A 71,885-nucleotide genomic window follows, 5' to 3' on the forward strand; every position below is an offset into this window, starting at 1 on the left:
ACCAAGAGAAAAAATTACTTATTTTTCTTTGCTAATTATACTATTACCTATGCTAAAAATCAGGGAAAGCAAATAGGTTGAAAATTTGACCATAAACTATATGTGGGAGGCAGGCTGCCAAGAAGTACTGAAACACATGTAAGTTTTGTTTTCTTAGCAGGAAAGAGAGCAATTGTGAAAGCCTGGGGATATCTACACTGGGTGGTAAAGCTAACAGCAGAAAATCAAAGAAATCTTAGCACTAAGCCAACAGTGTAACAAAAAATAGGAGTCAGCTCTTCATGGCCATGCAGATTATCACTCTGATAAGACTGTGATAGAGAGTAAGAATTCTTTCCCAGTATGGTGTTGACACTGCATAAGCTTTAATCTGTTGTTCTTTGGCTTTCGGATCTCTTGCTTCGCAACACAAACACTAACAAATTGACAAAAGCTGTGTTTGCACATTAGAGCTACTTGCAAACTAGCATTTCAAGTTCAAGTTTGGACATACGAGCACGCAAAGCAAAATGAAGTGGAAAGCTGTGATTTTAATGGGGATTTAATCTCTTTTGTTCTTTGACCTTTTGCGGCTCTCAGAATACATCAACGCTTCTGTCGCATGAGTTGCCTTATTGGCTTAGTTCATGCTGATACAGCCAAGCAAGCATTCAAGTGCAAGTGCAAGTGTAGGGTTTGATGGTATATGGCACTGTTTCCAACAGCAAGTACAAGAGTGCTAGCAGCATTACCCAATGGGGTACAAATCCTGTGAATCGGCCCAGGCCCAGCTGCGAGCCCAAGCGCAGTGGCTCCTGCAGCTGGACAGAAAGAGCCTCAGAGATCAGTCAGAAAGTAACTTTAGAAGGAGCGGCTCAGGCAGCTGGCAGTGCACTGAGTCTGGGGGAACCGCCAAGCTAGCTGAGTATCTTTCCTGCAGAAGGTCAGAAAAAGGCAGAACAGCACTGAAACAGGACTATAACACAATTTTCTCTGACTATAACACGAAAGTCTGATTATTAAGAAAACAGCATACTGCATTTTAATGTATATAATAGGGCCGTTTATTTCCCCTTCCCTTTTAAGCCACAAAGCAACTAGCAACCCTGTAATGGAAGTCTCTAGTCAAAAGTGCAGCAGGAACTGAACTACAAGAGGAACCCACAGGAGAAAAAGAACCCACAGCAGGAGAAATGAGGGTCACAACAGTGATCAGTCAAGATGAAGCCAACAGTACTTTGTGGATTACCTGTGTGATAACAGGTCTAACATTCTTTCACTGAACTATTCGAGAAAAGAAAAGAAAAAAAACCCCAACAACTAGGCCTCTCAGATTTCTCATAACAATCTATCTCTCACATGAGCCCTCTTTGCAAAAATTCAGCTGGGTACACTCTAATAATATACAAAAGAAATAAATTGGGAGATTCTTTCCAAGCATTTTTCCATCCAGGCTGAAATTGAAATTCTGTGCTATAACAGGAATATTATATGGAAGAAAAACATCTGAGTAAGGGAAAAAGGTGTCATGTTTGTTGTTGAAATCTGAGAAATGACTGGTATCACAATGACACTTCAAATTTTTAGAGATCACCAAGAGAAAAATTCCTGGATATTGATCAGCTGCAGAAGAGATTCACATTTTGTAGGGATCAGATGCAACATAAAAACTGCAGATGTATGTTGGGGTCCCTCCCCTGCCATGTAGCCCTGGCAGAGGGGCCCTGAGGGCACAGACACAGGGTTTCCCTGCCCCTGCTCAGCCTCGTTCCCATCGGTTGGTTTGTGTTCCCTGCGCGGGCAGAAGGACCCTTGGTCCCGTGACTGGAACAGTTCCTCGGCAGAGCTCCGGCCATGCGGCTGGAGAAATAAACATCTCTGAAACATCTAGCAAGAATCTGTCTGTCCGTATATATTTCCTTTCCACGGGACTCCTGGTTTGATATATGCGTGTTGCAGGATCCCCACTGCGACAGGTGTAGTGTTCAGACTTTTCCATGTAAGTGATTCAGTCCCAGAGGAGAAAAAGAGGGAGAAAAAGTTTAACCTATTACATTGAAAGAGTCAGCAAAATTTAGGAGTATACTGGGTAGTCAAACATACAGAGATGTCTGAGTTCAAAAACCTTCATGTTATAGGCCAGTGAGCTGTGATGGAAAAATTGTCCATGTGATCATTAAAAGTAGTAGAGTGAGTGAATGGGAGTTTGGGGAGAGAGCTGTTACAGTCATGTGGGCCTAATCATATCTCACATAAAATCCTCAGATATTTTCCTCACATAATGAGGGTTTTTAAAGTCAGATCTTGTCATATATAACAGGATGAATCCTTTCATCTTCCTTCAGGATGATATTTCTGTAAGGCATGTCTAGCTTTTGTTTGGGTGTCACCTTTTTACTGCAACTATGCCACAGCTGTATTCAGAGCATGCTACAGCCAGTTCTCGCTTTTATTTTTGACTGCATATTTCTATTTCAGGAGACCAGCATAGGAAAAAAAAACCCAGGTGACCAGAAAGACCCTGTCTTAAGTATGGGATACATTCACCTATATCTGAAAATTAAGATGTGTGACCTGGAGTTGTTTCCGATTTCCCAGAGCACAGGAGCACGCTGGACTGCCAGCTTGCACCATCTGTCAGACATTCATTCTCACACTTCAGAAGGCTGGCTTTCACACAGTTAATAAATTCCATCCAAATCTCAAAGTTTTTCACACAGCCAGCTGAATACCTCTGATAAGGCATGCTTGTACAGCTTAGCAGACCTCCATGGAATGCCATGCCAGCTTTTCCATTGAAGGAAATAGAGATAATGCTCCTGAACAGTGAATGCTGAAACCAAATGATTAAATAACAAGTAAATGTACTGCAGAAGACTAAAAAGGAAATAACTACTGAAACTGAATTAATTTTTAGAGAAAGACACTTATTTCAGTCAAATAATGGCACTGGTATACCCAGTGCCAAATATAGATAGGACAAGGCATCACAGAGGGAAAAAAAGGTTTCTGCATTTTTGTTCATTTAGTCTTTTCCAAAAGAACAAAATCCATGGAACTGCTTTTGGAAAACTATCCTTATGCATTAGAAGGTTGCCATCTGCTTTCTTTCTCTTCTTTCATCAAAGACTGAGCAGACTCACAACAAACCAAGCATCCCCATACTTGCAGATAAAGAGAATTCTCTATGTATATTCTTATAAATAAGGGGAAGCCTGAAGAGCTTACAACATTGCATGTGGCTGAATAGCCTTCAAATACAAAAATACATGGAATTTCCTGCTGGGTCCCACCCAGCCCAGCAGTACATCTCAGACGGTGACACTCTGAGGTGAGCACATGAGCTTGAGGCATTATCTGTGGCCCCTTTCCCCTATATTCCCCAGCACCCAGAATTGTTGTATTAGGAAAGTTAGAGGATAAAAGCTTGCCTAATTCTTACAAAGTCCATATATAAACTTGCTATGTTTGAATTTGTCTAATCCTCTTTGAATGTCCTGACACACAGAAATATAGGTGAAATGGGCTGAAAGTCTTCAAACAACACTTGTAGATCCTGCTGAAAAACACTTGTAGATCCTTCTTGGATCCCACATATATTGTTTAGAGAACTTACATTCTAAGTTCTATATTCACACTACATTTCAGGAAACTCTCCTTGTTAATATGTCACTCTCCTAAGGTCTCCCTTTGACCTGAGGGTTCAGTTCTCCAACCTCTGAGAATACAGATTAACCTAACTGACTTAAATTGTTTTATCCTGGAAATGGGATAATTCAGTGAAATTGCAATTAATTTCCACAAATGCGTCTGATAGAATTTAGCCTGAAGCATGCAGTAATGTGAAAAAATACATAATATTTTTATTAAAACAGAACAAACTACTTTGTGTGGGAAAGAGAATGTTTTAAAATGTTTCAGCATCTTTCTGTTTCCCATTCGTCTCTCTTGGATCATAGCAAAAACTGTAAACTTCAGAGGCCAAAAGTTTTTAGGCTAATTTAACTCTGTGTGAGTCTCTATTCCACGTGGAGTTCAGTGTCTCTCTGCTATTCCTGTATTTGCTCATGGCATGCTACAAAGTTTGCAAGTCACTGACCAATACTTCTGTTCTGGCATTATAAATGGGCATGGCCTTTTCTGCTCAATGTTTGTGTAAGTAGCATTGCCAGAATGGCTAAAGAAGGTAGTAAATACCAGTGCTGCAGTAACCAGAAGATTCACAGCTACACTGAATCAGCTCAGTGAGAAAGAGTTGCAAGTCTCATAAATAAATAGCTAGAAAATATTTCTACAGAAAGATCCCTATGATCTGTTTTGGATTGTTTCTATGAAGAAGCAGTTTCAAGGCCATAGTTCTTTCTAAACAGTAACTAATGATCCACATATTACAACAATATGCATTATGGTTTTGTTACTACAACGTAGAGATCTGAACTGAAAATCTGATAAAGATATTTCTTTATTTTGTATATTCCTATATATTACATGACAATAGCAGCAGAGATTCAAATGAGTCATTACTCGTGAAAACATTGTTACTGTTACTAATTAAAGGACAAATAGACTTTTAAAATTCACAAATTCCAAAATAAAATGGAAATTCAATATCTATTATAAAACTTAAAAAAAAATCTGAGTTGATATCACCCTGGAAGTTTAGCACAGATACAAACATATTGTTGTTTTTCTCTACAAAAGATTATATAAATGTGCTAGCAAAAGAAGAATCAATCCTCTGAGAACAAAAGATTCATCTATTATAATGTTTTGTTTAAACTCCACTTGTGTATACCCAAAGTTGGACTTATGCTCACAGATACAATTCTACATGTAAACAGTAAATTGTATAAACAGTTCACTCTTTATTAGCCAAATTGACCATTTTATAGAAACAAGCCAAAGTATAAATACATATACATGTATTTTTGTGTCTGCATACACACACACATGCATGAGAGCGTTCCCAGAACTGCTCTGGAAACCTTGTCCTTTAATGTACCCTAAATCTGTATTTGTAAGTTTGAAACCATGGAATTAATCTTTTTTTAAAATTTATTTAATATAGTGTATTATAGAATACCCGCACAAGAAAAGAAGGAAACTGCTCTCACAGTGCTCCACAGTTTTCATATCCTCAGCTTCTGAAACATTTAAGACTATTAACTTGCTGGCAGGCTCCCAAGGAATTTTAAGGCATCTGTGCCTGTGCTACTTATTTTAAGCTCTGTCTTCCAATGCTATGAAATCAGCAAACTCTTTTGACTTTCTCAGTAATTCCATTTCATATGGTTCTGGCTTTCAGGCAGATTCAAGAATGACATAATCGCCTTTTCCCACCCACAGGTTTTGCACTGTTGCTGTTGGTTACACCCTTCCACGTAATATGCAACATGAATCTTTGTCTGATCCCACATGCCCAGAAATGGAAGAGAGCCCAGCAAAGAGGACTAAAAGCACAGTTTCTTGGCTTTCTATCAATCTCAATAGGTTGAGTAAGGCTTCTTTGGGATTTTTCCTTTCAGTTAATATTACTTTAGCTATAGTGCAGTTCCTGTCAGTCCAAAGTCATGCTACTTCCAAAGGATGTGAACCAATTTCCCAATAAACTTTACCCCTGCTACTGAAGCAGGTTCTCTTAAATGTAGTAGCAGTGTTCCTTCTGAATTTTTTACTATAGCATTTATCCAAATTTATGCACTCAAAAAATACAGAATTCTTCATTTTCATTTTAAAAAATGCTGGAACTTGGCTAGTATGCATTCGTAAGAGCTATTGCAAGCATATTTTGCATTATTAACAATATTGAATTAAGTACCAAGCTCCTCAGCAGCAGGAAAAATATTACACAGAAGAAGCCCTTTCTGGAGTTTGTTATCAACATTAGAGAATTAGAAGCAATTTGCAATACTGTCTCACTGTCCAATATCACAAAGACTCTCCTGATTTACCTGAAGACTATGAGAGTGTTCATACACAAAAGAAATATGGCATGCTAACACAGCATAGGGAGTATTCCTTTGTCCTTTGAAAGTATCCAGAAATTTTGCTTTTTACAGTTATGCTTTTGATGCTTGGTCAAAATTTTAAGTACTGCACAGCATTGTGGCTACTCTTAAATCCAGGACTACTGAGAGGCATTGGTTCAGGTCAGCTTCAGGGCAATTTCATACTCGTAGGCAATGACATTGCTGCTTTAAGAGCTGGCACTGAACTGCCAGGCAAATAAAAAGCATGTATCATGCTCAAGGAAACACTAGTCCATGTCCAGAAGAAATGGAGAAGAATGCATCAAGTTATCACCATAAAAATAAATGACCCAGCCTGAAAAGATAATGGATTTTCTTGTCTTCTTCGGCAATGAGCCAATTCTGGAAAAAAACTACAACTGGGCAAAGTGAGGCAGTGACTCAGCATCAGGATGTGCAGTCTAAAGATAGAAGAGTTCTCATGGGACCTTGTCATAATCAGCCACATTCATAACTCTGCTGGGCCCTCTGCTAAGTTCAGTACAGCTGAAAGTCGTGCCTTTCTCTCACTCCCAGCAGTGAGGGATAATGCATTTGAACAGGTATCTAGCAGGAAGAAACCTGTGAGATAGGCTAGAAAATGATGGCCATCATACAGTGAAATCTACTGCAACAGGAATTGTATGTGAAATAGATACTGAGGATTATTTTTTTCTCTAGACTCTGTTCACAGTGCAAGCCAAAGTAATACTTTTGTTTCCATGATGAAAATTATCTGGCTAATAAGTTACAATATTTTTAAGAAAGGGCTAAAATGAAAATCCTATAAAATTCTACCTTGGTGCTGTTAAAAAGTCCAAGGCAATCTAAAACACTAAAATCTTCTCGAGGCAATAGTTAAGTTCTAAGAAATTTTAACAAATTGATCTTTCCTTTGCTGACAGAATAAAATAAAAGATTATTTAGCTGACTAAGGTCTTAAAATTTTAGTAAGTGTTTTTATCTCTGCCTATAATGAGATCTATTTCTTCCAGTAATGTAATTATTGTTAATGGTTTTTCTGATACTAAGAAAGGAAACTGATTTTAGCTGCAGTGGAATTGTAGTTATTTAAAACATTAAATTCACCCATTCACATCAACAGTGACATGAGACATTTTAGTTTGTCATTTATAACATTACACAAGCACTTTCAAAAATCTTCCACACCCTATATATTTTTACGACACATAAACACAAGAGTAGCTATGAAAGTATCCAACTTCTACCATTACCTCATGGCAAAAAGATGGTATTTCTCTAGAAAAATGGTAAGAGTCTTTCTAAACAGACAGGTAGAAGGTATATGTCATGATAGGCTATATCAATTGATATTTTATTTCTGGAGCATTTCAAGGGTAAAAATCTGAAGTGCTTATCCAACCTTCCCTAACAACGTTACCTGTGGGAACACTTGGGGCAAGTCATCAGCTAGAATCATCACCCCACACTGGTCAGTCTTAACGGGAACCCAAGTCTGAACTGCTGGCTAGAGCTGAGCATACAAAATAAACATTTCCTCTGCTGAGTTTAACACTCATGTCATTAGGAGGTCTGCTTTTCTATAATATTCTCAAAAATTATTGTTAAGAATTTTGCAAAAACAAAACGTACACTTACTTAGCAGCATATTCACACAAAGCTAAAGCCATTTTTTTAAAAAAATACCCAGTTAATCAAGAAAATCTCAGATCATCCACCCACACATCAGAACAACTTACATTGAAAATAGTACATTGTAATGAGTGACTCATGACTAACTGTATTCCATACTGGACACGTAAAAACTGTATTTGTCAAAATAATTATTATTGTTAAAGCCATGTTCTCCTTGCTCTGTTTTTAAAATTCCCTCATGTGCAGCACAAACACTCCTGCATTTAAAAGAGTTTAGTTGTCAGATTTCAAAAGATCAAAATAAAATAAAGTAAAACAAGCCTTTGGAAATGTTGGCATTTTAGTATATCCAATAAAAAGACAAATTCCTGTACTATACATATTTCATCAAGTGTCATCAGTGTATCAAGTGCTTACACATCTCTTTTCCCATTTAAATTTGCAATAAAAACTTCTACTGACTTCAATTAGGAAAGTAAGAGGAATCCAGCCTAATGTACTGAAAATCCTGTTGCTAATTTCCAAACAGTTTAACTGAAAGAGTATTCATCGTGCCTACATATTACAGGATATTATTTATTGTATCATTTGGTTATTTTTCATTTCACTGGTGACATAGAAGAGACTACACTGTGTTGAGTTGCAGCTGACATTTAAATGTTGATTTTAAACCATGTAAGATTTCTTATTTAAAAGAAAACTTGAAAGTTTGGGGAAAAAATAATGCTATGAATTAAATCAATTTTACTGTCAGTTTTTTCCCCAAAAACATTTTTTAAAGACTTTCTTTCAGACGGAAACAAGACTGTTTCATTCATTCATGGGCAATACTTTGGCTCCATGTGCATTTATATAAGTAAGAAGAATTTTGGACCTCCTTTCTATTACATCAATAAGCTTTTCAATTCCTTTTCTGCCTCCTTGGCTCTCCCAGTATATTTTGTCAAGGAACAAAGACTGGAGCAACTTCTCACGTAAACGGTGGCTCTTCAGCACTGAAACTGCAGATGCAGGGAATCTGGAAAAGCACGAAGAAATTCATCAGTTTTTGCCATTACTCTGAATTGCAGTATTTATGTTGTGGTTTAGCAATCAATTGTACAAATATAGGCTGCAAGTCAGCAAAGGAAGTCTATGCATGCCTAATCATATGTATGTTAATTGTATCTTTTACAGCTGTGGGATTACTCATACATTTTTAGATACATCCTGTCAATGTCGTGGGCCAATGATATTTATTGCAGTAGCTTAGTGTCATATCTTAGTGTCATACTCAAACTAGGAAGAAATTACCAATCTTTTTACAAAATTAATAATTTAAAACTTACTCATCGATTCCTTGTAGGATTTTGAAGTCAAGATTGTCCTCATTTCTGTCAAAGAAACCCTTATTGTCTATAAAGGCCAAGTGCCTTTGGTCATGCCTTCTCTGAACGATGTGTGTCAGGTCAACAGCATCCTGATCATCACATTTCAGCTTCAGTCCTTGCTGCATGCAGGAATCCTCCTTGAGAGGCTTGAATCCACAACAGTTTCTGTCTAGTCGATTATAGATCTAAAACAAAGTAGAGCAGAGTGCCAAGTGGAAACAATACTGAAGTACTTGGGGCAAAGTGTCAGTGTAAGACATCGCTCTCTAACACAGCTGACAGGAAAGCAAGCTCAGGACAAGTATAATTAAAGACAGCAGTGAAACGGTATTGAAGACCTGGTCCCCAGACCTCAGGTACTGCTAGAAGCAATTTCTTAGACTGTGTATTTTATCTGCTTTATAGCCATGATTTGTTATGTCAGTAGAAATTTTTTAAAAACAATGGAACAATACCACTGTGTAACTGGAATAACGGGATGGTGAATACAATTCTATTTTCTTTCTCAGAAGTTTCTCTTTTTACATTCTCTCTGCTGGAGAACAATAGAAATAGCACAGTCTGACACACACAGACGGTCTTCATTTTGTGGGATCTATTAGACTAACTATGCAAAATAACTGCAAATACCAATAAAGTCTAAGATGGTCTAAGACCATCAAAAGCTAAAAAATGTAAGAACAGTGTATTTCTAATCACAGAGCAGCCTCCCTGTGGTATATATTTTTATGACATGATGGTCTAGACTATTTTTTCCCATGCAAAACCTCAATTATTCATCACACAGCACTTAGCTGGAAGGAATACATACATCTGGCCTAACTTCAGTGGAGTAAAAGTTACGCAAATCTTTCGACTTGGTCATTTCTATTCCCTTTCATAAACAATGACAAGGCACATCCAGAGCAACTGATGCCATTTTAGGATAACCATCTAATACAGGAAGGATAAATCACTCCTTGGAAGTGTTTCTACTGCTGTTGACTCGATGAGAGTAAACATTCAACCTTGCTACAGCCTTGAGCACACAAATAGGCCCAGATTGCCCTTAGAAGTATCACCTGGGACTTCCACATGCCACACCTTTGCCCCTGGGCACAGGAGCCCCCTTTAAGGTCAGGCAGTTCAGCCCTCCTCTGAGCCCTTCAGAGGAGGGGGTGTGTGGGGCTGGTTTTCTGCTTCTTGTTCTGCTACATGGATGTTCCTGCGTTGTTGCTTGAGGTTCCTGCCTGGCAGCCTTGGAGCTGCTTTGTCTATGCCTCACGTTCACTGGGTTACAAATGGGGCTTGTGGCTTTCACCATCCTTCCTGCTGGGCTGCCTCTCCTGCTGCTGGCTCTGCCTGTCCTAGAGCGGCCTTTGGCTCCAGCTCATCTTCCCAGAGAGCAGACCTGCTCCTGCCAACAGATGTTTAGAGAGTGGAAGTCTGGTCTGGTGCATATAAGACTTAATGAGTAACTGATCAAAGGTCAATCATTTTTTCTGTCCTTTGTTGTTTACTGATAACTCTTCAAACTGCTCTAAGCACAAAACCATTACTGTTCACATCAGCCTTCTAAAATTACAATTTTATTTTTGTAACATCCCAGCAAAATGAACTGTTAGGACTCCACCTGATGTAGAACTTTTTTGCATGTTGAAATGAAAAGGCCACCTCTTTCATCGAATGAAAGTCTGAGAATTGGGTTTGTTTTGATTTTGTTTGGGGTTTTTTTTATATGTAGCTCTATTACTAGTAGTATTGCTGACAGTGTTCATTTCCAAACATCAAAATCCTGAGGAAAGGAACAGATTTCTCTTTCTCCTTTCATGAGCAGAATTCATTATCTGAAGGCTATAGAGCCCCTCTTGCTTCCAGCGTTCTAGCTCCTGGGTTCTTTTATTCAACGCATCCAAAGGTAAAAAAGTAAAGTAGTAAAGCAGAGTCCTTCTAGAAAGACTCCTTTAGTGTATAGACCCAATTCCTTTGCACCACACTTACTATATGCATTCAATAGACAAGGAGATCATGTTCTTACAGCCTCTTCATAACATCCTGCAACATTTCAGTGCTAAGACATAATGATGGACCACTCTGGAATTGATGCATATAGTTTAGCATAATTTTTTGTCATACACTTATGTACATAAGAGGTCCAAACCCCCAAAATTAAAGAATCCATTTTGCTTGAGTATTTGCAGAAGGCAAGTAAAGGTCAACTAAACATTTTATATCCTGCTCCTATGGTTTTGCAGCATTTGCAACCAGGGATTAGGAAGACCTATCAGAGGTACCAAACCTGTTCTTCTGAGGGAATTACATTTAATAGAGAATATTTTTCCCCATTATTCTTTATTTCTGAATGACTCATGAAGCACAGATTTTATTTTTCTTAATAAAGAACCCCTTCTTGGCATTTTTATTGTTTTCAAGTTTTTATATTTTGCTGCTGATAAACTTTGAGAGCACCCAGATAAAATTGTAGTCTTTAAGAACTATGAGACTCACTTTCACACACTTTCTGGTATGCATGTTCTTGTCTGGTAGGCAACTGGAGATATAAATCACTCTGATGCCAGCTACTAGTACAAGAGTAATTTGTTTCTTGTCATGCGAAGTTCAATCCTGTTGTATCTTATTTTAACCAATCACTCCTTCTAGATAATAGTTCTATTATGAATATTAAAAACTTGCTTTAGAAGACCTTGAAATTAGATATCAACATAGAACTCACGAGAATTTTTTAACTGTTGAATGAGAAGACAATGATGGCATAAAAACATTAACTCTGACATAATCTGTACTGTTCCTATAGGGGTGCTACTATGTTCAGCAACAGATTAATCCATGTATGACTTTATACCCATTTCTAAGCATTACTTGCTCATAATGGGACTAAAGATGGAGTCATTAAACAAGTGGCAATCTATTTTTAGAAAAGAATTGAATATTCTGTTCAACATAAAAAATGTGCAAAAATCTAAGTAAAAGCAAAATCTAAGACATTCATTCACTCTAGAACAGGATTGAGAAGAGCAGGGATAGGCTAAGCATAAGCCAAGACATGATTTTGACAAGAAATGTGACTCTATTAAAAACTGAATTATATGAACAACCAAATATGATGTATAAAATTAATGCTTGCTGCAGTTTCAAATAAACCTGTAATTGCTGCAGGAAGCTCAGTCATCTGGACCTGTCTGGCAGGTAAGGACAGCTTAAAGTACTGCCACATCTCAGGAAACCATAAAATTATCTTCCGGATGGGTGGCTCAGTTCAGGCCTTGCTAACGCAGGGAATGTCTTAATACTCTACTACAGAACTGCTGTAACTGTGGCCACACACAATAGCACTGGGCAGCACCCCAGGTTGGTGTTATTTGGAGAGCTAATGATGATGCACAGTACTTGCTCAAAGAACAGCAGATTTATCATTCATCAGTTGCTGCTCTACTCCTTCTTTACTAAGTCATTGGCTAGGTTTTTGGTTTTTTTATTTTTAAAAAAAGAGAATTATCCACTACAACTGTTACCTTGCTCCAGATTGCAGCTCACCAAAACCACTTCAGTCACCTCTTGGGGCTGGGGAGGTGCAGGAAGGACCATACAGTAAATAGAGATTTACAGTTCTGAACACAGTCAAGGTCTCTGTTTGGAGAAACAAGGAGTGAAGGAGAAACAGTATGCCTGCCTCAAGGTGAAATAAATCAAGGTAAAAGCCTTTTTCTTCCTCTTTAAAAAGAAATGAGTCAGTTAGGTTCCTGCCTGATTACAAACTGCATTTTGGATATTTTAATCATAAGAAATAACCAGAAATAATTTCAAGCTATGCAAATGCCTCTCTTCCCCATTAAAAAAAAATGAAATACACTAAAATTACTTCTTCTAAAAATCCTATATTTGCTCACATGACTTTTGAGGCAAATAGTTGTGTTCAGTAAACATTTTACCTGCAATAGAAAATCAAAGAGTGCCATCTTGGACCACTCATGATGATGGATTTCAGTACAGCCCCACTCAGCTTTGGGAACTTTACCATTCTGCCAGCATTTCTTCTTCAATAGCTGCTGATATTGTCCCCATGTTAACCTCACTGAAGAATGGGTACTATTATCTGTTGGACTCAGTGAGGAATCCCAGAGAATAACAGGACAGGCTTGACCGCCTGAAAAAAAAGGAAAAAATATCATTAGTATAGTGCAATACTGCCAGTTTTATTTGATTGTTCTTTAGACATTGCCTAAGCATTAGTAATTATACCATTTTACAGATCTGGCAGGACTACCAGCCAGGGACTAGTATCTTGACAGCCTTCGGTTAATGTGGTCTTATCCTACATCCATAACCAGGCACCACAGGAATGGAAGCATAGGCATAAATGCCTTTGGTGTATGAAAGACTTTCTTTGTTTGAAGCAAGAGATTAATGTACAAAATCATACACTAAACCAAACTATTAAAAAGTTTCTAGGTAGGTTAAAAGTCTACAATGCCCCTGTGAATCAACGATGTATTTTCCCTCTGATTCCAGTGAACTGCTGATTTTCAAGAGCTGGAAACTTATGTCAAAGGGGTTTTCTTTGCATAATGGATATAGAGACACCACAAATCCTATACTCAAAGTGGATTTATTTTATTATTTTTTAAAACCTATAATGTATGACTCCACAGCTCTGAAAGGATATATGAGAACACTAGGGAGTGTGAGCTTAGCATGAATAAACAACTTGACGAGTTTGGGGTTTTTTACCTAGATATGAGATCTGTTTTGTATAGCAGATATTTTAGCCAAATGCTTTAGTTCTTCTGTGTAAAAAATATTCTTCTCTTCCCTGAAACTAAGACAGAAGACTTCTCTTTGGTGAATTCTAGTGCTCAGCTTCACCGTGAGAATAAACCTCATCAAAGAATTTAAAATGAGCTTTTCCAGTATAAGAACTGATAAATATATTTCACACGACATCAAGTAACAGACATATCTATCTTATTAGGAAACGGTCCTTTTATTCCTGATGTAATGCTACTGCTGCTTAAGCTGCCAAGGACCCATGACTGACCGTGGCTTGTACACACTAAAACAAAGAAATACTTTATATTTTAGGGTGTGTAGACAGAAGATCAAAATATGTCTTGGTACAGAGAGGAAGAACCATTTAACTGCAAAGTTTAACTGCTGTTTACTAAAAAGTGTTGGAACACATATAAAGCTTTAAAAAATTATTCATATTCATCTTGAAGTTCAAAGAACTGAGTCTACATTATTGCACAATTTATTGCATAGTTAAGTGCAGCCTAAATTGTCTCTTTGTCTTCCACATGCCCATGGAGACAGAGACAGATCTGAAAAAAAGCTTTTAAAAACAGATGAAGACAAGAGGTCCAGGTCACCTTCTTCAGAAGCAAACCAGACAGAAAATAGCACATGGAAAACAGGTATCAGTGCCAACAGCGAGGTGAAAGCTGCCAATGTCAATGCTCCATTTGTAAGCAGCCAGGACTGTGAAAAACAATCTCCATACAGCTGAATCAAAAAGCAACTTGTTCAAAGGATGCTGACCGTTGTAAAACAACAGGTAAGAAATTATCTTTGCCTATTCCTAGCACTGAAACATCCAAAGTTCCATCCCCCACTCGTCAAACAAGCATGACAGGCCCTGCATGCAATCCAGCCCAAGAGAAAAGCCAATTCCTTTCCAAACCAGAATGTACCTGATCTTCTCCCTGCCATGGCTTGAACATACAAGGTAGCCCTTCCAAAGCCAAGCCAATCCAACAACCCACCACCTCTTTAACTTCCTTCCCAGTTGTCCAATGTTTCCTAGAAACACAGAATGTCCTTCCATTAGGAGCATCAATCTCTCTTTCTTTATGGTCAGTATTACCTTTATCAGCACCATGCTCCACACTCGCCTCCACTGAAAAAATGTGCTGAGCACTCCTGAAAATCAGGCTTCTCTTCTGCTGAGGTGCCTAAGTATTTAGGTAATTCATTTGGGAAATCCTACCCATTTCTCCAGCTCTCTCACTCTGGCTTTATCATCTACATTGTAGATGACTTTAGCCAAGTTAGGTCAGCTATGGGCTAGGCTCCTTTTTCAAGGCAGTTGGAGAAAGTCTATAAAAGCATTGGAAATCGTCACCAAAAAAAAAAAGGACAGCTTTCTTCAGGACCAAATCTGGTCTATTATTTTTGTATCTCCAGTAACAACTTATGTAACTATTCATGAATTCTGCCACGAATTAAATACATAAACAGTTTGCTAAGAAAACAAACATCTCCTGTCTACCCAAAAAGGACATGATAAACAATAGTAATATAAATACTTGAAAACTAAGAATAATATCATGCCAGTTTCCATTAAGATACAAAACCATTTTTAAAGACTAGTCAAATACAGGAAATGTTTGCATTCAGAGGAAATGGGAGCAGAAAAGATGAGCCAAAAAAAAATCTTTCAACTCTGTAATATAAATTGGATTACAAGAATATGAAACAGCAGCTTCAGTAAAGAGCTGTGACTCAAATTTTTGATACTTGCACAAAAAACATGAAGATGTTGAATTAAAGCAGATAAGGGGTCTGATTCATAGCTGCATGACCCCAATGAAATCAGCGGAGCTTTTCTGATTCAAACTTCATGAGGATGGGGCTGAAGGTACCTCAACAGTGAAGAGACCTACAGCCACAACTGGGAAGGTTGAGTAAATTTCAGAAAAAATCCAGTGTATTCTGTGTTTCATTCCTAGTCAGCTTTATATATTAACACAGAGGGCTACTGCTTTTCTCTGGCTGCAGCTGCACTGCACTGAATCTCACCCAGAGCTGATTGGCTTCATTTTATTTTTATACACCATTTTAGATCTATATATCTACTTAACTATCCAAAGGCGATCTTCAAAATTGTACGGGAAGGATTTTTCAAAACTCATATTGAAACCATCTTCCTAGTAATTCACACATATTTTTGAATATCAAAATATTTCTAAAAATGTCTTAGCTAAGTTGAATAAGCTAACACAGATGAAACCTCAGGCTGTTGAGACTAGACCACCTCAAGGTACTCAAACTGCTTCATGTGCCACTATGTGATGTATCACTGCGTGGCTTCTTCAACACAGGCATCATCTTAGATTTCCACACCCCACACCACTTTGAAAATAAACTGCATGCTTCTAAACTACATGTGGTTAAGAACCACATTTTGCTCTTCCAAACATTACTCTCTTATCTTGTGCTCTGACTTACAGCTGCAGCATTTTTTCTAACTTCCTCGAAAGAAAATATTTTCAAACTGGCCCAGAAGATCAACACGAAAACCAGAAAACTTTCATGAGGTAGTTAAACCCTTTCTCCAACTCACCATTGTCCACTGTAAGGCAGTACTCACCACTGCCACATTTGCAAGAGGTAGTTTAGTTGTCCACGTATTAGCAGGAAAGGATAATTCAGTGTGGAAAATGGCATACAGAGCATGATTTTTAGAGTTTAAGTTTTTAGGGAAAATATGCGGACCAGAAGCAGAAAGCAGAGAGAAGTTAGGCCATTTGTTTTTCCTTCTTCCCTATGCACCTCATGGCAATGTTCTGTCCTGTGCTCATATGGATGTCAGTATTAAGGAATGCATGAAATGTGCATCAGTTGCTCTCTAGACTGTGGACTGTATTATTGCTTATACATGAACTTCTCTACCCAACAGAATATTAGAAATATGTCTGTCATACCCCTTTGAGAGGTACAACACTATATGGAAGCATTTTAGAGTACTCTGAATGCATAAAGGAGTGATAGATTTTTATTCTTTGCCCTGACATTAGTGATTCATATTGCATAACTTTTGATGGGATGGCAAGAGCAGGCTGATAGCACAGGGCATAACACAGAAAAAACTAGGACACCATTTATGATCATGCAGAGGCCAGTAAAGCAAAACAAGTGCAACCAGTGGAGATATCATGTCATTCATCTATTTGCACTAAACCAACCACGAAAGGTCTTACTCAAAGGAAGAGCTTCTTGCATGTTTGGGGGAAAAAAGAGGTTCTGGAGATACAGTGGGTTCAATCTTGAGCTATAACAAAAATAGAAAAGGTGAATGGAGTACACCAATGCTTATTATTCTCAATTCTCAGCACAGGATGAAACATATTTAGTCAGACTCAGAATATCAGAAAACCAGAGGGGAAGAGAGGTAGCCATCAGCACGCAGTAAGTTCAGTCCCTCAGCAAGTGGTGCAACAAAACTGCATAGCAACAGCTATTGTACGAAAAGCTGAATAAAGAGCCCAGCCCCGCTGCTACTACCCAAGAAGCCAGGGTGCTATTCTTACAGCTGCCAGCTGAGACAGAGAAGCCAGCCTGCCCCAGCCCACAGAACTCCAGCTGCAGCTCAAGCCTAACAAACACTGCCATCGTCCCACCCAGCAAGTGCAGTTGCTGAGCTGGAGGCCATGCATGCAGTCACTTGACTTAACTTCTGTGCAAAGGTCATTAAGGAAGGGCTGTGACACCAAGCAAGGTCACTTATGTCTCTTCTATTCCTCAGGTTAGGGTTATGAAATAATGAAGTTTCTTAGTGCTGTGGTGTTAATGTGACCATCCCAAAACTCAGACACATAAGGGTCATGCTCCATTTATTCCACAAAAGACAATATTTTATGGTTATTTCTTGGTGTTTTACAAGTTTGTCCTTCTTTTTTTATAGGTGTTTGGAGACATTTTTCACATCTTGTAGGTAGCAACGGAAGTAACAAATAACTGCTTGTGTATGCACAAAATCATGCTCTTTTAGACTGCTATTCTCAGCTCAAAAGGGCTTTTCCTACCTATACTACCCAGGTTTTTTACATTCAGTCAATTCATTGTAAAAGTATGAGAGAAAGAGTTACCATACCTAATTTTTCCATCCATGATGGATGATGGAAAGATTAGACAAACCACAAAGAAATTCAACTTAAACACTTAAAGGGGTTTACAATTAACTAGGGAAGGTAAGGGCACCAGACAGGGAACCTGAATACAGTATTTTGCTAGACTTCAAAAAAGTCAGTGTCAGATCTGTGGGAATAAGGGAAATAGAACCTGTACAGGGATTTACTAAGCAGTTCTTTGAAACTGCTTTTGACAAAATGAATGACAGTTTTGAAAAGCCCATTTTTTAAGATTTTAATGCTACATCAAACATGTCTTGTTGGATCACATCACAACTGAGGCAAGCTAAAGGGATGTGTCGGGGAGAGATATATGTCAGCCCAGAAATAGTGAACATTCATACACACATGCACAGTCTCTAATCCTGCATTGCTTGCTTTCCCATGTGAATAACTGATTCACACAAGCCACTCTGTAAAAACCTTTACAGTGCCCACCTACCTTAACTTAAACACATATAGGTCATTGAAATTAGCTAATTGCTCATTTTATTTTTAAGAATATATTTTTGTTCATTTTCTAAACACAGGTATTTTCACATTATGCCAAACACACGCATGTAAATAGTAAAGAGTTCAAGTAGTTATTAGGCATCTGAGTTCCAGCATATTTCCCGGATAAAGAAATAATGAGGGACAAGGTACAGTCACTGTTCCAAATGCTCTGTTCAGCCTTTAGCTGGAAAAAATGAAGTGAGACCAAAATAGTGTTATTTCTCTTCTCATCACCTAGCAACACTCCTCTTGCAACAGGAACTTAGCCAGTTATGAGGAAAAGGAAATTAGAAGGCAGAATGACACACTCTGTCCCAGACAGTCCAAAGCATACTGTAAGGTGACAGACACTGAGCAACACAATGCACAATTAGCCTAATAGCAGTTTTCCGAGGTTTGCAGTCTGTCATCTCTGCAGCCACACTGTGCAGAGTTCCCCCAACCGAACTGCCTTAATGCCTCATGACAGCTCTAAAGCAATAGATCTTGCTCCTAAAAATAAAATAGGCATAATGTATCTTCCATGCTCTGCAAGTATGAATAATATTCAGAAGCCTCCAAACTGTTGTTCCTAGAGATTCATTCCCATTGTTGTACAGGCTGCCAAAAGGGAAGGTTTACAAACAGGAAGACACTGGAGATCACGAGGTTGTCTTCCTGCTGTCAAACTTTACAAAATCATTCTAGCATTACTTTTCTTTTTAAGAAACACAGACTGATATTGAAGTATTTAGTACAAGCTGATTTCAAAGCAAGAAATGAACAGCAAAAACACAGCTAGCTACTTTTGCAATGATTCATTAAAATTAAAATGCTACATAGTCCTGTTGGATTGTGATTTGTGACTGTACAAAAATAGGAGTTACACTGGAGAAGATAGCAATGTTTAAAGTAGACTTCTAATTCAAATCACAGGTCTGAATTCTACCTTTAATTTCACTAAAGGTTAAAAATCAAATTTTGAATTGAAAACTCTACAGTAATCATGTAACAGGCATATTGAGAGATTTACTCTGTGTGTTTCTTTGGATAATATATAGATGTGTGTAGCGAACCTCAAAATGTACAGCAGGATTCACTGAAATGTAGTTTGTTTGGGTTTTAACTACCAGAGGAAAGGGAAGCACTTTTTAAAAAATTTTCAGTTCCCAAGGCAATCAGTACCACAAAAGAAGATTCAAGCTTCTGCAGGAAGGTTCCCTACCCCTCCAAGTAGATTATCCAACCCCTTTCCTATCACCTGAGAGATGAATTTTTGTGCCAAGTTTCAACAGTATTTTATTAAAGTCAATTCTAGAAGATGAGAACTTTATTTTAAAAAATCAGAAATGCTCATTGAATCACAGAGATTCTGGAATCTCTTTCACCAGTTTCACTTCAGGCAGTCTGCACAATGTCATGCAATCTACAGATTGCTCTTTCTCTTTTTCCTTGTTCCAGACTAGTGTGAGGAAACTGTTACTGCCCTCAGCAACTCTATGATATTTGATGCAAACTTTGGGGTATTCATCCTTTGGACAGGATAACGCCATTGTAGAAGTTACACACAGACACTAGATTTATTTCCCTGTAACAATGGGGTTAGTTCTCGGGCTCACAGGAGTTAAAAGGGGGTGGCTGCTGCTGCCCCACAGCTAACATGGAGTGGGAAGGAAACCTCTGCACCCCACCTGCAAGCTGAAAACCATAGGAACGTGTTACCTTGGAAGAACTCTGATCTCCTGCTTACAGAAGGTAAGCTCCTGTTTAGCCCCAAGATCCGGTCCAAATGAAAGGCAAACACCTCGCTCATGTCGAGAGGTCTTTTGACAATTCCACAGTGTCCTTGATTACAAGCAGTTCCCATAGTGCTGGGACCTCTTGCAAATACTACCAGGACTGCTTTGTGCGAAGGTACTTCTTGAATGCTCTCAATGGGAGAATCTGCCAGCATGCGCATGCTTAGGATGTCATCTTTGCTCATCCAGGAGGGAGAGCTCTCACTGTAAATCCTGATATTGCTTTCCTCAGGCTGGAGCTGTGCCTTTACAGCTCCAGAAATCCTCCCAGGTCTCTGGTGACCTCTCTCCTTGATAGCCATTCCTTTATGTCTGTGTTCATCCAGTTGGTACTTTCTTGCCTCCAGAGCAATTGCTGCTCCCATTGTGACTGCAGCATGTGTGGCCCGCCCTGGCTGTTGGGCAAAGGCCTCTTCCCAGCCCATAAAAGTGGCTTTTGAAAAGTGTTGCCCATAGAACAAAGGGGTTGCATTTTTCTTCCTGCGCTTTGGCTTCACTGTGCCTCTGATGTTGGCAGGCTTGCTGCGCTTGGACCGCAGGGTGATATAAACTACATTGGGTGGCAGCAAGGTCCCATTGCTACCAAGCTGGGGTTCCTGGAAATTGGGTGGTGACAGGGTGCCATCCAGTGGGATGCCCAGAAAAGGAGTTTGAGCTGCATCTTGGAGACTCCTGGAATTGATCTTTTGATGTCCTCCTTTGTGCTGTGGTAAAACATGACCCACTTGGCTGACAAGGAATCCCAGGTAGATCACACAGGCAGCGCCCACTAGCAGATTCCTCCTTGTCCTTGGGCGTCTGCAAGTCCAGAGCCTCAGTACCCGTGAGGGCCACAGGCAGCAAATAAACAAGTTTTTGACTTTACTTGGCTGATCAAAAGGGGTCATTTCTCTAGTGAATCCACATGATGAAAACAGCATAAAGTCTTCTGTACATTCCAGCCAGGATGATGATGCATGATTTCCCTTCCCCAATTTCTGTTTCTCCTTTTCGAAGAAGCTTCCAGCATGGGGGATGGACAGAGGCTACTGATATGCCTGGGAAAGTGGTCAGCACTAAGGATGCTGACACTCCACCTTCTCAAACTGTTGAATTCTTATCAGCCATCACAGGGGAAGTGATTGGCTTCAGAGAATGAATGGAGCCAGCTGCGTAAGCAAAGTTTACTGACTTGTAGTCTAAAAGATCTATGTATCTTCTTTGCAAACTGCAAAAAGAAAATAGTAGCATTTCCTTTCGTTACTCACAAATAGCATCTGTGCCTCTGTATTTTTCAGAGAAAAGAGGTTCTAGATGAGACAGTATGCATGTAGAAATTTTTCAGGATACATCTTTTACTTTCTCAGTACAGTATAAATCAAACACCAAAACAATTAAATACAGGCTCAATTTGCAATCTCAGCTGGATATATTCCAGCATTAGAAAAAAAGCCGGTCAAACCCAGATCATTATCTTTTTCTTACGAGACAAAGTCTTAACTAAACCTCATGTTATGGAAATGCTGTAAATGATCCAAATACGAACCAGTGACTGTAGTAGTTAAATATGCACATATTCACTAATATAAAAATATATTAGAGTGCCAATTTCCCTGGTTGACTATGAATATAGTTCCCATAATTCATAAACACACACTAAAGTTGAAAGATGGTTAATTTTCTTCACTCTTGTGAAGCCATAAAAAGAATCTAGCTATAGTTTTTAAAATAAAATGACAGTGGCTTATATATCCTTTCCAAGAAACAAAGAATAAGTGCGTATTGTATATATAATGCTATAAAAATAAAATTTCTTACCTATTCAGCTTGACACATCCTTTGTTCTGGTAAACTCCTTAGGTTAATAAAAGTAACTGAGCAAAAGCTGGCATCTAGAACATATTTCACTTTTAAGTATGGTTCACATTTAGGTATTTCATTGCAAGCTAAGAACTGTTGGGAAGCTAACTTTACTGAGAGGTTGTTGCATATGAACTGCTATAAACTTACATGAACCTCACGTTATAAAAAATACCCCAAACCAAACAATCCCACACACAAAACCACAGCAACTTCTATTTTAAATTCTGTAATGAAAAGTCCTGTGAAGTATGTGCCTTTCAAAAGTGCATTCCATCTATTTCTAACTCCTGAGAGCCCCCTAGTGCACTGCATGCAAATGTACCGAAGAAATTCCCTTTTCTGCATTTAGTTTTTTAGTTTCTTTTATTTTAAAATACCGCCCACCCCCTGGACTTAAGAACTTTTGGGAATCATATATTGTTGTGATGAGAACTGAAAAAGCAGATAGCGACTTTTAAAACGCTATTAATCTGCTACTAAACAGCTCAGGAGCTCATGAGTGTCTCCTATTTGTGTATGCCCATATTTGTGCCTTCTGAAGTGAGGCATAGTATAGTCCCTGTACAGCTGGAAAAGTTGAGGATGACAGAAGTTCAGGGGAAAGCTCTGACATCTGACTCCTTTCCTAGTCTAAGTATAAAATAATAAAATGGATATGTTCACTGCAATTCAAAGTAATGGAAATATTCTCCTCTTCATAGGTAACACTAAAGGAGAATAGACAGTTAAGAAGTTAGTTTGTGTTTCATATTAGTCCAATCTGAATTTATAAAACTTTGTAGGTGGATTTTTTTAAACAAGCCATCACTTACCTTTACTTTTTGTCTAAATATACACTGTCAAGTTAAAATTTCAGTATCCGTGCCCATTACCAGTAAAAGAGCCTTCCTATCATCTGTTTTTTCCAAATCTGAGTTTTTTAGAGGAATTGTGATTGTATGAAATATCTCCATCCACTTCAGTTCTTCTCTCTTTTTTTTAAATTAAAATCTAACTGATGGGACATATCCCAAACAAAGAGAATTTATTCAAAAAGCTCCAGACAAGCTGCTTGAGTTGGAAGTGTATCACACTGTTTTCAAATACCCAGTTCCTGCATGTACACAGCACCTGTCTATTACAACCAAGCAGAACCAAAGCACAGTACATTCCAGTTACGAACAGCTCTCCCCTACTGTAACAGTTCTCTGAAATTCTCTGTAATCTATGTAATCTTTCTACTGTTACTCTTTAAAGATTATCTGGAGGAAATTATAAAAGGATATGGAGAATTGTTCTTCACTCCTCATTTCATTTGTAGCCTTGAAATCATAAGGTGGTGTACACACTGATGTACAGTGTTGACTGCTGGGGTTTTTTGAGGCTTTCTATAGCAATAGTATTTCCTTTATTTCTCATGTTCAGAAGAGAGAACTCATGTATTGGTATGTTCTTTGGAATGGATGGTGGTAGAAAATCAACTAAATAGAATACAGAATCTTATTAGCTTAACAGATGTTTGCCTCTAATTTTGGAATTTTAAAAAGCAGAATATCAAGTGACTTTTTTATTTCAGCCCTTGTGGTGTACAGCTCCAGTGCCCCAGCAGATACCACAAAATAATGAAGGCTGAAATGACTATGGAGTTGTCTGGAAAAAAACCCATTTCATCCTGTTTCACAAGAAACAAAGAAAATGCATTTTGTTCAGGTGGGTACTATTCTTCTTTCTGGAATCATTCTAACCCAAAGCTACTGCAAAGCACTAAAGAGCACTACTGAGCAGAAACAGTACTTCTTCCGTGGTCATAAAATACTTAAGACAAACTTTCAGAACAAACAGACTGAACAGCAGTTGTTGTCTGACCAAATTCAGGCCTACATTACTTCACTTTGCTACCTACAGCTAGCCTGTAATGTCTGTTAGATTTTGTATTTGTTCCTTGCTCTAAACTGTACCTGTGATATTGCCATCAGCATCCATTAAACTCAGCTTTTCATGTAATTTCTTCATACACCCGTATTTCATGGTCAGTGTTGTACCTTCCTAAGGTTAGGAATACAGGAATATAAAAACTAATATAGGTAAATAGCAATGAATGGAAGAGGGGAATTTAAGAAGTATTTTCTAGTCCTTCACAGTTGTAAGTATAATGTGTAAATGTGAATGAATAGCTGGACTAACTATTTGCAATTTTTTGCTTGTTTTTTGTGTTTTTTTTTTTTTTTTTGTTTAGCTTTGAAGATCACCTCCACCTATACCTGCATTTGTAGAGGTTTTCTGCTGGTGCTGGACAAGCTGCAGACTCTGAAGCAGCTGGTGGCCTGCACTGCTGCCAGTCTTCCCGTCAGGCAGTCTCTGCCCAATTTGCAGAGACAGGTGGAATGTGCCAATGCCCAGCAATCACAAGGTCCCATGTCTTGACTTGTGTCAAGATAAAGATCCCTGGACACCTGAAAGGATGTGGTTACAGGCTAGGCTCCTTAATGCATGTGCTCTTGCTTTCTATGTGCAGGCAGTTCAGTGTAAAAGGTTAACATTTTTCCTAACACTTTTTTTTCTGAATAAAATAACACAACATATATACTTGCACTTTAGAATTCTTATTTTTTGCAGGCTACATTTGTGATTATCATACAGAACATTATTCCTCTTGGCTGCATTATAGCTGTACTGTTTCCATAGAGACGTTCTGCTGTTCATCTCAATGACATACGAACAGACATTTATGTTAAAATGATTGATAAATGGTGCATTCCCAGCTTTACCAAATCCATACTACTGACATCTTATTCTTTAGAGAAACAAAGTAAGCCCTTATTACAGATGATGCCAATTTGATTTGCAAAATATGAAGCATTACTTTAGAAGGCTCATGCTGTGTTTGTAAGGACATCAATTTGGGCTGCCATCTGGAAACTACTTCAAGAGTACAGAGAGAAATGTTTGCATCGTGACTAAACATGCTGACTAATAGTCTGTGCTTTAACTGGTCTGGATCAAATCCTTACAGGGAAATCTGCAAAGATCTCTTCTTGACATCATGTGAAAGATTTTTTTTTCCTACTTGATTTTGGTTGCCAAACAACACAGGGGTTTCCAGACCAACAGGTGGTATTTTTTGTGCTTAAGAAAAAAACCTGGATGCCTTGACTGGGCTCGGGGGTTTTTCTTGCCTTGCTGCACACCACAGGGCCAGCAGCTGTTGCATGGCCTCAAAATGTCCCTGCCTTGCCCGGGATGCCCTCCCCCCCTGCAGGTGCCTTCAGCCCCCAGCCCTGTGACAGCCTCCAGCAGCCAGCGAGACCTCAGGAGCGAGAGGAGCTGCAAGGAGGCCATGCTATCCTCTCTGAGAGCAGCCCCATCTTTGAACTACGTGTTCCTGCACAAGTGTTGCCAAAACTTGCGTGCCTTTTCTGGAGCACAAGTCCTATGAGGAGCAGCTGAGGGAGCTGGGGGTGTTTAGCCTGGAGGAAGCTCAGGGGAAACCTTATCACTCTCTACAACTTCCTGAAAGGAGGGTGTAGTCAGGTGGGGGTCGGCCTCTTCTCACAGGCAACCAGGGTCAGGATGAGAGGACATAACCTCAAGCTGGGGAGGTTTAGGTTGGACATTAAGAAGAATTTCTTCACAGAAAATATTGCAATATACTACCCAGGGAGATGGTGGAGTCACCGTCCCTGGAGGTGTTTAAGACTGGACGTAGCACACAACAGGTGATGGACTGTCTGGCAGGTGCTGGAGTCACTGTTCCTGGGGGTGCTTAAGATGGGAATGTGGCACTTAGTGCCCTCCATGGTTTAGTTGACATGGTGGTGTTGGTTCACAGGTTGGACTCGAAGACCTCAAAGGTCTTTCCAACCATTCTGTGATTCTTCAGTTACGGTCACAGCACCGGCCTGTTGAGGCCACAGCCGCAATTCCACTGGGGAGGAAACTGTCTCATCCGCGCGCTTACGGCCGAGAGGGGCAAAGGTGCTTTTATCACGACATGAGCGCATTAACTTAAGGTTTCTCTTAGTGATTCCTCCCCGCCAGACGGGAAGCCAGCAGCCCGGGACATCCCCTCTGCCACGGCGGCGAGAGAAAGGCAGTCGAAAACGACCCCGCACTCGCCTCCGCCCCGCTCCCGGACAGGGAGGAAGGAGGAGGCCAGTGGGCAGAGGCGGATGAGAGCAGGCAGCTGGAGGCGGGCCGAGCCGCGGGGCGGCGCGGGCGGGAGGCCGCGGTGAGCGGCTGCGGGGCCTGTGCGCGGGCCCGGCAGGAGCGCGGCGGGAGCGGGCGCGGAGGGGCGCGGGCGGCGGGGCCGCGGCCGCACGGAGGGACGGGACCGGGGATCTGTCGGTACGGGCCTGTCCCGGCCGCCTTCCGCCCCGGAGCGGAGCGGGGCGCCCTAAAACTGGCCGCGGTGGTGAGCCGGGCACAGGGCACTGTGGGAAGGAAGGCGTTCGGCTGGAGCGGGGTCTCGCGTATCCCCCCGGGGTGCGGTGCCGAGCAGCCGGGCTGCCCTGCCGCGGCGCCCGGGGCCGAGGGCCGGGCCGTGTCCCGCGCGTAGCCCGGGCCTGCCCCGGCGCGGTAGCGCCAGCGAAGCCACAGCGGCTCTTGTGGAGCTCTCAGCTGAGCGTTTTCCTTGTTGCGTGATAGCACTTAGTGAAAACAGTGCCCGAAGAATGTCTTTTCAAAGACTTCACCTTAGGGAAGCAAAGATACATTTCTTGAGCAAGGGCCCCGTCAAGGGTTATGGTATCACTTTGGGGACGTTTCTCTGAGGCACCTCGGGACTGATAGCAGTGTCCTAAATTAAAAGTGAAAGTATCCACCCTTAATGGCAAATGGATGATAGGAGAATGTGCAAATAAACAGTCAGTGTGACATGCAACATTTGAAAACACCCACTCAATTAGCAAAGAGGTTCTTTGGAATCTCGGCAGCAATTTGGATCACCATTGAGGTGAAAGCTCTCAAAGACAAGCCTCTTGATTTCGTCCCTGTCTGCAGAGACCGCAGCGATGTGTTGGTGTTGCAGTAAGTGAGCATCATGATTTGTTGTGGGTAGAAAATGGTGTCATATTTCTGAGGGAAGCGTGAAAATGCAGCCCACAACACTCAGTGGGGGGAACCAGTGAACTTAGTAGGCTAAGAGCTGTGTGTGCCAACAAAATTCCAACATCCAACAACAAAATTGTCTTTCTTCTGCTGCGTGGGAACCCTGAAGTGCTTTTCCCGGTAACGGCAACTTAGCGGAAAAAAAGCCTTCAATAACAATATCAATTCCAATTGCCTCTGCTTGAGTTTCAGATACAACCACTATGCTTTAAGATCATAGCAGCTTCAGCAAATGTTCTGGTTTGGCATTTGTTACCTCTAAGTCTTTGGAGGCACATATGGAAGTACATCTGGCAATAACATAGGATTGAAGAGAACAGGCTTTTAGTGAACTTTCAGGAGCTCTCTGATGTGGAATGTATGTAGAAAAAGTATAGTCAACTTAAAGCTGTGTGCCGGTTTATTATTTGTTCTTGACATACAATAGCAAAATTATTTAGCTTGGAAGGGACCTCTGGAGGTCATTGGCTCAACTCCCTGCTTAAAGCAGTGCTGTCATCAAAGTTAGAGCAGGTTGCTTCAGGCCTTGTCTGATTAAGCTTTTTCTTGAAGGATTTGAAATGGAGTTGAAAGCTGGGTCTGAAATTTAGCCAAATTTGGAAGAAAGTGTCACAAGCTTTGGAAAGTTACAGAGTTCTAACCAGTGTGAATGAAGCATACTCTTGCTTAGTTAAGTGGAAGCTGTGTTTCCTCTCCATTTTTGGGGTGAGGATTCTGGTTCTCCAATTGTGCAAAAGTCTTCACTGTGCACAATGCAGAGATTTTTGGAAGATACATTGTCCTGCAGCACAGTTCTCTTAGTAGATACAAAACTGAAATATTTTTAAAGTAACATTTCTCTATGCAAAACTGAAACGACTGGCAAACCACTTTAAATAAATAAGTCATTATGCAGATAAGATACTAACAACCTTTTAAATTTGAAAGCAGAAGTGGTGATTCCAGCAGTCACAGAGCTGCAGTGTAATCCGCTTTATTTCTACACCTTTAACAGCAGGAAGGTTTTCTGGGCAAAACCCAACTCTTGTGCCTTACTTGTCCACTAGATGAGTTAAATGTTTTCACTCAGAGATTCAAGTTTGATGGAATGAAGAAAGCTGATGTCAGCGTTAATGTGTCTTAATCTGTTCACAGCATGTCTTAGTGTATCCTGTGAAGTCAAGTCTCTGAAGAAATCGAAGCATTATTGCTTGCGCTGCTCAGTGTCTACAGGTCCTGGGTAAAACACACTTTGTAGAAGAGTATTAAATACAGTTCTTGGAGAAGCTTATCCTCTAAGTAGGAAGGAAGGATGAAGAGTGAGGGAAAAAATATAAGTGGAAGCAGCTGTGCCATTGTAATGATGTGTCTTTTAAATGTCATCACTATTTCTCTTAAATGCTCAAGTTAGAAATACATTGGCGTCTTTCAAGGGGAAAATTATAGAAATTAAATTGTTATATTAGTTGTGGAATCAAACTTTTCATCTGCTAATGCAGATAATTTCAGCAGTCACTGGTGGCCCTGCTGAAGCTGTGGATGAAAGCAGATCAGCAGATACAGTTCTCAGTGTCCTAAGGACTGTGAAGAAGGTAAGACTAGGTAAAATAAGATGAAAGAATGTTCATCAGCTCAGTTCTTGTGCAGAGAGTGTGGTTACAACACCTTTTACAAGACGTGGCAAAATTTCCACCATCCTATTTCAGCTTTTTTTCTCCAGGCAGTACCTAGTCCACCTACAATGGCAAAGGGCAAACTGCACTGGGATGCTTTTGGATTCAGTGTAAATAGCATTACTTTGACAAGAGGATTGCATGTGTATTACTATAACTATATTAAGTATCCTGTTGCCATTTGAAGTTAAGTTTCCAAATGCTTTTCTTATATGTAGTCTTTCAAGTGTGGTATGAAGATTATGTACACAAAGTTCATGTTATGGTGCTTGTCCTCAGAGACACCTTTTCTGTCAAAGTTATAACTCATATCAAAAGTATATGTGTGGCACATCTGTTGAGTGTAACCTCAAAATGACTCTCCCACTTTCAGAAAAGTCAGAGGTATTCTGGGACTAAAACTATCATTGCCTTTATTATTATACTTACGTGGAATGGACAAAGAAATTTTAGAGGCTCCCTTTGCTCCCCACAGAAAAATGAACCTTTCTTCATATTTTGTATTAGCTAGAGCAATCCCTGTGGTTACCTTATGATTCCGTATTGATCCCAGTGTGGCACCTATAGAATCTCTGCACCTGTTCCAGACTGCTCGACTATGGGTCTGCTGTACCTGCTTCTGCCAATTAAGATTTTGTCTAACCCCGGGTTTTTTTGCACACCCCATTGTTACCCCCCTGCCTTGGCTACAGGAATAAGGAGTATTCTGATAGAGCATCTCACTAAAGATCAGTTCTCGCCATAGCCCTTGCAGGTTCAAGTCCTCATAACCTTTGAGTGCACCTCTGCATTCACTTTCTGTGTCTTCAGACAAAACATACAATATTGATTGGGGATTATTATGCATCTGTTCTTAAGTCACTTTATTCATGTTTTATGGCAGGTTTTCATGCAGTTCTACAGTACACTTTGCAGTTTATTTCAGCTTTTAAGAGATCAATAAGTAGGGTCCTTTAAGTTTCAGATTTCTGAACTAGGTTGGTATTATTAATAGTCCACATACTTAATTCCACTCTTTGATTTCAGATTCTGTAAGGACCTGCAGCAAAACAACTCCACAAAAAGAAGCACCTTCAGAACAAAGATGAATATCGGGAAAGCTTACAGTGCTGTTAACATCAGCAATGGAACAGATCTAGCTATTGGCTTTACCTCTTCTGCAGTAGCTGTTCTTCTATTTGGGACAAACTTTGTGCCTGTCAAGAAATTTGATACTGGTGATGGTAAACTTAATTATATTCCTTTCTTTGGTTTGCTATTTTTGCTAATAGGAATAATATTTTACCAGCAAATTACTAGAGTTTCAAGGCTGTCATCACAGCCTTAATCCAGAGAGTGTGTTTAGTTTTGTCTGCTGTTGTTAGGGTATAAAGCAATAATAGAGCTTCAGGATGTGGCATATCTTTGAAGAGCCTTTTTATATGTTGTGCACGTCGACAGTGATGATGTACATTTCATGAGAATTCCACAATGGAAAGTGAAATGTTCTTTGTTCTACCCTTGTGGGGATTCTCGGATACATACGGTGTTTTTATAAATAAGGTAGAACTTGTTGGACTTTGCAGCATTGCCTTTCAATTGCGACCCTAACATAAAAACAAAAACTGAAAGTCTAATAATTTTATATGGTGACTTGGTAAGAGGAAACAATTATTCCTATTTCCTACTTGGAATATTATCACTTTACTAGGTTTGTGTTCGATTTCCATGTTTACGTGAAGCATAACCCGATTACCAGATCCCTAGATGAATAAATCTGCCATTATGTTATTGCAGTATAGTACCTGCATTGCAGTCTGGATATAACCTCTGCTCTTTGTGCCAAATATGACCCTAACAAGACAAACTTAGGCTTTCAAGGGAAAGTCTAGCACAGCTGGCATAAAGTTAACTAGTCTGCCTAACTGACCCTTCAGGAATCTACAGAGGTAGAAGAGATCTGTCACTGCCCATCCTCAGTGTCCAGGATTGGTGGAAAAGCTTCAGCTTTGAAGAAGTTTCGTCCTGTGCATGCATCTGTGTTAGCAGCTACTGGGGTGGTGGGAGAAGTTTGCAGCAACTGAATGTCATCTTTGTCAGAAGTCCATCAAAATTTTCATGTGTTTAAGAATCAGAGCTTGTGTAAACTTTGTCTAGCAAAGTGTCTTTTGCAGCTCTGTAGGAAGAATGCATGGTAAGGAAAAGACTGACCGAATTATAAGCCACCCTACAAATACATCCTTTGAATAAATTGTAATGTGGTTCCCTGAAATTCACAAAGGAGGTGGCCACCTTTTTGATTTTTTTTCTGTACTACTGTATCTAAGGTAAACATATTCTGGTAAGAGATTCACACATGCGGTATTCCACAAATTCTCTGTTGTGTGCCTTTGATTTTTCCACAGGCATGTTCTTCCAGTGGATTCTCTGTGCCTCCATATGGATTGTTTCTTTAGTGGTCAATTTGATCCAGAATTGCCCCCGGTTTTGGCCTCTGGCTATGGTTGGAGGTTTTGTGTGGGCTACAGGTAAGGAATAAGAGATTCCAATTCTTGAAACTTTTCCATATATAAGATAGTAGTTATTTAGTAGTGTCCTGGGGTGACTTTATGATATGTATCCCATATCGCTGCCCTATGCCCAGGAATTAATTTTTATGCATTTTTATGCCTTTAAACTGAGCCTGAGAGGGGGAAGGAAAAACTGAGCAAAACTTTTTCAAAGCAGTTTGCAGTTTGTTCAAGGTCACACAGAGATAGGGACTTTTCTTTCCAGCTGTGGCAGGGGAGGGAGGAGGCACCTGGCTTGCGGTTGCCCATTAGCTTTTGGCCAGTAGTTCAGTTTCTTTTTCTCCAGAGAGAGACTGAGAGCTGAACTTTTTTTCCTTCCCTGGAATTTCGGATTTTCTCCTTTTCTACTGGACTGCTCAATATCAGAGCACATCGGGAGGACTTTCCACTGAGCGCAGAGGGCCTGGCCCTGGGCCAAGCCCCAGCTCTGAGGAGACCAAAGGGAGGACTCTAACGCTTTCCCAGGTTTTTTCTCCACAGCGAAAGATTTTATTATTTAGCATTATTTTCCTTTTCCTGTGTGTTTGTTAAACAAATAGTTTTTATCTCTTTCACTTTCCTTTGAGGAAAATTTATTTTTTCCCAAACCTGGTGGGGGAGGGGGGTGACCTGCCTTCTTTCAGAGGATGTATTTCTAAATTTGGCCAAACTGGTACAAGTAGTTATGCAGTTCTTTAATGTCTCACTGTTAATGGAACTGTACCCTTATAGTAAATACTGGTTTATTATGCTTATTTTGTAAGAGGCAAATTCACACCAAAAATAATGTTTAAAATTAGATGGAGGAAAAGTCTATGTTCAGTGTATTTATTTTTTTAAAATCCCTGTTTCTTATCACCTTGTAGCTTCCTAAATTTCTTTGCCTTCTGACCAGGCACAGAATCTAAATCAAATATAGACAAGATCACATTCTATTTTTTAACTGATTTCAGTTTTGGTTTTTGTATTTCAGGCAATGTTACAGTTGTCACTATTATTAAAACTATTGGGTTAGCTCTTGGTCTTTTGATATGGGCTTCTTTTAATTTGCTGACAGGTTGGGCAAGTTCAAGGTAAGTAGGTTTTAAATCTTAAGTCATTACATAACTAATGTTACCAATTCTTCATTAATAACTGCAGTGAAAACTCACCTGTAGAATCATAGAGTCATTCAGTTTGGAAAAGACCTTTAAGATCATCAACTCCAGCCATTAACGTAACACTGCCAAGTCTACCATTAAAGAAGATTTATCCTATGTATTAAAACTTTCTCCTTCTCAGTGGAGAGTATGCAAGTTAACTATTTTAGCTTTTTGTATTTCCTCTGTTTTAATAGAAAGAAGAATGCCCAGTGATGTTATTGAGTCGATAAATAATGTATTTCTTAGTGTAAAACTAGTACATATTTGTTTTTTTTTCTTCTGCAATGTGATCTGATAAAATAATTTAACTTCAGTTTTTAAATATACATATTAAAAAACAACACACGTTAAATTAATTGTTTTTGTAAAGTAGACATAGCTTTTTGCAAGCCAACTGAAGCACTGATCTAATACTGAAAATATATATACTTAAGCAGAATTATTTACATGAGTCAAGACTTCCAAGGCTAGGTTATAATTTAACTACTTGTATAAAGTCTGTGCAACTAAGTGAAACTGGTTAAATGTTCCAGGTTTGGTTGGTTTGGAATTGACCCGGAAGAGGTATCAAGACCAATCTTAAATTATGTTGGAGCTGGACTTTCACTTATAAGGTAGAAATTGATCCTTATAATGCATTTCTGTTATGTAAAATATATATTTAATAACCAACCACCAGGATATTTAACAAGAGAATGAATATATTGGAGAATTTTTGGCAAATCAATTTACTATGAAATTCATAAGCTATCCACAGCTAGCTGGTCAGTGTTCATGTAGAAGCAGACATGTTATCCCGTACAGGGATGAAATGGTTATCCATAAACACAGAAATATATTTTTATGCTGGTAGGCATGTTCAAGGCAAAGCAGAGATGTACGGATTACCTCCCTAGCTAGGTTATTCAAATGGTTCACTTTCCCCAAGTGCTGTGAGAGGACGGACTGACTAGAAGAATCTTGTTGAGAAAACCTCAGATTTCTGATGTCATTTCCCTCAGTGAGAGGTACAAATCTTAATCTCATAACTATAGAAGATGCCACAGAACCCCTTCCCTGATACTTTGGGGTCCATGAGAGGCCAGAGGCTTTGCATGTTTTCCTGTCTGTAATAGCTCCATGTCTTGTAAGTCTTAGGTCACACTTCAAGTTCCCACACAGTGTCTTCCTTCACAGTCTTTGGAAGGACTTTATTCTTTCTTTTTGCTTGGTTTTTATTTGTACAAGTGCAAACATTTTGGTCCTAACACAGAGGAAAGAGGATCTTTGGTTATGTAGCAGTGTTCTTGCTTTCCAACTGGGTGGCTGGGAAGATGGCCCTAAATCCTAGGGGCTTTACTCTAAGTGTGCTGACAGAAGATACATGAAGTGCCTTTCAGAAAAGGAGGTTATGAAGATAATGCCTTTCAGAAAAGGAGGAACGTGAAGATAATGAAGCTGTTTCTGATTGGTAGGAGAGAGCTGCTGCCTTAGAGTCATGATTTTTGGTTCTGCTTTTCTTCTTTCCTAAGAGTCTGCAGCTTTGTACCCGTTCCCGTTATACGTGGCACATTAGTTTGGGAGGTACTGAGAAAATAGAAGCAGTACTGCTATTCCTGCCTGATAAATTCATGCAGCTCATCACCTACTTCCTGTTTCTGAGATACCATGGAGGAGAGACCAACAGGGAAAAAGATTGTGACCAAACATGTGTTCCTGGCAAACTGCATAAAGGCTGTGCATGTTGCTCTGTGAAGCTCAGAAGCAGGCTTTTCATTTTCACCTCCTGTGTGGAATCTGTATGTTTCCTCTGGAGGAAGCTGACATCCTTTTATACCTATGCTTACTCTGTCAGTGAGAGATGAATCCTTCTTCAAATGGAAACATTTACAGTTAGAGGAAGAAATTCCTAGATCATTAAAATGTTTTTCATAAAAGTAAAAAACAGATCCTTCTAGTTCTGATTGCAGGTATTTACCTGATCTCCTGTAGGCAGGATTAAGAGTAGCAATATTACCCTTTCTTCTCCGTTTTATTCACTTAATGCACTGAGCGGCACTGAGCAATATCCCTTCTCTTTCTGCATGCTCACAAGGCCCTGTAGCAGCAGTATTCCATCCCTCACGTATGATAGAAGGGTAAAAATTAACATTTTTCCGTGAGCATAGAGGCAATTCTGTGCAGGTTTGAGCTGTTCCTTATCTAATTTTCAAGCATGTGTTCCATTTATGTGTGATTTAATATGAAATGGCACTGTTAGCTACAGCATCTATTGTTAATGTGGTTGTAACTACATGCTGTTAAAAGAAGGTGTTTCAATCACATTACATGAGAAGAGAGATCTATAAAGTGATACAAAAACTTGATTTATTTCCTTATTTTCACTTAGGTTGTCTGTTGGCTAAGTTAAATTAATAACTTAAAATTATTATATTTATATCTTTCATAACTTATTACGATTACGTATATATATATATATATATATAACTTAAAGCAATTGCATTTTTTAAATATACTGAAGTGACTCTAGGGTTATAATGAAAACAAAGGAATATGCCTCCAGATAAAACTTTTGTCTCTGGACACTAAATGTTATGTCCTTATGAACTGACATGGTATTTATTTGGTGTATTTTTCTCTTCTGAGTGCTGTCATATTTCTTTTTATAAAAACTGAAGTCCAGAGTTCTTCAGCTTCATTAGAAAGCACACCTTTACTGAGAGAAAGTGTAAGTACTCTGCAGTTGTTACTTTACAGCAGTGAAAGTACGTATCCATTTTAAAACAAAAAATGTGTTTGTTAGTCAGGTTTGGTAGATTTATGGTAGACTACATAAAACAACATAAATACATATTGATTGTATCTTAATCTGTGGATCTTTGATATCATTTTGAATATTAGCAACAGAAGAGGTATTCCCAAGTGTTCTTTCTTGTTTGTCAGTTTTAGATGGCTTAGAAAGTCCATTTTCATTATGATGGAGATTACATAAAAGACAAAGAGTATTACTTTCAGAGAGTATGTGAGAAGAGGAAGCAATTTCAATTAAACGTTAGCTATAAAGCTGTGAAGGTGCTTAGGTGGAAGGCTGGATTTTTGCCCAGTTGCTGAGCCAGGAGACTGTCAAGAGTTGCTGACTGTCGTCATCAGCTGTGGCACAGGTTGGAGGCCAGTGAGGGGTACCAGATTGGCTGTCACTCCTTTGGGAGGCAGTAGCAGAGTATGCAAAGACAGCTGGAGAACCACAGGCTCCTCCTACCATTGTGCCTTACTGTTAGAGGTCATGCTCAGTGGCTACCTGAACAGAGAGCCCTGAGAGTTTTCTAGCTGTGCTCAATACTCACCAGAGGAACCAGTCTACCAGACTAAAGCACAGAAGACAATTTGATTGCACATTTTAAGAAATCAAACTAAACTAAACTTGCATGAAAACTCTTGGTTTTTTGCAGTCTATTAATGATTCTGAAGATACCACTGAAGACTCATGGGTGAACAAACTTTCTCCAGTAAAAAAGAGACTCATGTAAGTTGCTAACAGTTTTTGTACTGGTACAGAGCAAGTAGCCAGAGAAAGTAGTTAAACAGTGTTAGAGAAGAATTTGTCCTGTGGTTTCCTAGCAAAGTCACACACTAATAAATAACAGGTTTTTACATAGTAGTGTAGCGTGCAAATCTATATATGAATAGTTGCACAGTTATTTAGATTATTTCATTGGCTGGATTATTTCAACATTGAGTGTGTCTCACCTTACCAATTAGGTATCAGGTACTCCTGTGAAAAAATACCATTTGGCAAAGTAAATAACAGTATCAGCTCAGTCATTACAGAGCTGGGTTTTATCAGCTGGTTGATTAGCACTCCAGCATAGAAGAAGCCAGTGCTAATGACATGCTTCCAGGTGTGGTTTCCAAGTGAACACATCTGGAGAAGGCCTGGCAGTATGGTAAGGAGACAGTAGAAGTGCTCCAAAGCTGAAGCAAGGAGATGGTGTGGGGAGTGGAGCCTACCAAGAGCACAGCACTCTGGAGATGGAGTAGGGAACTGAAGAGGCAATGAACCTGGGAAGTTATAAAGATTATGTAGATTGCAACAGCAAAGGTGAGGGTGGAAGCATTTTAAATTGAATTTTTATTTGTTGTCCCCTAGCTCTGCTTTTAGGAAATCCTAGTTAATTTCCCGTGTCATTAATCTAGATTGCTGGCTTTTGGTGCAGGAATTGTCTGTGTTGCTTGGCCACAAAGTGCAGTGAAATTAAGTGGACCATTTCTCTACTAGAAAATTTAAATGTGCTAAAATGTATTATTTTTATAGCTAGCAATTTTTTTATGGTATACAGTTTTTACCTGCAGTACTGGGCTTACATGTGTTGTCTACTTCTTTAATTCATGCTAGGCTGTTTTCTCCAATTTTTATTCTTTTTAAAGAGGCTGTAGCCTGGCTGTAGTAGCTGGAATACTCTACGGTTCCAGTTTTATACCAGTACTTTACATCAAGGATCATGGAAGAAGAAATGAAACTATATACACAGGAGCAAGTCAGTTTGGTAAAGGCTAATAGACTACTTCTACTTTATTTCATCGTTTTTTAAAGGCAGAGGGTGAAAACCTTGATATGCCTGAAAATAAACCATGACAATTTATCAGTTCTGTACTACTTTAGATGTTGTCATAATGATAGCCCTAGCACTCCTTTTTTGTTAGAGGTGAATTACACCATTAAAAAGACTTGAGAAACATCCCAAAGACTACCATACGTAACTCACAGGTATGTTTCTGAAGGCATTAAATATTAGCACTCCCAAAATACAGAGTTTGTGTGAGTGGAGAAGGAGTTAAACAAGGGCACGAGCTTGCCAATTTCCAACAGCAATAAAGGAAGAGAATATTGGTCATAACTGATGAGGAGAACAGATATATGACAATATAAGTAATTAAAACCATGTCGTTTTTTAAATTGAACGTGTTTAACATAAGCCTAATTGCCAATTTCAAACTACATTCCCCCAGAAATGTTTTCCTTAAGGTTTAGGTTATACCTTGTCAGGTAATGCCTGCAGCTGCTTAAGAGCAAAGTACTGCTGAGAACACATAATGTTGCCATTGTCATATACAATTTCTCTTGAATACTGCAATGTATATATTCCCCAGCCAGGCAAAACAGATGTTGTCATTACCATAGCTGCCTTTCCTGTTGAGAATTTACAGCTCCAAGGAGACAAGGATCACTTTGCTGCATGCTTCTGCTTTACCATGTTGGAAATACTCTCTTCAGCCCATACAAAGTCCATAAAGGATTTATTATTCATAATTACAGTGATCAAAATTACGATACATCCTTCAAGATCAAAAAAGGGCAAAACTGAGCCATGTTTTGCTTACATAGTCTGTGCAGTTGTCTTGCCTATAAATGTAAAGAACAAAACAATGATACAGGAATACAAGAACATAATTGTTGATGGTCAAGAGAGGTCGTAATTATGTAAAATCCCCACCCCAGTTTTGTAGCCTCAGCTGAGGATTTTCTAAAGTTTTTATTAAATTAATTGAGTAATGTAATAGAGTTCTAAAAATAACAACTCATAGAAATGCTTAGAAGCCTGTACTAAATGGTGGAGTCAACACAGAATTTAATTCATGTTTAATAGGTGTTACTGATTGTATCCATCCACAGTTAAACTGGCAACTGAGTTAGACACAATGAGATTTGAATTTGAATTCTTAGGAGTAGCACCTTTATGCATTTTTGTCCATATGAATGCTATCAGTGAAAATAATTTTGTTAAGATTAATAACTGGTATTTTTGCTAACATCATTTTATAATTTCTCTTTCAGATTTAGATTATGTTTTTGCACACTTCAGTGGAATATTTCTTACAAGTACCATCTACTTTTTGATCTACTGTGCAGTCAAAAAAAATAAACCTTATGTTTATCCCCAAGCCATATTGCCAGGTATGTTTTTAAATTAGTAGTTCATTTCAGTTACTTCTTCGGACCATTTTGCAGTGATTAGTTCAAGTTGTGTGTTGGAATTGTAGTTCACCTTTCAAGTATCTTCATTTGACTTTTTGTCTCTTTTGAAGGGGCACTTCTATTAGGTTAATTAATTAAGGTTGGGAGACAGTGATAATTTTTGTTCTATTCTGAAACTAGAACAAAATGACATTGCAGATTTTCAAAAACTAACTGCCAGAGTGGAGAACATGTTGCCCAGAAAATTGTGAACTTTAATTAATTTGCTACTTCAATTGGAGTACCTGATTTTCATCCATTGAGCATTGATTTAGATTGCCAGAGCTAGCTTGTTAAAGTAGTTAACATACTAAAATACATAGATACAATTTCTGTATTATGCTATAAGTGTAAAACTTCCACAAATTGCTGCCTGGACCTTGCTGTGCATGTTTTTGATTGGGATTTATTTTTCTAGGGTTTGTTTCTGGTGTGCTTTGGGCAATAGCCAATTGCTGCTGGTTCCTGGCCAATCACTATCTTAGTGCTGTCGTCAGCTTTCCAATAATTACTGCAGTAAGTATATAAAGTAAAATTTCTAACTAGAATTAAAAGTGTTTTTTGGAATTGAGTTGAAATTATGATGGGTCTAGAGCATTTTTAGTCAAGAGTGTACAGTGCCTCCTCTGCTTGTCTGTGATAGTCTTTGGATTTTTAGGAACATGAGTGACTGTGACAAGCACCATCTTGGTCAATGTCAAGCATAAGAAAAACCAGAAGAATTGAGAGTGTGAGTCTTTAGGTTATGTAAAAGCCAAAGCTTTGTAAATGGAATTATATCAATATTAACTATTTAATTGAAGTGATTAAAAGAAGAATTATTTTATGCTTTCATCCCAGGCAGTATATTTTGGTCTGGATGTTTTTGAATTTGTGAATTTTATCCCCTAGTAGTTGTTTTGCTTAATTAAGTCAGGATTTTTTTCTTTTTACATTTCTTGAACAAACAGAACAGATTATGCACTACTGAAAATAATGTTCTTATGCAAATGTGTGGAAAATAGGTTGGCCTGTTCTGTCTCTGTGTTATTGCTGTTCATGATGTACCTTTAAAGCATAAATTCCAATCACTAGGTAAAAGTAAGCTTTGCATTTACTCTCTTGACGCTGTACTAATTGGTGACGCAAAGGTGGCAAATGAGAGTTAATAAATATTAAAACCAAAGTTTTGCTTAACAGCTGTATTTTGGAAGCAAACTAATGAAACAATTTTAATAGGGATTAAGCTTTGCCTCAAGATGCAGCAAGTCAAAATAAACTCTGCAGTATGCCATCAAAAAAAAAAAAAAACCAACAAAACTTGGGATCATTCTAATTAGAAATGGAAGGATTAATGGAAAGCTGCTTTAGTAACTTAGTTATTGGTATGCCTAAAGGGCAAGGATATAAAATAACAAAAGGAAAAATGTAAGGACAGCAGTGATGAGAAGCTGCCTGTCTGGACTGCAGGTTCAGAACTGCTGCTTTATTTCACTGTGGAGAAAATTTTCGGAGAGGTATTTGTCACATCCCTTTAACACTTTGTCTCACTTTTAAAAGTGCATTCCTCTCTCAGCGCACATTATCTAGAAAGTGAAATAACCCCTCAAATAATAGTTGGCAATGTTACTAGGAAACAGCACCCACACATATATTCAGCATGAGACGCTTTTTCCTGTCTATATCTGTGTCCCATCAGCTGCATTGAGGATGAAGAGAGGAAGGTCGCTGGCCAAACATCTGTCAAGTGTTTCTCAGAACAGCTCTAATGGGAAGCATTCACAGAGCCAATTTTTGTTTCATATTCAGATATTTTCTCATCAGAGATGAAAATTCAGATCATTGCTCCCTCAGGGGAAAAACTGTATTTTCAAGAGTGCCTGGAAGTTGCTGTTGTGTATCACTGTTTGCTGTTAGCCAGGAAACCTGTACAACAACATCACAGATAATCAGGAGTTTCCCTGACCTGTCTCCCTGGCTGGCTCTGTGCTTTGTCCAGATGCCAGCTATACAGGAAATACATCTATGTTCCAGTCTCTTGATATCATACTGAGTGATAAAATCAAACTTTGTCCAACTAGTTAGTCATGCTAATAAAGGAAACGTTAGGAAACATTGTGCATTCTAATTTGGACTAAAGTAAGGCATGTCATTTGGAGTCTACTGAAAGAACATGTAACAGCTGGAGCAGACTCCACAGTGTAATTTAGAAAGAAGTTGTGCCTACTGCAAAAAAAAAAAAAAAAAGCAGTTTCTTGACTCTTTAGCCCTTCCTGAAGATTTTATTGTATCTTACTTAGTAAATATTTCACTGATGCTTATGCTTTTGTCATGAGTGCTTTACTTATACTGAATGGAAAGACCTTAATGTGTTATCCAGACAAAACTCAACCATCCTGAGAGCAGTAATGAGAAGGAGTGAATTTTAATGAAGTTGTGTAATGTACAAATTAATGTTACTCTTTAGGGTCCTGGCCTTGTTGCTGCAATGTGGGGAGTCCTTGTATTTAAGGAAATCAAGGTAATGTTATTAGGTCTCTTACCTAATATCTCTTGCTTGTCTCTAGCTCTAGAAACAGCATGACTTGGTATACAGCTGTATCTTAGATTTCTCCTCCTTGCAAGTATTGGATTATGAAACTGAAAGTGATATCATGCAATTTAAAATTTTCCAAGAAACATGAAGAACTGCGAACAATTTTTACAGGAATTAAGATTTTAGTTCCATAACTGTATGAGGAGCAGTGGATGTAGATGAAGACTGTAGCACAGCCAGGAGGCAGGATGCCAGGAGCAGCCTGAAAACAGTTTTCATTTGAGCCAGTTCTTTCAGTGGAGGCAGGGGAATGAGCAGTTGTCCCAGTAATCACATCAACAAGTAGATTACATTTTTAGGGTCAGGTTCAACAAAGGATGCAAAAATCCAACAGAGGTTAATTTGCCTTTGTAATTACAGTGTAATGTAAAGATCCTAAACTGATACAGCAGTGATTGTCTACAACAAGCTAATTTACTGGATTTTATAGGGCAGAAGTTAGTTGTCTAGTGGAATCTGAAGGACTGAATGCTAGCAGCGTAATACCAGGTTCTCTTTGCCAATCTGTCCAGGATCCAGAGGTACCTAACTTGCTATTAGAGACGATCTTTCCCAGTATTTTTGGTGACTGTGTGTCAGGCATCCTTGGATCTAGAAGTTCTGTGTCTCCTACTACAGATTAGTGTTGCACCACAGTAGAAGATCATCATGTTCGTTATCCAAATCTTTCTAACTCTCTAAGCCTTTCATTCTTTTCATACATTTTAGAATAATCTCTGCCTAAATGAAACCTAGTACTTTGTTTTACTTTTTTTTAAAGTGGTATCAATAATGACAAGATGACATTTTCATTTTTCTGTTGCCTATACAGGGACTGAAAAACTACGTGTTACTGTCAGTATCATTTTGCATCATTTTGGGTGGTTCACTTTCGACAGCTTTTTCTAAAGTCTGAAAGGACCTTCTGGACCAGTAGATGGTGCTAATGTTTAACACAAATAGAAAGACAATGTTGGTAGGTCACAATACATAATATTTTTCCAAATGTATGTCCAACATTTACTTGCTATAGACAAGTGGAAAATGAAAACATTTGGCATGAAAGAAAATATGGGAATGTTTGTTTCTGCGTTTCATGGAATAGTAAGAAAATCAAAGGACTTTATTAATCAAAGCTAAATGATTTTATTGTTACTAATTATTAGTTTTTTTCATTCAGGTGCTAAACTTCATGTCATCATAAATTGCAGTTTACTGTTGTGATGGTGGATAGTGATTTTCGTTCTTAGTCTGTAATACTGTATGTGTTTGCAAGCTGATTTGTTTTATTAAAACATTTTGTCTTACTGGCAAATATAAGATACCTCTTGAAATATTGCTTATGAAACTGATACACATGAAGGTAACAAAGCTTTTCTTTTATTTAGAAGCATTATTCTTTAAAATCATTACTTTGCATAAAAATGTTATCTTCCAGTCACTTCAGACTTGTGAAGGAAATAGAGTTAAAAGGGTGCTGGAAAATAAATTACTTTTGTTTCACAATGTTTTCCATAACTACCACCAACACTGTTTTCCTACTTGTGGCAGCTAACCTTTATATATGCAGAGCATGTTGTCTGAATCTCCCCGTAGCCTTTTCTTCAGTACATTAGACAACTCCAGTTCCTGCAGTCTTCCCTTGCTTGTAACTTGCTTGTAATTTCTCTTTATCTTTCCTGATAATAGAACGGTTTGGCTGCAAGGGACCTTAAAGATCATCTATGTCCAACCCCTCTGCCAAGGACAGGGATGCAATTCATTAGGCCAGGTTGCTCAGGGCCCCATCCTACCTGACCTTGAACGCTTCCGGAGATGAGGCATTGGCAGCTTCTCTGGACAGGCTATTCCAATCTTTCACCACCATCTGAGTAAAGAATTTCATTCCAAAATCTAATCTAAACCCAACCTCTTTCAGTGCAAAACCATTGCCCCTTGCCTTGTCACTGTCTGCCTGTATAAAAAGTCCTTCTCCCTCCTTTTTATGTACCACTTTAAGCTTCTGGAAGGCTGCAATGAGGTTTCCCTGAAGCATTCTCCATGCTGGTCTCTCACTAAGTGGACTACATCTGACATGGCAGTCAGGCTACAGTCTTTCAGAAACCAAGAAGTGCAGCAGTAAGATTATTGGAAGGATCCCCTTCCAGTTTGCAAGCTCTGCTCACAGTTACACATCACAGCTTTTTGCCATCATGGCTTGATATTGTTAACATGTTCAAATTGCAACCATAGTTTCTCCTTTCTCCCTTCCACCTTTCTTTGTCTGCTCTTCACCAGATTTGATCTTAGAACTGTTACTCAACCTGCTTTTTCCCATCTTGTGTTGTTTATTCCTACCTGGGTGTCAGAACTTGGTGTCGGAGAGGTTTTTCCCCTCTAAGGCATTTCTCTGGTTTTGGTCTCTATGTTAACCCTGTCCTCCAACAAGGTGGCAGCATTTTTCAGCCAGATGTCGTCTGCAAATTTAATAAATGTACTCTCTAATTGCTGTAAATAATTAATGAAAATGCTGTGTGATACTAGCCTTCACTTGCATTTTGGTATCTAGTACTGCTTACTTTTCAGGGAACGGTTGATTAACCTTTGAATACAATTTTCCTGTGTCCTACAGTGCTTTTATTTAGACTGTGTTCTCGGAGCTTTTACATAACATGTGATGGAACTGTTCAAATCAAGGTACATGATGTGCTCCACCCTATACCTGATACTGGAGAGAAAACTGGGAATTTTTTCTGTCCAGTGCCCAGGTCAGGCACAATTTCTCCTTGACAGATGCTTGACTGTTACTTACCTAGCCACTATTCTATTGACTCAGGCAAGGAAAAGTAATCTATTCACTGTGTTTCTGAAATAACTTGAATTAATTTGGACATTTATTAATTCCCTTGTTTCTGTTTAATTTCTTAAAGATCACAGTCTTAAGGGTTCCCATCTTAAATATTCCAGGAATATAGTCTGTGCCAGAAAGTTGGTGATAGACAAGGAATTGGCAAAACCAAAACGCAATATCCTCAGGCTCCTCAGATTTACAGATACGCTTTAATATGGCAGTTCTTCCCTGTGAGTTTTTATTCCAGTGTCCCTGTTCACAGTTATGTTGACAGTGGCCATGATCTGTTTATGACTGAAAGAACAAGGGTGCTGTTCATTTCTGTTTACAGTGTCATTGCTGAATAGGGGCAAATTATCTCTTATTTCCACACAGGTACTGACAAAAATACTAAACTTTTAACTCACTATTGTGCTAAAATATTAAAAATGCAGTACGATATTTCTAAAGGTGGTGTGGTTGCAGCACTAGTGCACTTTGATGCACCAATGCAGCTGCTCAGGCAGGATCATCTGTTTAGTTTACCACCACCTGTTAGATCACCTGTCATGTTTGGCTAAAGTCTGCAAGTACACTCTGGTCAGTGAGGCGCATACTCCTCACTAGTCTGTGTGTTGGAGTGAAAGCTTCTCTGGACTCAGGCCCAGAGGGAAGCCAAAGCACAGGGGTTGAATTAAAACCTTTGGACAAGCTGAGATACATGAAGTCACACTAAAGTGAAATAGAAATATAGATTTTTAACTTTTAGTAGAAATATTTGCTAGGTGCCTTAAACATTAAAAAGCTGCAGCAGAGACCTTAAACACAGTTCTTACTGCAGCAGTGTTGCCTTTTCACAGAATTCTTTACTTTAGACAAAACACAGATGGAACTATACTGTTCACATTTTTTAGATAGTGTTCACATAAACAACAAGAGCTGATAGAAACTGTATACGCAAATCTGTTACATCGTACCTGTGTAACACTTGTGTAAGGCTTACAACTGTTAGCATTAGACCAGGATACGTTAAGAAAAGAAAAACTAGAATAGTGTGTTAATCTTATTGGTCAATTAACAAATACAATTTACACTTCTATGAGAAAAAATATAGAGTATATAGAAGAAGAAGCTGTTTTCTGCCTGCTGTTTGCTGTTGCTGCTTAGCTTTATCATGTAACCCCCTTCAAACTCTGCCTTCAAGAAAGCTATGAGACTATGAAATAAAGAACTTAGCAGACCAGCAGTCTGCTCTGTTCTCTTACCCTAGTCCGAGAAAGAAGGGTAACCCATCCAAGCTCAACATCTATGTATAGTAAGTAATTCATTAATGTCTCAGTCCTGCTCCCTAGGAGGTGCAAAGGCAGCAGCAGGACAACCAGCCTTGGGCAAGCAGGTGACAGCAGCAGGGGCAGAGAGGCAGGTCCCTGCCCTGCACAGCCCCTCTCCTGGCCAGCAGGAAGTTGTGCTCTCAGTGAGCAGTCAACTCTGCAAGAAACGTTCCTCCTGCTTCAGAGGGCCCTCCAGGGCTGGCGCAGGCTGTTCCAGTGCCCCTGCATGGAGGATGGCCAGAGGATGCTGATTTTCCAGCCATGCTTGCCTGTGCCTGGTCCATCTTGGGAGCAGCATGGATGCAGGCACACTACCAGAGTTTTGAAACTCAAGGGCTTCGTGGTGTCTAGAATTGTGACCACTTTAGGTAAAGAAATGTCACTTGAAGATAAAGAAACTCGGATGCAATATTCCATGCTGAAGTGGCATATGGGAGATGTCATAAACCTTATATTCTGTTCATCATCTCTATAACAGCCATGATTTTAAAGGCTAGGGATATGATTTACTATGGGAAAAAATCTCAACCAAACCAGTAACCAGAGGGGTTTTCTTCTTCACAACTAGACATGGATCCAGCTCAGCTATGTAGAAGGTACAGGGTTCTGTGGCTGCCGTTATTTCCCTGGTCATGAGAGGCAGTACTACAGAAGAACTTCCTTCCCTTCTGCTTTCCCTTCCTGCCCACCTCTACCTATTCCCTGGGATAGATGATCTTAGAGGCTCTACTGTCTCTCTTGAGGGATGCTCTTAAGTTGGGCACAGCATCCATGTACTGGATATGATTACAGGAACAGTTAAATCCTCCAGGGCAGGAGCACCTTTGCATGTCCTAGTTTTTGTACAAGATCGCTGGCTTTCTGAAAAAAAAAGATAAAAACCTGAGCTCCTGTCCGTAGTAATTGCCATGTAAATAAATGTTTGTAGTTTGATGCAGTTCTCCAGTCTATGTTTAAAGCTATCAGATGTGCAGACTTAATTGCTGACTGCTAGGGTGTTCATTAAAATTCTTGCTTGTGACAGCTCAAGTGTGACCTTTATTAAAATGCTTTTTACCAGCTATCCTATTGGATTTGACTTGTTGACTGCAAGAAAAAAATCCCACCTCTTCCAGCACTTTTCTGTAAAAAATCCATGTGGTCTTCCAAAATAGTTTTTGTGATGTTCACTTGGAATATGTTGTATAAATATTCCACTCATTTCTGAAATTTTCTTGGTCTTGACGTTTCTAGTTAGAAATAACACTGTTACTTCTTTCATGCAAGGGTGCTGGATTAACAGCATGTTTATAGAGCTATTTGTACAAAACAGTCTGGCAGTAACCGGGTTTAGTAAGAGAAAATTCTACAGCTAATACAAATTATCATGGTTCTGTTTATATCAACATATTTTTGTATAAATGGAAGAATCACATTTCTTGGAGAGAATTAAACTTTCAAATGTTTGCTTAAACAGATTTTAAGAATATGTTTGAGCTTTAAGCATTTTTCTCTGGTGATACTTAGAGGTAAAGAAGCCTGTAAAATATAGGTAAACTGGGAGTTTCACAAGATTTTTGTGCAGTCTTTTGAACCAGGGGAATCAGTGTCATCTTTTTTTAGAGTTACCTTACCTGCTCATTCCTTCCCCTGTGTTTATTATCAATGGGTATTTTGAGGCTCACTGCCCTTTCACAGTTTTATTTCTTCATATTCTTAGTAAAAATGATTTTACCTGGAAAAATAATTTAAATACAGTTGTTCCTGTCTTCAAATGTAAACAGTAAAAACTGGCGCTTTTTTATTCCTATATAAATTTTATATTTTATTTATATCATAATTTTCTTTTTCAACTGATATTCAAGGTAAATTAAATACTATTTCAACTGTCTGACCTGATCGTTGGTCTTTCTTGCATCTGGCCTGAAAATAAAATGTAAATTAAGATGCTGTATGCTAGCAATTAGTGTCTGTTTTCTTTTCATTTTGACCTTGTTTTCAAATAGAAAACTGATGTTTAATGCCCTATTCCGTAATTACTAAATGACTAATGGATTTCACTTTCCTTTAGCTATATGTAATGCTGATAAATAGTGACTATGGAGCATCTTATTTTAATTGCTACTGTTGAAGTGGTGATTTCTTGCATTCTTCATGCTTATCATAGAACATTTTTAAAAATCTAAAATATATTTCATTTTTAGCGTACATACCAAATAGTTCTTGAGTCTCTTACTGCATCGAAGGGCCTGTTTGAGAGTCTAACCTGAGAGAGGAAATAAAGGAAACAGGACCTGCATTAGTCCTGCTGCTGTCAGTGATTCAGGCAGTCATTGTGCAAGTAACTTGGAATGATCTCAGGTTTTGGTATTCATATAGAAACAAATTCACTGGTACTGACTTAAATCACACCTAGAGGTACATTAGTTATTTCCTACGTCCTTGCATTTTTCATGCTGCAGATCTTCTAAAAACATTTCCCACAGAACTGGGAAACAAACCACACATCTCCCAGGGCCAAAGCAGGGAAGAGGTGGGGAGGGAGAAGTTTTTCACGTCACTGCTTAATAAAATGAGAGAACCGGAGGCAGCAATTTTTCTGTGCCCCTGGGTTTGCTACAGTGAGGGAAACTGTCACAGCACTCTGAGCTAGTCTCCCTGAGCCTGTAGGCAAACCTCCAAGGACACGGTTTATTGTTATCATTCAGGGACCAGAATAAAAATGTTATTTGTGGATAGAGGCTGGGGAGAGCAGCACTTGTTCAGGAGCTGCAGAATGGTAACTGCTCCCCACCTGTATTTGTACATCTGAGCTCTGATCCCAGCTAAGGAAGAGCCCAGGGAATACAAAGGCCACAGGCTCTTCGCAGATCCATCTTAGGAGAAGGGCTGATCTAGTCCATACCTGGATAGCAATATTTCACATCAGGTGATGCCCTGACTCCGCAGTTTATTTTCCAGTTGACTTTGTGCGCAATTGAAAGGTCGGAACTTGTATAAAAGCGTATCATGGCTTCTGTTCCTTGAAGCATACTGCGCTCGTCATGGTCAGAGGAAATGGTTCAACTGTTGGCTTGTCTTGCTTCCAGATGTACTTGCAGTGAGCATGCATGACCTCATCATCAATTTCTGCTTCACATGTTTGTGTCTAGCATTTTTGAGTGAAGTAGTTGAAATTTAGTCCATAAATCCAAAAGCTAGCATTTCTAGCTAACTAAGGTTTTATGTGATTAAAAAATGGCCTTGTTTGGATGTTTCTAGAAGTTGGCAGCATATCACATTCCGTGATGTCGGTAATGTGATCAATGAGATATTTATTACAAATAAATTAAGCACTTGCAACTTGTGACTTGCAACACACATTGTGTTTTCTTGACTTTTGAGAGGCTAGTCACCACAGTTTCTGCCTGGACTCTTCTAACTTTGCAGACATGGAAGTAAAATGCTTGTCTTTTTTTCTTCTTCATTGATTACACTGATTGTAGTTTAGAGCCAGATAGATTCCTTTTCTTAACTTAGTAGGCAACAGTTCATTCAATGAAGCAATAGAGAATTTTGCACGAAAGGAAGATAAGCTGAACTTTGTAGATGTACTCCTATATGGGTTTGGTGATATCAAGCCATTCTATTCTTTAGAAAATCACACCTTTTCTTACTTTTATTTGGTGTCCCCAACGTTTCCTTTTTTAATGGGAAATAGTGGTAATCCAGTTAGACTGATCCAATTAATAAACTTCTGCTACTGAATCAGGATTTCACTCGTGGTTCATTATGTGGGTCAAGTTGATTAAAGATTATGCCACTACCCAACTGTTTGCTAACAGACACCTTGCAGCAGCACCAATGGATAGGATTATGAGGGCAGTTGTGAACTTACAGGCAAAAAATCAGCTACATTAACTTTCTTCACTGTGAAGAGGTCACCTAAGGAAATTCTGGGGATGGGGAATAGCACTTTAACCTAGCACATTAAGAGTATGTCCCTGCTACTTTTAATCTGATTGTTGGGACAGAACTGCTCCTTCTTAAAACCTTTTTTTCCCCTCTTTGTTTTACTTTGGTGAGAAGATTTAGCTTAATTTTTTTTACCTGAAGCTGAGCACTTTGCAAACATCTGTAAATTTACTATGCCCTTCTAGGCCTGCAAATTTATTTGCGGCTTATCCTATTTAGTATAATTTCCATGCCTTTACAGATAAAATCTTGAGTTTAGTAGAAAGTCAGAATCGTGGCTGCTCTAAACACAGTTTTGCATATGATTTGTTCTTTATCAGCTATGCCTTATACATTGCATATTAAATATTGTTTGCAGTTCATGGCTGGGGCTGTTTAAGGATGAGATGTGTAAAGTTTTGTAGTCTCTTTCAGTTTTAAGTCTTCATAAAGTGTCACTGTGATAGCTGCAACTTAAAACACAAGAAAGTATCTTGTTTACTGGGCCACCATTAAATATGCCCTGATAGGGATTTGGAGACCTCTTGCATTTCTTTCATGAGGAAGATCCAAAATGGCATGGTTAGACTCCAGCAAATGGATTTCTGAATAGCTACAAAGCACAAAGAGCTGTGATGCCATGAAATTGCTTCTGAAAATTTAAAAGAATACAGCACTTCAGCAAAACTGTTCTCTTCTGTCTTATATTAGTTTGTTATATCTGTGTATCTCTTGCTAGAAACGTTCGCTTTCAGATTAATGGCAAGTTGCTGTGGAAAATTAGTCGGAATATCAAATTTCAGGGCTACCATCAAAATATTGCAAAGAATACCACAGATTCAAGTGACCAAGTTATGTGTATCTGCAAATACCTAAAGGTGTAAATATCTATATGTGTGTGTAGACATGTAGAGATACACTCTAAATTAGGTCCTTTTAGTTAAAAAAAAGATCTGGAAGTTTTTGCAAGTAGCTACCTGAAAATGTCAATTCAGTGATTAACAGCAGTTGAAAAATGCTAGCATGTTTAAAATTATTAAACAGTAGCTGGGCAAATATCACTATGCCAGTGTATAGTTTCAGTTCACTGATCCCTGAAATACATGTATAATGGATTTTTTAAAGTCAAAGAGAAACAATATAATCTTCCTTTTTACAGAATATTTCCTAATTCAAGCAACACAGTACCCAGCGTGAATTATAGAACCAAAATGTGATAATAACATGTCCATACATTAATAATAAGTATCATGTTAATAAGGACTGATTAGTCACTATGGGTTGTGCAAGAAAAACTGAACTCACAACAAAATTATTAGAAATGAGGTTTGAAAGACAAAAGAGAGTGACTTTTTCAAAGAAAGCGTAATCAGTGTTTTGAAACTTATTCTCAGAAGAATAATACCCATTAGTATTATAAATGGGTTCTGAGGCAATTAGTGAAAGATAAGGCCATTTCTATCAGTCCCTACAGCTGATCTAAACAGAACCTCTGGCTCAAGCCCTTAAGCCACCTGACTTCCAGAAAGAACTATTTCATGATAGAAACTTTTTATTTCCAGACATAATCAGTCAAAGACCAATATTTGCAGACTTCAGTTATTCTACTATATATAGAGAGCCTATGATACTCATTTCATTAAGATGGTCACATAAATTCCATGGCCAGGTTAAGCACATAAGCACCTTTTCAGTGTAATTTTTCAACAACTCTCATTATTGGGATGTTCCCAAGCAGTGCAAATGTCGTGGGTGGTACTGACACCCAATGCTTAAACTAGAACCTAAACTTTATCATTTAAAATCTGTTTACACTAACCAAGAGCATTAAACTAAAAGTCAAAACTTTAGTAAAAACTCTGAAATATTCCTTCTAACACAGAACTTTGCACAGAAATTTCTCCATGGAATCAACATGTGATCTCATAGTACACGTGGGGACCACTTTTGATTAGGGGTGATTGTATTTTTTCTTCAACTTCTGTCCAAATTTTTCACCATGGTTTGTGTTAACTGTGATGACAAGCACAAGGAAGTCAAAAGGCAAAACTCCAGAAAATAATAAAACAGAAAATGTTGAAGAGAGATGATTGAGAAAAGCAAAAGGAACAAGCTAGTAGAAATTAAAGTGATGAAAAATATAAGCAGAACATTTATGTAGGACTTCCACTATAAGGACAATGAGCTTTTAATTAAGATGTGGCAGACAGGCAGAAATTCAAGAGATACAGATGACAGATCAAACCAAGAGGAAGATGATTGTCTTTCCCTTGCAGTAATAAAATGAAGAAGCAATTAAGTTAGAATAACAGTTTCTGATTATCTGAGTTAAGGGGACTTCCAGCAATGCACTTTGGCATATTGAACTGATTATGCTTCTAATTTAGGGTCTGTGGCATGTTTTAGCATAACTTTGCTCAGATAACAGCTTGGAATCTCTGTCTTCCAGCCTTATACAGTGAAGTAAAGGAGGCTGAAAAGAGCAGTCTTTGTAAAATTTTATCTGAGAATTCTTTCAGTGTTTCTCCTCAACCACTGCAATATGTGAGCAGCATAACTTATTTTCCTAGTTACTCAAGTGGTAATTCCGTTATTTCTCTGTGTGTTTGTTCCCAAAATAAACATGACTTGGCAAAAGTTTCCATTGTGTCTTCATTTTGAAACCTGTAGACACAAAAGCTGGCTAATAATGTTTGAGCCTATTAGAGAAATGACATTGTAGAAAGGAAAAATAGGGGTTTATTCCTCTTACGACTACTTGAATGACTATTAGATGCAAATTCATTTCGAAAAAGTGTCCTTGTATGCAACTAAAAATATGAGTCCGTAGTTAGGTCATGTTTCTGTCAGTTTCATAAGGGACATAAATGCTGTACTACTTTACCAGGAAAATAATCTTCCAGTTTAAAGTACAGTTCTTAACAAATAGTACTGAACTGAGCCTCATGCTATCATTTTATTGATAAGGCAGTGTCTCATTTAGTTCTCCTAATATTATCATTTTTTTAAAAAAAGATAGCTTCAAGGAAGAAAATACTGCTGCTGGTGTTGTGATGTAAACTCTGCTGTTTTTCATATTTTTAAATATTTAAGCCTAGGCCCAGAGCCAGTACGTGGAAACAGGAAGTATGCATCTGTTGATGCCAGTTGGAAGGGATTATCTTGTTTTCCAGAATCTTGTCTTCCACTTTAAAATGAGATTTGAGAGCACATCCTTCAGCTGGAGAAGTTTCACAAGAGGATTGGAATGAACTGTGTGAGAAGCTCAGCAGTGGGTGGAATTGCAGTTGTCCAATGGTGTGCCCACAGACCCATTAATAAGGGTGGCTATGACATGCCAGTCTTGACAGGAGAGTGAGTCAGGTGGACAAAATGTGTGTGCCCAACTGTTCCTGCATTGTGAATTGGAGTGTGAGAGAAAGAAAAGTAATTTCCTAAGAAAAGATGTTTTCAAAAGCAACTTCACTGACAACAACCAAGGGCAGGGTAATGTTAAGGAGTAACAACGTGCTTTGGTCAGGAAATGATAAAAATTGTCTCTCAATAGCTAGGATGCTTTGAACTATTCAGTAAAACATTCTTATTGTGGCCATACTGGTGTCTGTAAACATGGGCAGCTGCAGAACAGAAGGGGTGGGAGATCTGTCTCTCCCTGTAACCACACCCTTATGCAACAGTGACTTGTACAGAAGAGAGGAAAGAAAATCTTACTCCTAGAATCAAGGCCTGTTTCTGAGATAAAGAGATTTTTTTTTTATCATATTGCAGCAGGTATCAGAAGAGACCAGGTTTTGCCTTTTAAACATGGATAGGAATACAACCCACTGATTACATAGCAGTATCATCAGTATTGCTTTTTTATACCTCCCCCCTTTATTTCTTCTATACTTCTACATTGTGGAAGAGCAAGTCAATGTGGTTGTCTGCTGCAACATTTATTCTATATTTTTAATACACACATTTTCCAATCAGTTGCAAATACTGAAGACTCAAAGAAATTGTCATCACCTGCACAGAGCTGTCAAATGGTTTAATATGAGTGATTCAAAACACTAGCATGTTCTTTGGGTTTGGGGGGGGGGGGGGCGCCCTTGCATTTTTTTACATTTCCCATTTTTATTTATCTTCCTATGGAGTAAGATCTGAGAAAAAATATAGATGTGTATGTAGACTTGTACAGAAGCATAAATATACATATATATATAGAAGATTAACTTATTTTGCTACAGTAAAATTCACTGCAGTGAAAATCTGCATAGCAGCATTACAAATTCAAGACTGTCAGTTGTCATGAGCAGAGATTTCTAATGCAATTTTTTCACTAAAAGTAAAATCAAAGTTGTCTTATGTCAAATAACCATTGCAGATTTACATCCTGGGTTGCCTTATCACTCTGAGGAGGGAAAATTATTCTGGCTTTCCTAGTAAGATAGAAAACCAACCTGAAGAAGTTATGCTTGGACTGTTCAGTGCTAGGGAGAGGAAAACTTTGGGCACTGTCCAAAGCAAAGTATGCAGGAATGCATTTTTAAAATGCTTCTGCAGAAGAGTTTTATATACTGCACCAGAAGACATGTTTAATCTGAGGTACTTTCTCCTCTTCAGCAGTGTGATCAATAAGCAAGTCAAACAAATAGAGAAAGCAGTGTTGTTCATGGATAGTTTTGCTTTTCAGTCAGAGTGAATCGAGGTATCACTGCCTTGTAATGGGTTTGTGACATCTGCAAAATATTGGGAAAGAAAAACATGCTAGGAAACTTCATTTTAAACACAGTTATAAGGGTTTGGGTTGGGAATTCTTTGCATTTGGTATCATTGGGAGGTGTGTATATATGAATAAAACCTCTTCTAGCCCATAAAGAAATCCCCAATTTAAATTACTTATGTATCATTTTCATTTTTTTTTTCATAACAGAATACCTCCTTACAGCAAAGAATCAAAATAAAGGAAGAAGTAGGGAGAAAACTCATGTGCTACAAAGATTTGCTAAAACTACTAAAATGCCTGAACTTCAATGCAGATATCGAGAGTTGTTTTCATTATATGTCAAATAAAACCCCAGTTTATTGAGATACAAAAATTTTTGTGCTAACTTATTCCAAAATACTGCGGCAACTTGGAAAGTGCCATGGTGATAGGGGGAAAATGTTACTGTAGCACAGAAGATTCAAATATTATTCTTACATCAAAGCATAACAGAGGCTGTAGATGAGTACAATATTTCCATATTATTATAGGTTTATAAATAATATGTATTTATGATTTTAGGGATGTAGGACTCCCACCACTGACTAATAATCCTGCTTCTTGGATGTTTTTCCTGGAGGAAAACTGGTTTACCATCAGTTAACTGCACTCTTGTCTGTAACAGAGAAAATCCTGCAGATGCCAATGCTGATTCAGACATTATAAGATAATCACAATGCCTATAGACAAAAAGCAGAATAAAATCTTTATCCAGAGAGAGTAGGCACTGTGGAATCTCTGCCTGTGATACGAACGAGCTATGCTCATGCAGGACAGGAATAGTTCTTTAGTTTCCTTAAATTCCCACAAAAATAGGGTTAGAGTTTTCTCAGCAGTGCAAAAGGATCAAGTGTCAGAACACACAGAAATAGGTCTGGCAGTAAGAAAGCTGAGAAATCTACCATGATGTACTTTAGGGAAATCTTGACAAGCCTTAGTGGGGAAAAAAAGTCTGTTGCTCTGAAGAGCTGTTCATTGCCGTGGGCCTTGGAGTCTAGGAGAGTTCAGTCCACACTGATGGCTTGGTAGGATGTTTATCCATACTGTCTGGACAGAACTGAGAGTGTATCTGAAGATTTTGACCTCTTTTTCTTCTAGAAAACACAGGGGGGGAAAAAAAGGAAAACCCCACCTTCCTAATTTTTTAGACAGGGCATATTGAAAACCAATAGAAAAATTATTGCTGCTATTGGCTGTCTAAGAAACTAACACAAATGAAAAGTAACACGTGAAAGAGAACACTGTTCACACATTTTCTTTAGAACAGAAGTGCACCTGCAAAAGAAAAGGCATTCCCTGGTAAAATCTGAACTAAAACTCAAAATTCCATTAAAAGAAGGGTGTCTATTAAACTTTAACATGCCCTTTCTCACTCAAAAAACGTCCCAAGGAATGTATATGTTAAGCTGCTGGCTCTTGCTTCTAAACCTTTTCAAGTCATAGATTCCCAGATGTATTCCTCTGCAGGATTTTCCAGTTCAATAGCTTTCAAATTGTTTAGTTCCATATAAAACGTGAATTTTAAATATGTGTAAATTAGAAGTGCTCTTACAGTGAAAAACATTTACTTCAGCAGATTCTCATGAATGGAACATGAGCCATTATCAGGACAACAGCGTTCTTTCTGAGAGTCTGCTTTAAACAGCCATATTTCTGATTTTCACCTCCATTCATCTTCACCCAAAATTCAGTTATATCGTGAGCTAATCTTTTTGTGTGCTTGGTTTGATTTCTACGCATGGAGTTCAGATTAAGATCTTTTAAGAAAGTGTAGGAGTTTAGGAGGACAAAATAATGCCTAGGTGGAAATAGGACTTTTAAAGCACAGTGTTGTTTGTTGAGCTTCTAACTAATTATTTGGTTGGAAAGCATTGCAAAATCATCTGTTGAGGAAGCAGCGTTTTAAAGATGAAAGCTCATAATGCAAGTCTTAACAAAGAGGAAAATGTGTGAACTAGGCCTTCTTATATGATTCAGGAGGAAGGAGAAATTTCCTGGGGAAATTTAAAGGCTCAGAGGCCAAGGCAATTTGGGATGTAATCTTTGAGAAGAGGTGACTTTCCTCCCCTCTCATGGTTTAAATCAATTAATTGAAGGGATATAAAATGAATGGGCATAGGGCTATGTTTCAGAAACTTCATTTCCTTACTCTCTTTCAAAGACTTCAAATAAATCTCCCCTCTTCGGTTTCCCTTCAGTTTTTATTTTACTTCAGGCGATACCCCATATTCTCATTTACACAGTACACGAAGTTCCATTTTTAGAGTATCGTAGAAGACATCCTTATATACACATTCAAAATTCAAAAGTTGCTTATTTTTCTCTAGTTTTCAGATGTTTCTTACATGAGAAGTTCCTTTATAGCAAAATATACAATTACTTGTGCCTTTATGGTAAGAGAATAAAGATCACTATCCCTAATATTATTTGCATAGAATAATTTATCTAATGATTATTACAAAGAGAACTACAGTATGTGTCTCACTCATTTCTTTTTAAAGGAATGCTTGAATTTGTGGCTGTGGTACAGAACAACTATGCTATAAGGCTTGGAAAAAAAGGTCTAAAATTGCATATATAGATTCAAAATTCTAAATTTTTGCAAGTCGGGGACAAGTCTGTCTAAAAATCAAACTTCTTATCTAATCCCTCTTCTTCTTTGATTTTAATTAATAAAATCAAAACAGTAAATCTGAACAACTACCTCAATATTCAGCTCTCTCTAGGTGTATAACACCTTGACCTATGTATTAGCAAATAATGGTAAAAGTGGTAACATTTCAAGTAAAAGAAATGGGAAAACAACTTTGTGATGTTAAACACACTTTTCAAAGAGTCCTCTTTCTGCTGATGGCTGAGCATCTTGTTCTTAAACATGAAAATAAGGGCACACTGAGGAATATTTGGTGATTTTGTTGTCACTAAAACTACCAATAAGAAGTAAGTAAGACATCATCTGCAATATAAAACAACAACAATGTAATAAAGGTATGCTCTTTGTGCACATTTTAGCCTTATTCAAGATCTAATATAATCTTTTTAATTTTACTACCCACGACCCCTCTGAAGTAAATGGTTACAGATCCTCTGAGGTAAATAGAACTTACAATATAACTCTAATATTTTATATTAATGCAAATCTACCTTACCTGTGGGCTGGGAAGATGACACAGAAAGCCAGGTAGCCAAGTGCTTTATTGCTTTTATGCAGTTTTGTACTTTGGAAGTGTTTATTTTGAAGGGATTAATAATTCCAAAATATTTTGTACAGATTATTCATTAACATAGAATTTTGGGGGGAGGATTACTTAAACCCAGCACAAAAAAGAAATTCCTGGCACATCACATTCTTTTCTAACATGCCATTTAACAATGTTTGATTGCTGTGCTTAAATTGCCAAAGTTATTTATATAGCTGGATATTTTTATTGCCTTTGGCTTCAAATCTAAAAATGAATTCACAGACATCATTACTGCATAGTCCTTTGAATAGACTTTACGGTCTCCCAGCTGCACAAGCTTTAGCATTCTACCCTAGCACCTTTCACAATGCATCAGTCTCTGAGCTGCACTTTATTTAGACATTTGTTTCAGAAATGGATGCCATGGATTTTTGTTTGTGGCTGTTTGAATTCAGCTCACTGACTGGGATTCTGTTACACCTTGTGCTCAGGCAAATTAACATCTGAACAATGTTTGTTTGTTGATCTACAGAGTGATTCATTACAAGCTGCAAATCACAGTTACTTCTGGGAAAGCTGCATATTGTTAAAGTGTGCCTTGCAGTAAGTAGAACTGCTGAGATAATTGTAATTTGAAACTCGAAACTTTAAGGTTGCTGCAGTACAAACACAGGGAGATGAGGTTTTAGGCATTTATTTGAATCCATGTATAATTAGAAATGCTCATATGCTTATGCAATTGAATTTATTAAAGAAAGTGTTAATATCATCAGGAAGTTAACGGGAAAATAATTGTCTCCATTATGCTAGGTAAGGAATGAACTAATAATCTTTTTCTCCTAGCCCATTATGTGTGTCTGTCTCACAACATGTTTGCACCTGTTGTACAAATAGTGTTCAAAATGTACCTTGGATCATCAGAAAATTGAAAAAAAAAAAAAGAAAAAAGAAGAGAGTTCCTAAGATGGGAGATGGTATAACAATTATTAGAGTAGATTTTTAATTTAAGTTTAAAAAAATTCTTTTTCCTGCTTTTAATATGTTTGTATCATAAATACAGTAGAATTTTCTTAATTGGTTTTGAGAGTTTTAGAAAACTCCCTTTCTGATAGATGGAATTTCTTAGATTTTACTCTTCTATTAGAAGGTATTCTGATAAAACTGTCAGATGCTAAGATGAAGTTTTATTAAAAAGTTCATAAACTGAAGTTACAGAAATGTCTTTCTATTTTTTTTTCCACAGGTCTCTAAAATAATTTCTAATGAAAAAAATAGGGCAGCTTCCCCTCATATTAAAGGAAAACAAATTCCTCACAAAACTAATGTGGAAAGTAATTCAAGCCTAGACTTTTAATTGTAAATCTACAGTCTGATTCCTGTCTCTTTAAATTCCATATTGTGTCACACAAAATACTTTGCAGACAAGGTTATTTATGGTGCTGCATTAGGATGTACAAAGAGCAGCGTGATGGGCTCTGAACTGTTCCCTCTCTGGAGCAGGGCTTGTAAGGGGGCCCTGTGGTTCATCAGTCAGGAGCCAGCAACGGAGAAAACTTTCTCAGCAGGTTATTTGACCCTTTCTGGAGAACTTTCTTTCTTCAGCATGTTACTGACTTGTTTATTTCTACTGGCAAAACCTATGCCTGTAAGTGTTATTTCACTGGGTGAATATTCGAGGTGTGAAAAGTTGTTCTCTCTAAATAGCTACAAATTTTATGTTCAGGGAGTGATAGTGAATCCTCTCAAAATAATTCTTCTTTTACTCTCTTTGCTGTATCATACTGAAATGATGTGGAATTGAGCCCAAATTGGCATAGTAGGAAATTCTTAAATTGCTACATTTCGGGATCGAAATTTGAGGATCTCTTCTTTCACTATGTAGACACGTGGCACATTTTCAGGAGACTAAATAGACCCATCCTACCCTCTCAAACACGAAAAAAAGAGAGATTTTCCACTATTGTTGTAAATAAGGTGTAATTAGGAAGCATGTATGATTTAGTTTCAAATGCTGCTGGTAGAATTGGCAGCTTAATGAAATGTCTGTGCAACCTACTAGACTAAAGAATTTCGTTTTATCTAATTTCACTCTGTGAGACAGAAAAATGCTTTATTTAGTCATTGCCCCAGAAAGTGTAGCCTGCTGGGAAGGTAAGCTTGTAAGAGCTGTTAGAGACTTAACTGCAGTTCTGTGAAAATGTAATGCTTGAGTCTATAGATACAGATTGTAGGTTTTTCAGAGAAAACTTTGTATAAATTCTGTATGTCAACTATGAGTCTATTCCCTGGCAGATTACTAATTTATTTCTGTAAGTTAATGCACTATGAATAAGCAGAACAGGACCAGAAGCTCTGCTTTTATCTAGCAGGCATAATGGGACCATACAGGAGAAGAGGAACAACAGTAGGGAAGAGATAGTGAACAGAGACCTTTAATATGGACATAAAGTGCTAAGCAAGCTGAATAAATCTAAACATAACAGAGGAGTGACAAGAAGACCCTAAACAAACAGGTGATTAAACTTGAATTTATACTCCAACCTTCTTCAAATATCCCTTTGTTGATCTTGAAAACTAAGGCCTTCTCAGAGAGAAAAAGGAGTGTTACCAAATATCTTTCTAACAGCAGATTATTTTATTTGTGATAATCTCTTCAGTTGTTAAAAATGGAAATTAACAAAAACATGTGTTAGCATTAAATTTGGAAATAGTTAATAACATTAGCAGACTACTGCTGCACTTTGCCAGGTGTAGGGAAATCTGCATGTTTATGGATATTCTTTTTCTTCGCAAATTAAACTAAAATGTTTTGGCAACTTGAGCAACCTTGTTTCTAGATCCTTTCTTGTCAGAAACCCTACATTCTTCTCAAAATGTTCTCCTGACTATCCTCTTGTAAACTAAACTCCTTATGCAATATTCTTATGTTACCATGTCTTTTTAACCCTCTAGATCCAACCAAGATTACCCTAAATCCTCCTCAGTGAGCTTTCTGCTCCAGTCACCAGGAAACTGAGAGTATGAAGCTGTCATGAATTCAGAATGGCTTTGCTCAGTTTGGGCAAAATGCAATAGAACAGTGCACACATGCAGGGGTGTTTGACAACAAGGATAAAATGAAGTAATTGACACGCTTTACTTGTAGGGTTGGTCCACTTAAATATTTTAGAGGTTGTCAAAATGAGAGAAATAAGTTAGAGTACATGGGAAATCATATGCAGAGCTCTGGATGCAAGTGTTAGCTCTGGCCAGCCCTTGTACCACCCAGTGCTACTAGACATTCCCAATGTGTGAGGTCTGGGGCCTCCAAAACCTTTTATGTTCACTCTCTGCAGCAGTCTATGCAAGGGAATAAAAAAAGTAGAAAAATGCCAAAGAAACGTATCAGAAGCCTGTCTTCACAGGTCTCAAATTATTTAATTAGGATAAGATTATTTCTGTGGATGGGGACAGAAAGAGACACTGGCCTGGAATGGGCAGCTGTGAACACAGAGCATCCACTGAGAAAAGCTCAAGCCTCAGTGGGCCCTGTGTTTCCTGGTGGTCGGTTTCAATGTTTCTCCGTGGTTACCACAGTGACATCATTGTTTTGTTGTGGTTTACTAGGGAAAGAAGTGACTTTTTCTTGATCCCAATTATTCACCTTGTGTTAGTTTCTGTGTTGTCATCTCTTTCCTTTGTTTGTTTAAAATTAAATTGAGGAAATAAATATTTCATGAACATTTTGACTTAATTGTGCTAAAGAATACAGAAAGCAAGAACCCCAAAAAATGTATATCAAACAACAACTTTGGATTACTTTTCCAGAATATGAGGGAAATTCAAAACTCAGAATTACAATGGGTTCATTTTCAGATTTTTATAAGGCAAAATTGAGGCTTGTTCTCTTTCTGTTAGTAATATGTCTTGCAGATGAAATTTCATTCTACCACTGCACCTTTCCCATCTCTCCTTTTTAATAATCTTTTGAGTCCTTTGTTTTCTATTATATCAGCTCTTAATTCTTAGCCTTGCAAGTTCAGAAGTGTCATAAAGCTCTAAATACCTCCACCCTTTCTTACCTGGAAGGGCGAGGCAGTGTGCCAACAGCATGTTGGTTGTCCACTCAGGCAAGAGGAGCTCAAATAATATTTTAAGACATATTATGAGTCTCATTGATTTGATTTACATTTGGCATTATATAGTTATATATTTATAACCAAAAAACCAATCTGATTTCAAATTGCAGTCATGGGGAAACAAAGGAGTGGTCACGTCTTTTACCAGTATATGCTGTCTCTTCTGCTTTTTGCAGCTAATGTTGCTTAGTGTACAGTAGTTAGGTAAAAAAAATTCTGAAATGAAAAATAATAAGAATGGGGGAAAAATACTTCTGAATGATATCTTCATATTTATTTAGCAAAAATCTCTGAAACTAGTGATTTCCGTAGCATACTGAGTCTTTGGGATTGTTTCATGTCCTTTTTCATTCTTTCTTCTTGTATTTTTACAAGGAAAAAGCAAGTGTTGGCAGAGGTACTTGTCCAAGTCACTGCAATCTGCATTAGTTTAATATTCTCCTTTATTGACAGCTAAGTTAATACAGCAGCATTAGACTACTGTGGGGTTCAAAATGTTGTGGTGCTTGTTCAATTGAAATACACCAGCAGAAGTCCTTAAAGTTGAGAGGCTGTACCAGCAAAACTGCGTTTTTCTCAGCAGAGCTCACGTAACTCATTTACCACATTGGTACAGTGTGACCTCTTTAATACACCCTCATTTATACCAAGAGTGTTTTGCTTCTTCCATACCTGACTATGCTGGCATGGTAAAGCACAACTAAATTGGAAACATTTAAGAATACAAATGCATGCTCTTTCTCAACCTTGAAATCCCCTGTGCAGGCAGAACAATACATTCTGTCATGAGCAAGTTAAGCCAGAAGCATGTTTCCCCATATAATTTTTCTATTTCTATTTGCTATCCTCAGCTTAGCTTACAATTTTCCTTATTTGTGATAGTTCCCTTCCAACTTTATTATTATTGGGCTTGTTGATATTTATATTTTTTAAGTCAAATTTGTTTCTCTAAAGGAGATGTCTGTGAAAGAGATTTTATCAACAGAAGGATTAGCTTCTTTTTTCTTCATCCTTTGAAAGAAAGTTGGCTTTGAAGGTCTTATCACTGCACTAAAGATAATGTTGCAGACTGTTAAATCACAATTTGATTCCTCAAAGAAAATTAATTAACCTTCAAATGTGTATTTAATCACACATCCTATGCATTTCAGCATAGCTCAAGCATTAAGTATGAGACATTACTTTTCAGTAAAAAGTAAAATGAACAACATATAACATTTGAGAACTAGGAATTTTAATCAAAAATACGTTAAAAGCATATAATTTGGGATCCACAAGGCTTAGCCTCCAGATGACTGGGTTTGTTTCAGATCAGTGTTGCTGAACATTATTATTACTTGACAGCTGTTCTGCATCAGCTGTAATGAGCTACTGGTTACAGTTCTCAGCCAGCTGACAAGGCCCTGCGTAGTCATTACCACCCAGTGCCACAAATCCCTGGTTTACCTGGGCAGTGGGGCTACAGGACAAGGCTCAAACTAATAGCAGAGAGGCAAGACTCATTGGCAGGATAATGTGTGCTGCCTTTCCCTGGGATACATTTTCTCTTTCAGAGGTAATTACTTGGAAATTTTTTGAAAATTTTCACTGAAATCTTTTCAAGGAACTTTGAAAACTCTCAAGTTAAGTATCTCTCTTCAAATCCCTTTAACAAAGTACATTCAATCTGATGTCCATTACCAATAGATCCATTAACTAAATTAATTTACTCTAAAAAGGGACGTTTCTACTAATGCTTGGTTTTTTGTTGCTTCTTATGATCTTTCAACTATTTCAAACAGATGCTGTCAGTATATTATTTTTAAAAGAAGCAATTTCTGAACTCTGGATTTAGCTAGAACAACTGCTAAGACCATGTCTCTGTTTTAAAATGTCTCTTAAAAAGTACTTGCTTTCCCTTTGCCATCTTTTTTTCCAGTGTAACAATTTTCTCCGACACTTTCAACTCAATAACAGGAATTTTCGACTTTGAGGTTGGTGACCTCCTCCTTTATAAAAAGTCAGCTTTCAGCTACTCTGCATTTTAGTGAAATAACCTCATAACATTTTCCATAGCAAGATGCTATGATGTAATTGCTGCTGAATTATGATCACTGCAAGATGCTATGAACAAGAAAAGACTAACAAGCAAAGTGAAGTAATAGCTAAGCATATTTTCTTTATATAAATAGTCTCTTGCAAAATTTTTTCTGCATGCAAGTTTTCCTTTAATAGGCATTGTACTACAAATGTATGATGTTGGTGGAAGATATGCTCATTCTGACATGGAATTATTGAAATTGATTATTTCTTAAGACAGCTGTTCCTTTAACATATGGAAGAAATTATTTCTGTCCATTGTCAGCTGGAAAAGAGTTAATTAGATTCTCATCCAGGTGTAGAGACAATTAGGCTATTAGCTATTAATAAGGCACCTGACAGACATGAGGCTTTTTCTCCTCACCTTTGCCTTGCCAAGACATTATTTGTATTAATTGTATTTGATTAATGCTGTACTTAGGAAGATTGTTTTTCACAAATACCCCTTCAAACAGGTTTCTTAGTTTCAGCTCTTGGAGGTTTCACAAGCCATCTGATGATCGTTAGGTATTATTTAGAGTATCATACTGATGATTTGGGTTATACTGTACTGTTACTTTCACTTAGTTGGAAGGCTGAGGTATTTCAGTTGTAATACCATGCCTAAAATTCAGCTAGGAACCTTCTACATTTTACACACATAGTACAAAGAATTTGAAAACTGTTTGATGTGCACCTACAATAAAGAAAAAATGTATTGAATGGCATTATTAGCTTTCTACTGTTCCTTCAAGAAGAAATCAGATATTTCAGGGTACAAGCTGAGAATGCTTTTAGTATGAAAGCTGCTTAAGTTGGGAAACAAACTGCCACTGGATAGGTGTGATGTTTCCTTAAAAACAGAAACAAAACAAACAAAAAAATCCCCTTATATTTTAGTAAAAGAGAATTTAGTTAATAATAATTAATTATAAAGCAACTCTAAATCTTGAATCTTATGATTCTGCTGAATTTAAATCCTGAGAAAGATATAATGGAAAAAACCTTATCTCAAAGTGGACTGTCTGTGAGAAGAATGAATTAAACAGACATTATCAAAGGCCCTTTCCATTTGTGCTCCTTGTCATGCAACATCTTTTTTTGCAGATTTCTCTTTCATAATTTTAAAGAAGTGGGGAATACTAATTCTGTATGACTGCTAACAGGGGTTACATCAAGCTAGTGAGTGATCGCCAGTGAGGTTCCTCAGGCCTCCATGGTGAGGGGCCTTGAGGGGAAGCTGTGTGAGGAGCAGCTGAGGTCACTTGCTCTGTTCAGCCTGGAGGAGACTGAGGGGAGACCTCATTGGAGTTATAACTTCCTCATGAGTGGATGAGGAGGGGCAGACACTGGTCTCTTCTCTCTGGTGCCCAGTGACAGGACCTGAGGGAATGGCCTGAGGCTGTGTCAGGGGAGGTTTAGGTTGGGTATTAGGAAAAGGTTCTTCCCCCAGAGGGTGGTTGGGTACTGAACAGGCTCCACAGGGAAGTGGTCGCAGCACCAGCCTGACAGAGTTCCAGAAGTGTTTGGACAATACTCTCAGCACATGGTCTGGTTTTTGGGACTGTCCTGTTCAGGACCAAGATTTGGACTCAGTGATCCTTGTGTGAGTCCCTCACAACTCAGGATATTCAATGATTCTGTGATATCTTCATTATCTGCAAAAGCGCTGGACCAGTCCAGCTCACCCCATAGTATGAAATCTAAAATGTGGGTTGAGAGTGGCTTTGGCTCCTGTTGGGTCAGAGTTTTCCAGAATGTGCTTTCTAAGACTGCTTTCAACAGCTTTTGATATGTACCATTTAATGGAAGGAAAACACAGTGATTGTCTTAGACTGAGATTCCAAGGACATGTTATGCCTTAATAAGTAAAGGAGGAGAAGGCATCAAAATTACAGGAAATCCTTCTGCAAGGGTTTTTTATTGCTTTTTAATCTGATGAGAAATGTAAAATAAACTGTGCTAGGCTTGATTCCCAAATTCTGTGGCTGTCAACAAAAAATTATGTGGCATTATTGATTTCAAGGCCTTGGCTGCAGAGGACAAATTATTTTTTGCAAACACAACAGTAAAATGTATATCTCCTGAAGGGAGCCTTGCAGTACCTAGAAAACAGCATGATGTTTGTGGTCTTTATGTGACTATATAATTTTACTCTTTGCAAGTGAATTTTCATTTTTGGTAGATAAATAGCCACCAGTCAGATTCACACAGGAGAGAAATTACCAATGTTTTTTTCATTTAGTTGATATGAGGACTGGCTCAAGGCTGCTCTGATCCCATTCAATGGCAAGCTTCAGAAAGGCTGCTCTAAAACTGAGGGCAGCTACAGTTCAGTGATACAGTCACATCAGAGGGTCTCCACAAGCCAGAACTGAAAGACCAAGGCATAGCACTGAGTGTGCTGATTGCCTGCTTCCTTAGTAGTCGTCTAAATTGTGGAAAAACTCAGGAAACAGAATAAACAATCTTCTGTTTTCCACCTGTCAGTGTAAAAAGAATTAATTTTGGGATTTAAAAAAAAAAAAGTGGTTTGTGATCTGAAATACATGATGTGAAGAAATGCTTTCAGTCTACAGACCCCTTTAAAGACAAATGTGAAAGGTTACTGCTTGACTGTAGGCTTAAATTTGCTGTGAATTACTTAAAATTTCATTAGTTAGCATTCCACAAATCAAAAACTGTTGAATGCTTCCATGGAAAGATTTTGTGATGCAGGGAAGGGGCAATCTATAGAAAATGTTTCTGTCCTCAACTTAAACAGGCATTGCTTTGCAGCATGTGATTTGTGCATAGATACGCAAACAAATACACTATTTTGAACAACTATGGCAGAACAGTTTGTAAAAAAAAGTAGTCTAAAAGTTTGAAAATATTGCAGATATTCACCTCTTGAGAAATAAGGCAAGAAAAAAGGAATAAAGCAATGAGCAGTAGATTTCTCTTTAGGTTATTTTTTATTTATACCCTTCCTTCTAAGCAGAAACAAACAATTTATTCTCTAGAGCTCCGAAAGGTTAATCACTTGCAGGAAAATAAGGATGTGAAGAATATCTAAGTAATAAGAGCTAAAAATGTCAGACGCCTGGGGATAAAGCAAATATTTCTGTGTTTTTCAAATCACTGGCTATTGTGATTTTTTTAACACAAGGAAGGATATTATTTTAAATAAAACACTACCTTTTGCATAAGGGGAATTGTCAATGGTTGCAAAGCAAAAGAAAATCAGTTTGGAAGAGGTGAAAGACTGGCTAGTATTCCCTTTTGAGTGCACCAGTAAAGTACAGGAGGCAGGGAGCTGCTCTTCTGTTGGAAAGCACACTCCCCTGCATGCCCAGCAACAGGCAAGCACCAGCTGAATTCTTTTCAGACCTGCCAAGCCATGAGACTGGGTTCTGTAGGAGAAGACACTCAAAGTTAATGGTAGAGTGTATTCAAAGGGTATTATACCACCCCTTTCCTAATCATCTCACCGAGCAAGGAAAAGTAATTGGATCATTGCACATAGAAATCTGTTTTCAAAAAATTCTGCTTTTCTCTACAGAAGTTTTTTCTGGGTCTTTCTCAAGATATTTAAAGGAGTGGTTTACAAAACGTACTCAGAAATCCCCATTTCTGAGGTGGGTTTGCATCTGAACACTGCAAGTGTATCAGCTACAGACATTCAAGATGTAATATTTCACCTGTAACTTAGGGGCAAGGGGCAAATGAAGAATTTTTCAAGGTTTATAAAATTCCTGGGATATAGTCTCTCATTACCCTTTTCAGTAGATTACTGTAGTTCCTTAATCTTGTCCTACTGCTGCAGAGAGAGAATCAATATGTATTTTGTATTTTACTGATTTTACACTTTGGATTTAGGGTCTAAGAAAGGAACTGTATTTTAAAGCTGAATGGTTATTTCAGAAAGTTGATTCTCTAGTTACTGTAGCCAAAAAAAAAAAAAAAAAAGGCAAAAAGCACTTATTTGCAACATGTACATGCTTTTGGTTTTGAAAAATCCGGAGATTATTATTAGAAAAGAAAATCTTGCTTCTTAACTATTTTCTATTTGCTAATTTGTTTTGTGTTGCTCTCAGTCTTCATGACTGCCATGCCCAAAAATTCATGCAGATTTGTAGAAGCTGGTTTGCAGAAGTGTAAATTTGACCTCTGCATTCTCCTAACTTTTATCACTTTATAATCTGCAATTAAGTGATTGGAAGAGATTGCCCTAGTGGTAAATACCATTTGAATGAAAGACCTTCTAAATCATGTTCTGATTGTACACTCCAATCTGTTTCGTAAGGCATGCTCCTGCTCCAGGTTGTAGCCTGCTTTCATTCATTTGCTTCCTACAGACAGGTTAATGATGTTCCTGCAATCCAAGGCAGTCCCAAAGGAGGCAGAAAGAGAATGGGGCTTTGGCTGCAGGCTTCTCTGTGGTTGACAATGAAGGCATTTAAACAGAAAGTTTTTTCACATAGTACACTTTGTGATTGAAACAGATTTATTGCTTAAATGACCTGACCCTTTTCACAGTTGGGCACAATTTGGTTAATTTTGTGAAGGATTTTATCTCCCAGGGCAGTATGTTCTGTGGATACACTAAATGATCTGTCCTACATTTTAGATGTATCAGAGCCAGAGTTAATTAAAATACATACATTCTGTATAATGTAACAACAGCACTGAAGCAAATCCTGGCTCCCGAGGAAATTATCTACACTAACCAAGTTATTTTCTCTTTACACTGTGTAGCTGTTTCTTTTATTAAACTTACTGAAACCATTTTAAGCTTTGATGTTCTGCAGTTTTGGGCTGGTGTTTTTCATCAGATGTTATTCATCCTCCTAAGGCATATGTTCTGCTTCCAGAGCAGATATGGGCACGCCACAGTAATTTATTCCTGTTTAAAATTAAAATGCATTTAAATTGTTTAATATTGGCAGACCTGGACATGATAGTCTTCTTTACTTACCCACATGGCAGAAAATGCATAAACTCTAATAGTGTCAGTTTTTCTTTATTAACCTGATCTACCACCTGTAAGTGAGATAATGGTTTGTTCATTATATTCTTAAAAATATATGTATGTCCTTCTTGTATCTTTCTTATCTAGAAAAATGTCCTCTCCTCGTCCCATCAGTTTTGATGGCATCTTGCTATGGATATCCTTATCCCTGTTCTGGCTATGAAAGTCTATCAGACAAGTTAGTTTTTGTACAGTTAAGAAACTAGTCATGGAGATGATTCCTTTCATTCTCCTATGGGCAAGTGCAATGGGCTCTAGGGAGCTGACTTCAAACAAGTTGGTGAAGAAATTAGAGGCAAGGGCTCTATAATGAGGACCAAGATATTTTTGAAGCAGTCCAAATACAGTCTCTAGGATTACTTCAGTGAAAAGTGCCCACTGAAAGAGCCATGTCCTTGAATTTTAAGACCATGTTATGAAGAATATCCAAATAGCTTTCATTTCAAACCAGCAAATGGTACTTCTTGCTTTCGAGATATGCATGACATTTCTAGATTTTATTGTGAGGATAATGTTACAAATCTCCACTTAAGCATACAAATAAATTATTCATTTCTTTGGACCAAAGGACACCATCTTTTTGGTGCAAGAATTCAAATGTGCTGCAGAGGTTTATGATGGATAAAGTGAAATTGATTCAGTTTGTCAAAGATGCATAGGGTATCCACGTTTTTAGAGCACTGAATACTTTTTGGATCTGTTGTGTGGGTTACACTTCACAACAGACTTCATTTCTCTTTCAAGCACTATTAGTAATAAAGCAGCTTTGTAGGTTTGGACAGGCATTTTCCACTGCTCTCTTATCACACAAAATAACGTCATACTAGCACATCCAGGGAAGTACCGAGTACATCTTGTCCATAATTAGTTTTCTCACCTCTGCCATTTTTAACAGATAGAGGGTTCCACTCCTTTTACCCTTCACGGTTAGAAAATTTCTCCTTATACCTGTCCCGGTTTTGCACATGACCACCATATGCTCATTTATTCTGAAGGCAATACTGTTTCGTAGCCTGTTTCCTTCATTAGTGTTTAATCCAGCAGATATACCTAGAGGGATTAAGTTGATTCCCCTTGGCCTTAATTTTTTCTATGCTAAATTATACCACTTTCTTTTCTGTCCTATCATAAGAAAAAAACGTGGATCCCTTCTGACAGGTGCCCTAGTAGCCCTTCCCAGTTTGCACTGACATTGCTTTTAAAACTATTGTACAGAAAGACAGATTCTGGTTAATATTTTAGTTCTGTGTTCATGATGTAAGTGAATTTTTGGTGGGGTGTGTGAACTGAGAAGTGGACTACAAAGGAGGAGCAATCCTGAACCAGACTCATTACTCTGAACAAGGTGTCAGACCTGAGAGAGGCTGAGGAGCAGACAGAGCAGCTCTCTAGAAGCTGAGTAAGGAAGGAACAGATACTGTTTCAAGGCACTTTGCTTTCGTAAGGCTGTAACTCAGCAAAGGCAATAGAGCTTTCTCCTAAACTGTGATCCTGGAAAGAATCTGCCCTGAAGGGAAAAGGATGGGGACATCAGTCTGAGAGAGAAGGCAGCTAAGTGACCTGAAGCAGAGCCAGAAAACTGAACCAAGGTCACTTTCTGGTTTGAGGTTTTTTCAGAGCTGAGCCATGATCCCAGAAAAGATGACCCTCTAATAGCATCTGAAGTGAAGGAATGAGTCTATAAAGGTTGTTGAGGCACAGAACACATGATCAAAATAGCCAGGCAAAGTAGCTTTTTGATGTTTAACATATTTTTTAAAATTTAAGTTCATTCAAAATGACATATGTTGGAGGATGCTTGGTGGGGAAGAGAAACTGAATGTAAGTATTTATTTGGTCATCTCTTTTAAGAGGCCAAAATATGTTCCAAATACTTTCCTTAAGAATAACTCTGAAAAGAATGCTACATAGCATTTGTAGCAGAAACAACTAGTTCTCTTAGTTGTCAGAGCTGCTGCTTGTAAACTGAATCTTTTGACTGCTTCAAATGGGATCTGGAGTTCCCACAGACACAAAATCCAGCTCTGTGTACTTGTGTTTTTATTCAGGATAGCCTAATAAAAGACAGCATTCTTTCAACTCTTGTAATAAAAAGAAGCAAAAACTGTGTGTATTGACCTGAATTCATAATTAACAACTCCCAATTCATGGAAATTATACTGAACTTTCTTGGCCTTTTATAAGGCAAACTGACATAGCTGGGCCTTCATCTTAACTTAGCTCTCCTAAGCTAACTTATGGGAGTTTTGTTATCTGGAGCAAAAAAATAATTGTAACTGAAAAGGAATTCATGGAGGCAAATTTTTAGTCCTCACAAGAGAAATAAAATGGATAGAAACTGGGTGGAGTATCAGGAAATAAGCTTATCAGTGGCTAATTCTGTGCCTCTTTCTCTCATCTAGCCACTTCGTGCCTCCCCTGACAGGAGATCTTCAGATTTAGAATTTCCTGGCACCTCAGATGAAGGTGCAGCTTTGGAGTTCTGCAAAGGCATTCTAGATAGATATAGCATGAAATTAGTTACTTGCAGTCTGAGAGTTTAAGAGCAAATTACAGCAGGGTAATGTCTGTGCAAGCCAGGAAGGAAACAGAATGAAAGTGTAGCTCAGACGTTGTGTTGGCTGAATTCTGGCAGCTGCTGGACCTGCCCATGAGCCATGCAGGCATCTGTGGAGTGCCAGCTCCTCCTCTCTGACAGCACTGGACATAGTGTGTGCCTGACAGTCTCAGCTCCAGGAGCTATAAAAGTAGAAAAAAAGAAAAAAGCAAACCATCAACCAAAAATCTGTTCATACGGAGTGTCACTGTGGAGTAGGCATCAGGCATTATTTTCTGATGCTTACCTTTGGGATACTGTTGGCTCCTGATTCTTCTCTACCCACACTGTAGAGTTTGGGATCTGAGAACACTAACATTAGTATTTTGACCTTTTCTCCTTTTCATTTCTGAAGAGCAAACAAATGCTTCTTCTCTCATCTAAATACTTCTTTTCCAAGAATCTGTCTTCTTTTTTTCCAAAGAAAATAAGCTGTTTTCTTACTTTATAAACCTCTCATTATTCTCATTCTTTTTCTTCTCTATTGGCCATTTTCTTTGAGAACATGTTTCAAGCACACCCAGTCTTGGCCCAGTGAGACCCCACTGGTATCAACTGAAATAAAATAACAACACTTTCCTCATATGCTTATTAATATGCATTGGTGTCACCTTGAGATTGGGGGGGGGGGGGCGGCCTGCAACAATCTATATGCTTTGAAGTTTTTGGTTCACTGTAACACCAGAATTTGTCCTAGATGTCAACACCATGTCGAAAATCTTTAAAGCTACCACACAAACCTTGCGCATTTACCCGCTAAATGTGCATCTCTTTCATTATTTAAAATATTAAATAATGGTACACATGTGAACCTGTCTTGCTCCCATGGAATATCTAAGGGATGTTTGTTTGTTTTCCTTTAGGATGAGACACATACAGTGACTTCATGCAAATCTTTCTATTTGCTTATACAATTCTCCACAGCATTGTTACCAAGTCTCTCTACACACAGAGTGTAGCAGAAGTTGCACTGATCATTCTGAGTTTGAGATACATCCTTTTAAGGAGGAAGGTATAAGTCTTTGTTAAGGCATAAAAATTACAGAAATAGAAATAAACTCTGGTAGCAGTTAACCAAATGCATAGTGTGGGGGTATCAACAGTTAATCAAACTCTGTCTTTACAGCTGCTTTTTTTTTGTTGTGGTTTTTTGTTGGTTGGTTTCTTTAA

At 38.2% G+C, this 71,885-nt stretch overlaps 2 protein-coding genes and 1 long non-coding RNA gene across 16 annotated transcripts; 2 read left to right on the forward strand and 1 right to left on the reverse strand.

Moving 5' to 3' along the window:
• Window positions 1–4,423: 4,423 nt before the first annotated feature.
• On the reverse strand, window positions 4,424–22,227 carry GASK1B (golgi associated kinase 1B). 2 transcript variants are annotated; one of them, XM_042049796.1, is made up of 5 exons: window positions 21,951–22,227; window positions 20,077–21,360; window positions 12,904–13,118; window positions 8,933–9,159; window positions 4,424–8,622 (listed from the first exon to the last, which is right to left on the reverse strand). In XM_042049796.1, the coding sequence occupies exons 2-5, from the start codon at window positions 21,071–21,073 to the stop codon at window positions 8,415–8,417; spliced, it is 1,647 nt and encodes a 548-aa protein (XP_041905730.1). In that variant the 5' UTR covers window positions 21,074–21,360; window positions 21,951–22,227; the 3' UTR covers window positions 4,424–8,414. The 2 variants fall into 2 exon arrangements, with proteins under 2 accessions (XP_041905730.1, XP_041905731.1); XM_042049797.1 differs by having other exon boundaries at window positions 20,077–21,417.
• LOC121674937 lies at window positions 19,589–24,560 on the forward strand. Its single transcript, XR_006019898.1, has 3 exons — window positions 19,589–20,109; window positions 23,551–23,684; window positions 24,211–24,560. It is a non-coding gene; the product is annotated as an uncharacterized LOC121674937 (long non-coding RNA).
• Window positions 24,561–26,027: 1,467 nt separating this feature from the next.
• TMEM144 (transmembrane protein 144) lies at window positions 26,028–43,565 on the forward strand. 13 transcript variants are annotated; one of them, XM_042049849.1, is made up of 13 exons: window positions 26,246–26,318; window positions 28,569–28,651; window positions 29,759–29,955; window positions 31,117–31,239; window positions 32,234–32,333; window positions 32,936–33,016; window positions 35,028–35,109; window positions 35,831–35,904; window positions 36,807–36,925; window positions 38,215–38,334; window positions 38,813–38,910; window positions 40,841–40,894; window positions 41,781–43,565. In XM_042049849.1, exons 3-13 carry the CDS (start codon window positions 29,817–29,819, stop codon window positions 41,862–41,864), a joined length of 1,074 nt encoding a protein of 357 aa, XP_041905783.1. In that variant the 5' UTR covers window positions 26,246–26,318; window positions 28,569–28,651; window positions 29,759–29,816; the 3' UTR covers window positions 41,865–43,565. The 13 variants fall into 13 exon arrangements, 12 of the variants coding, with proteins under 12 accessions (XP_041905792.1, XP_041905783.1, XP_041905790.1 ...); XM_042049854.1 differs by having other exon boundaries at window positions 26,300–26,318; window positions 28,572–28,651; XM_042049852.1 differs by lacking the exon at window positions 26,246–26,318 and adding an exon at window positions 26,362–26,385.
• Window positions 43,566–71,885: the final 28,320 nt, after the last annotated feature.

Source organism: Corvus kubaryi, unplaced genomic scaffold (assembly GCF_017639235.1).
Source record: "Corvus kubaryi isolate FWS band 111438036 unplaced genomic scaffold, C.kubaryi_AGA036_p1.0 71, whole genome shotgun sequence".
Lineage (NCBI taxonomy): Eukaryota > Metazoa > Chordata > Aves > Passeriformes > Corvidae > Corvus > Corvus kubaryi.

What these genes read in the sequence shown, in the direction of transcription:
- GASK1B (XM_042049796.1), bottom strand. Translation starts at nt 21,073, where the DNA reads ATGCTGTTTTCATCATGTGGATTCACTAGAGAAATGACCCCTTTTGAT. An exon ending in GAGATCAGAGTTCTTCCAAG is followed by an intron (nt 13,119 to 20,076) that starts GTAACACGTTCC and finishes CTTTTTTTTCAG; the next exon opens with GCGGTCAAGCCTGTCCTGTT. An exon ending in TCTTTGATTTTCTATTGCAG is followed by an intron (nt 9,160 to 12,903) that starts GTAAAATGTTTA and finishes ACTTTGTTTTAG; the next exon opens with ATCTATAATCGACTAGACAG.
- TMEM144 (XM_042049846.1), top strand. Translation starts at nt 26,848, where the DNA reads ATGCAACATTTGAAAACACCCACTCAATTAGCAAAGAGGTTCTTTGGA. An exon ending in CACCTTTACTGAGAGAAAGT is followed by an intron (nt 35,110 to 35,830) that starts GTAAGTACTCTG and finishes GGTTTTTTGCAG; the next exon opens with TCTATTAATGATTCTGAAGA. An exon ending in CACAGGAGCAAGTCAGTTTG is followed by an intron (nt 36,926 to 38,214) that starts GTAAAGGCTAAT and finishes TTTCTCTTTCAG; the next exon opens with ATTTAGATTATGTTTTTGCA.